This window comes from Medicago sativa, chromosome 7, assembly GCF_051527215.1.
Source record: "Medicago sativa cultivar Bolivia chromosome 7, Bolivia_mono, whole genome shotgun sequence".
Taxonomy (NCBI): domain Eukaryota; kingdom Viridiplantae; phylum Streptophyta; class Magnoliopsida; order Fabales; family Fabaceae; genus Medicago; species Medicago sativa.
This window is the reverse complement of record NC_140755.1, coordinates 87,599,292-87,670,414: the sequence shown is the minus strand read 5'-3', so window position 1 is coordinate 87,670,414 and position 71,123 is coordinate 87,599,292. Positions and strand designations below refer to the sequence as shown.

At 34.5% G+C, this 71,123-nt stretch overlaps 4 protein-coding genes, 2 long non-coding RNA genes and 1 pseudogene across 8 annotated transcripts; 3 read left to right on the top strand and 4 right to left on the bottom strand.

Moving 5' to 3' along the window:
- Positions 1-10,132: 10,132 nt before the first annotated feature.
- On the bottom strand, positions 10,133-11,855 carry LOC146909796 (uncharacterized). Its single transcript, XM_085724323.1, has one exon. The coding sequence runs from the start codon at positions 11,756-11,758 to the stop codon at positions 10,421-10,423; it is 1,338 nt and encodes a 445-aa protein (XP_085580449.1). The 5' UTR covers positions 11,759-11,855; the 3' UTR covers positions 10,133-10,420.
- A 6,117-nt stretch (positions 11,856-17,972) lies between these two features.
- LOC146909795 (uncharacterized) lies at positions 17,973-21,562 on the top strand. Of its 2 annotated transcripts, XM_085724647.1 has the most exons (8): positions 17,973-18,190; positions 18,294-18,320; positions 18,751-18,784; positions 18,998-19,056; positions 19,309-19,362; positions 19,455-19,506; positions 20,764-20,833; positions 21,277-21,562. In XM_085724647.1, the coding sequence occupies exons 1-7, from the start codon at positions 18,144-18,146 to the stop codon at positions 20,815-20,817; spliced, it is 327 nt and encodes a 108-aa protein (XP_085580773.1). In that variant the 5' UTR covers positions 17,973-18,143; the 3' UTR covers positions 20,818-20,833; positions 21,277-21,562. The 2 variants fall into 2 exon arrangements, with proteins under 2 accessions (XP_085580773.1, XP_085580772.1); XM_085724646.1 differs by having other exon boundaries at positions 20,764-21,562.
- A 917-nt stretch (positions 21,563-22,479) lies between these two features.
- On the top strand, positions 22,480-23,773 carry LOC146909794 (uncharacterized). The gene is made up of 2 exons (XR_015018468.1): positions 22,480-22,637; positions 23,192-23,773. It is a non-coding gene; the product is annotated as an uncharacterized LOC146909794 (long non-coding RNA).
- A 1,593-nt stretch (positions 23,774-25,366) lies between these two features.
- On the bottom strand, positions 25,367-37,701 carry LOC146909793 (structural maintenance of chromosomes protein 4-like). Its single transcript, XM_085723313.1, has 28 exons — positions 37,405-37,701; positions 37,238-37,327; positions 37,057-37,158; positions 36,038-36,214; positions 35,820-35,950; positions 34,649-34,727; positions 34,422-34,579; positions 34,236-34,311; positions 33,980-34,108; positions 33,759-33,903; positions 32,382-32,512; positions 32,128-32,280; positions 31,860-32,049; positions 31,034-31,167; positions 29,599-29,757; positions 29,014-29,319; positions 28,754-28,930; positions 28,493-28,576; positions 28,206-28,415; positions 28,010-28,099; positions 27,817-27,938; positions 27,587-27,742; positions 27,398-27,505; positions 27,252-27,312; positions 26,220-26,354; positions 26,005-26,092; positions 25,838-25,910; positions 25,367-25,748 (listed from the first exon to the last, which is right to left on the bottom strand). The coding sequence occupies exons 1-28, from the start codon at positions 37,501-37,503 to the stop codon at positions 25,628-25,630; spliced, it is 3,684 nt and encodes a 1,227-aa protein (XP_085579439.1). The 5' UTR covers positions 37,504-37,701; the 3' UTR covers positions 25,367-25,627.
- Positions 37,702-38,137: 436 nt separating this feature from the next.
- LOC146909792 (uncharacterized) lies at positions 38,138-45,674 on the bottom strand (annotated as a pseudogene).
- Positions 45,675-47,317: 1,643 nt separating this feature from the next.
- On the top strand, positions 47,318-54,914 carry EMB2654 (Tetratricopeptide repeat (TPR)-like superfamily protein). The gene is made up of 10 exons (XM_085724505.1): positions 47,318-47,732; positions 48,071-48,243; positions 48,342-48,447; positions 49,220-50,329; positions 50,429-50,534; positions 50,613-50,817; positions 51,416-51,548; positions 51,671-51,775; positions 52,452-52,572; positions 54,583-54,914. The coding sequence occupies exons 1-10, from the start codon at positions 47,364-47,366 to the stop codon at positions 54,651-54,653; spliced, it is 2,499 nt and encodes an 832-aa protein (XP_085580631.1). The 5' UTR covers positions 47,318-47,363; the 3' UTR covers positions 54,654-54,914.
- Positions 54,915-58,277: 3,363 nt separating this feature from the next.
- On the bottom strand, positions 58,278-61,915 carry LOC146909790 (uncharacterized). Of its 2 annotated transcripts, none has more exons than XR_015018124.1 (3): positions 61,622-61,915; positions 60,897-61,008; positions 58,278-58,904 (listed from the first exon to the last, which is right to left on the bottom strand). It is a non-coding gene; the product is annotated as an uncharacterized LOC146909790 (long non-coding RNA). The 2 variants fall into 2 exon arrangements; XR_015018123.1 differs by lacking the exon at positions 58,278-58,904 and adding an exon at positions 59,048-59,301.
- Positions 61,916-71,123: the final 9,208 nt, after the last annotated feature.

Below are 71,123 nucleotides of genomic sequence, written 5' to 3'. Positions count from 1 at the left end.
GGTATCCTTATCTACGTTTTCTCTTCCTAATCTTTATTATTATTGCTAATTAATGTTTGTAACTTTTGCCCCATGTTAACAACTTTTTTGGTTCCGTCCCTATTGCCAAGTGTTTTAGATCGGTAATTGTCCTCGACACTGCAAAGTTATGCAAGGTTGACTTTATTTCAACACTCATGAGTCTGGGTCGTAACCGTTCATATTGTCGTAAATTTTACTTGTTGTGTAAAGACTTTCTACTCTATAACTATGTACGAAGTCCATAAGCATTATTCGTCGCGGCCCATGCGGAACTGGGTAAGCCCCATCTCCTTTAATTAAACTATAACTTTTTAGGTATAAAAATAAAGTTTTTGTTTAATTTAATTAACTTAAATAAAATTTTATCAATGCTGATTTTTTTTTTGTCAAGTAGTCTAGTGGCTAGAGATCACACAATTAAATGTGGAGAAGTGGGGTGTCCGGGGTTCGAACCCCGACCCCTGCATATAATATGCAATATCCCTACCAACTGAGCTAAGCTCACGGGGATTATCAATGCTGATTTTACTCATATTATAAGATTTCTGCATGTACTTTTTGTTAGGGAGAGAATGAAAACGGAATAATGTGCTTCTGTCATTGATTAATAAAAGTCTTATATACACATATGCAGTAACAAACTAATTGCCAAAAACTAGTAACAAACTAAATGTCTAACTAAAGCCACATCTTAAGGCCCAAGTATCTAACAAATCCTCCCTTTAAACTGATTACCCATAACATATCAGTTTAAATCTTCATAACTGCACATTCCCAGAAGCTTTCTCATTTTCTGAAACGCGTCTAGCTTTATTGGCTTTGTCATAACATCTGCAAGTTGATCCTCTGTGTTGCAATGAATCAGATTAATTATTCCAGTCTTTACAAGATCACGTAAGAAGTGAAAACGGACGTCAATATGCTTGCTGCGCCCATGAAGAACAGGATTCTTCGATAACTTGATTGTAGAGCTGTTGTCACACATCACTGTGGTTTCCTTCAACTGTTCATGGCCTAATTCCTTCAAAATCCTTCTTAGCCAAACTGCTTGACAAGCACAAGCTGCAGCTGCTATAAATTCTGCCTCCGTTGTTGAAAGAGAGACCACAGGTTGTTTCTTTGAAGACCATGAAATAGCAGCATTGCTTAGCATAAAGACATAGCCTGAAGTGCTTTTCCTATCATCCACATCACCAGCATAGTCACTGTCTGTGAAGGCTGTCAGTTCCTTTTCTCCATTTCTCCTATACCAGATTCCAGAGTTCACAGTTCCTTTTAGAAACCTCATAATCTTCTTTAGAACTTGCATATGCATCATGGAGGGACTTTCCATATACCTACTTATCAAACATACTGAAAACATAAGATCTGGTCGAGTCGCAGTGAGATACATTAAACTTCCAACCATTTGCTTATAGTTAGTAGCATCTACAAGTGATCCACTTCCTTCTTTTGATAGCTTACATCCTGGAACAATTGGATTCTTCACTGCATTAATATTTTCCATACCAAACCTTTTGAGAATCTCTTTAGCATACTTTGACTGACTGATAAAAATTCCAGCTTCATTTTGAGTTACTTCAACTCCCAAAAAATAACTCATTTTACCCAAATCTGTCATGTCAAAATGGTGTTTCATGGATGATTTAAATTCTATCACCATATCATTGTTATTTCCAGTAAAAATTAAATCATCAACATATATGCTAACTACAAGTATTCCATGCTTATCAGTCTTAACAAACAAAGTATATTCAAAGGGACATTTTGTGAATCCTTCCTTGATAAAGTAAGCCTCAATCTTTTTGTACCATGCCCTAGGCGCTTGTTTTAGCCCATACAAGGCTTTTTTCAACTGATACACCTTATTTTCTTCACCTTTCTTCACATACCCTAGTGGTTGCTCAACAAAAACAGTCTCACTTAACTCTCCATGTAGGAAAGCACTCTTCACATCTAGTTGATGGACACACCACCCTTTCATAGCAGCAAATGCAATAATAGTTCGAATGGTATCCCATCTAGCAACAGGGGCAAATACTTCATTATAGTCTATGCCATATTGTTGGGAATACCCCTTAGCAACTAACCTGGCTTTATGCTTCTCTATCTTCCCTTTCTCGTTGTATTTTGTTTTAAAGATCCACTTTACTCCAATCCTTTTTGCATCAGCTGGAAGTGTGGTTAGCACCCATGTTTTGTTTCTTTCAATGGCTTCAATCTCTGCATCCATAGCCATCTTCCATTTGTCGCTCTTAATTGCTTCTTGAAAAGTTACTGGATCTTCAGGTTGAACAAGAGTTGTCATCAAATTTAGCACTTCTTCATCTGAGAACATTTCATCGCTGGGATTAACATGATAGTCATCATGCCATGCTGGTGCGTTTCTGATCCTCCCTTTACCATGAGCTTCTTCTGATTCTGATTCACTAGACTGCGAAGTAGATGACTCAGTTGGTTCTGTCTGATTATTATTTGTTGTTACCACTTGGTCGTCAACTTCAGTTTCTTGCACTTGATCATCTGCTACTGTTTCAACTTCACTTTTATCACCTAAATCAACCAATTTTCCTTCTTTCTCAGTTTTCTCATCCCAATTCCATTTTTCATTTTCAGAAGAAACCACATCTCTGCTGATAATGATTTTCCTTTTCACAGGATCATACATCCTATATGCTTTAGACTCTTCACTTACTCCAAGTAACACACATCTTGTGCTTTTATCATCAAGCTTTTTCCTTTGATTGTTGGGAACATGAACATGTCCTATACAACCAAAGACTTTGAAAAAGTGTACAGAGGGCTTCACTCCACTCCATGCCTCTTCAGGTGTGATGTTTTTCACAGCAATTGTTGGGCTCCTGTTTTGAACAAAAATTGACCAGTTTATAGCTTCTGGCCAAAATTCTTTGGGAATTCCTTTCTCACTTATCATACTCCTCACCATGTTCATGATTGTTCTATTTTTCCTCTCCGCAACCCCATTTTGTTGTGGGGTGTAGGAGGCGGTAAGTTGTCTTTTAATTCCATGTAAAGTGCAAAAACTGTCAAATTCTGATGATGTAAATTCTCCACCCCTATCTGTTCTAAGAGTTTCAATCTGTGTACCACATTCTTTTTCAACAATCACTTTGAACTTTTTAAAACATTCCAGTGCTGCTGATTTTTCTGAGATAAAATTCACCCAAGCCTTTCTAGTGAAATCATCAATAAAGGTGATAAAGTACCTTTTCTTACTATTTGATTGAGGAGTAATAGGCCCACATATATCATAATGAATTAGCTCCAATTTCTTTGTTGCCCTCCATAGACTTTTCTTAGGAAAAGGTTCCCTATGTTGCTTTCCCACTAGACAATTGCTGCACAATCTAGAAGAGTCATCTAGTTTTGGTATGCCCTTCACCATTCCCTTCTGAACTAGAGTCTTCAAGCCTTTCAAACTTAAGTGCCCATATCTGCAGTGCCACATATAGGTTACATCCTCATTGGAGACTTTCAAGCAAGTTGGGAAAATCACATCAGCAATGACCAAGAACATCCTATTAGACGAGATTCTGGATGTAATAATTAATCCTCTTTCAGGATGATATACTTTGCAGCAGTTGTGTTGAAATATAATGCTCAAATTCTTCTCTTGTAATTGCCCAACACTCAACAAATTGTTCTTCAATTTTGGTATGAAGTACACATCAGTTATTATTTGAACACAATCATCAATTTTCAACTTTATTTTTCCTTTACCCATAACCATCATGCGTGAATCATCTCCTAACTTTACTGAAATTCTAAAATCTTCATCAAATTCAAAAAACCAGTCTTTACTGCCACACATATGGTTACTGCATCCAGAATCAATAAACCATACCTTTCTTTCCATCACTTCTGTGTCAGTTGTATGAGCCATCAACAACAGTTCTTCGTCTTCATCAAATTCTGCATAATTTGCCTTTTCTTCCCAATTAGGACATTCATACTGATAATGCCCTAATTTGTGACAATTGAAGCATTCAATTGTCTCTTTCTGGAATTGTCTTCCTCTTCCTCTTCCTCTTCCCCCTCTGAAACCACGACCTCTTCCTCGTGTTCTTCCGGCGCTCGACACTTTCAAGACTTGTTCTTCCTCTTTGTAACTTGTCATCCTTTGCTCATGAACGAGTAATCTGCTCTGAAGTTCATCTACTGTCATGGTAGTCACATCGTTTGATTCCTCAATGGCACACACGACGTAACTAAATCGTGCCGTCATCGATCGCAAGATCTTTTCCACAACTGTTGTTTGCTCAACAGTTTCTCCATGAGTTTGCATGCGGTTGACAACTGAGAGTGTTCTTGAGAAGTATTCATCAACTGTTTCTCCTTCTTTCATTCCAAGAACCTCAAACTCCTTGCGAAGAGCTTGTAACTGTGCTCGTTTCACTTTAGTGGATCCTTGATATTTGAGTTTCATAGAATCCCAAATACCTTTTGTCGTGTTCTTGTTCAAAATCGTCTCCAAGATGGTTTGGTCAATCGATTGGAACAAGTAATTCTTTGCTTTGAGATCCCTTAGTTTGCTATCTTCACCTTCCTTGATTTGTTCTGCGGTAGCGCCTGCCGGAGGGACGACGATGCCGTTCTCAACTTCGGTCCAAAGCTCTCTAGATCGAAGTAGATTCTCCATTAGCATCGACCAGTGGTCGAAGTGCCCATCGAATCTTGGAACTGATGGTTGCATGAAGTTGCTGGATTCAGCCATGGATTCAATCGATTTCTTCTCCTCACAATCTTACGTTTTTTCTCTCGCAACAAATCTCACTGAAAACTGCGGTTTTGACCCAGACCCCAACCGGTGCTCTGATGCCAGATGTTAGGGAGAGAATGAAAACGGAATAACGTGCTTCTGTCATTGATTAATAAAAGTCTTATATACACATATGCAGTAACAAACTAATTGCCAAAAACTAGTAACAAACTAAATGTCTAGCTAAACCCACATCTTAAGGCCCAAGTATCTAACACTTTTATACATATGGATTTGGTGACATGATATTGGTTTACAAATTTACCACGTCATGTAATTAGATTGAGATCCTTTTGAACACGCATGCATTTTCACTAGAGTGCACAAGTTTGCAAGAGTGAGAAATGGAAAATCAAATTTTCTATTTAACCTTTTTTTGGAAATGGTAAATGTAAGAGCAAAACAGATAAGAATAATTCCATTTATTAATTTGAGGTCAGACAAAACTCTTCCAAAACTGCATTTGAAAGACAACGTTGAAAAGGAAATATAGACCTGAAGCTACAAAGCTATACCACTAAATAAATTTGAGAGTATGGAAGTTCCTTCACATGTGGTTCAGGTAATTAAGTCCACAATACTCATATAGTTATATTCATATACTAACATTAATAGGACCTACTTCCTTGTGGTACTTGGCATATATCTGCCAGTGTCCATAGGAAAAAGACACCTAAACTAACTATGTACGTGATGTACAAATTGATCATGTAAACCATTAAAAAAAATATAGTGACTTGCTAGAACCTATATGTATATTATTGATCAATTAGTAGTGCATACAAATTATATAGGTTTACGTAAACATCATTATACTTGTTTACATTATTTGGTTTGTATATTGTTCTTAATATGTATCGTCTGCAGCTCAAGATTCTAGCTAACTAATCCATACTGCTACGTCTCTACTATATCCCAAACCTAGCAATGTCTTTTTTTTTTTTTGGCCGAGAGGTTTGAATCTCGGACCTTGCATATATTATGCATTGTCCATACCAACTGAGCTAAGTTCACGAGGACAAACCTAGCAATGTCTTTTAAAAAGAAAGAACCATTGAAAGAAAGAAAAAAGAATGAAATAAAAAATAGGTTAAATATATTTTTAGTTTATATGAAATTTTCAATTTTGTTTTTAGTCTCTATAAAATATTTATCGGCTTTTAGTCTTCTAAATATTTTTATCAACACTATTGATCTCCAAATTCTAGCAATGCTTCCAAAACCATCATATACAAATTTTAAGGTATTAGATTTTTCTTCGAAACCATGTTCACGCGATTGATTTGAAGAATTTGAAAAAAAAAAAATTATCTTAAACACCTAATTTCCAATATTTAAAATCATTTCAATTACCTTTCAAAAAAAACATTCATTTCAATTATAAATAATAATTAAATTAATATTAAAACATGTGTTAGTTAGAAATGGAAACAAAATTATCATGAGGACTTTTAATAGCCTAGGTAAATTTAGACGTGAATCATCGGTACAAAAGCCATACTAACTTGTGACCTGAGATATAAGTTAAGGTATTAAAAAAGGAAGTAAAAAATAAATTTTATAAGTTTGGATGTGAATCACTAGTACAAAGGTCATGTTAACTTATGTGTGAGATACAAGTTAATGTACTAAAAAGGAAGTAAAAACTAAATTTTATATTAAAAATATACATAATTAAAAACTTTTACAACATTAAATACAGGTTCTAAGAAAATACTTATATCTTTAATTTTTTAACATGTGCGTTGAGGACACATGTTAGCATTTTCTCCGATATAATTGCCCACGTTATAAATGGCTCATTCTTTTCAAATACTCCTATATGTTTCATCCACCCAATATTTTCCTATATATTTTGCTGTATGAATTGTGCTGCAACATGCCAGCAAGTGGGCCATATTGTTGGTGTCGGTGGTTAATTGGCTTTCACCATTGATAAGGAAACGATGATTGGCACTTGGAAAGCATGCAAAGTCAAACATTCAACATACTGTTCCTTCGCTTTCACAACCTGTTTACTTCTCTGCCATTAAGCCACGAAACAACTAATTAATCAGCTACAATTTGCTAATAAAAACATAGTCAACAAAAACAAAAACAAAAAAAAACGTAACTAAACAGTTGGACTCAACTCAAGGGTCAGTTAGTTTCATCAAAGAACAAATTGTGAGACTCGAGTTCGATTTTTCAATGGAATATTTTTTTGTCATGTTATCTTACCTTACGGTTGAACTTCAAATTATTAAAACCCTTTTCTTTTAGAAACTGAAGGATTAACACTAAAAAACAAACATAGTTTCCTTTCAAAAAAATATATTTGAAAAGAATGAGCCATCTCCGTGGTGCCAATTTTTCATTGAAGAATTCTTTGTAGAAGACAAATAAAATCAATTCAATGTTTGAATTATTTTATTTTAATTGATGATTAATATGTATCCATTGTCTTGAGTGAAGTTCTCCTCTCTCTCTGTCTAGAAAAGTTAGGGCTCTCTAGCTAACAAGTTTGTAGAGCGCCGCTTCTCTCTATTAGGTTCTTTCCTCTGTCACTAGATTTTCTCTCTTAAAATTTTTGAGTGGAGATGTGATCTCTCTCTCTCTCTCTCTCTTGTGATTTTGGAGCAAATATTAACACGATGTTGCTCCCCAGACTCCCCCAACCAGTGGTATAAAGAGCAGGAAGTGGATTCTGTGTCGGATCTTGTTACAGGCGGTGGGGACTCATACTTGAGGAGGAGATTGTTGAGTTTTAAGTGTGAGTGGTTAAGTCTCACATTGTCTGTGAGCGGGTAAAGTGTTAAATATATATATATATATATATATATATATATATATATATATATATATATATATATATATATATATATATATATATGATAGATAACTCATGTATTAAGATTTTGGATGTAGATATGACATCTCACTTTTTTTATAATCCTGAAGCATTGATTCGTTGTTGCTCTCGGCTTCTAGAGACTCCCCAATTGAAAAACATGATAGTCTCTATTAAAGTTTGAGTTCTAATTTGGTTATGCCTTTATGATTTATAATCAATCTATATGTAATGATGTTCTCATTTTATTGTATTTTATTTTTGAACAAGTAACGTTGTTCTGGTTAGATAATGAAATTTGTTTTCATCTGTCCAAAAAACACTATGCATAACCAATGAAACAAATGAAGCATTCTTTCTTTACCCTCTATATCTCTTATCTACATGTTTCTTCATCCTCCCTCTAAATCTCTTAATCTTACCCTCTCTTCATTAAAATATAACAAAAGAAACAGAGAATAAAATTAGGAGAAAGAAAGTAACATCTACTTCAAAGGTTGATGGTAAAAAAAAAATGTCCATTATATTTTTATCTAAAGTCATAGTGGGGTAGTGCGCCTAGTGGCCACTACAAAATAAGGAAACTGAAGGAAGCTAGCAATTTACAAACCTCACATGTCATCTATCATGACAACATATCGAATTCATCAAATAGCACGCCTAATCAAAAATAAAATGCTTATAGATACTACCTACCCTTTATTGAAGGGAGGGTGCTTCATGACACTACCCTAAGTCTAACCCTTTATTGAAAAGAAAGAAGGAAAAAAAATATTCTAACGATACAATCGATAGCTTCACTTGCAAGTTACCACAAAATGTAGCAAGTCAATAACTATGGTCCCTTCAATATTGGCAACCTTTAATAACGAAAGCATAGTTTTCAGACTCGGCTCGGTCATCGACTCGGCGGGGGTACTGGGTCACTGGGTCAATGGTCGAACCACTGGGTCGTTGGTCGAACCGCATGACTGAACCGGAACCACTCGGATGACTCGGTTAGATAACTCGGTCCTTAGATTAAATTTATATAGTTATTTAACCGGATTAACTCGGATTGAATCGGTGACTCGGTCACTTTAAAAACTAAAATAATGACCCCTGTAAAATAAGATAAAAACTATCCAACAATAATAATTTCATAGGCTAATTGCTCAAATTCAAAACATAGTCATAACTCAAAATACATCTTGGTAGTAAAAATCCAAATAGATCCCAAAAAAGTATGATTCCAATTCCAACATAAATTCAAGTAAGCAGAGATTGCCCCAGTTATAAAAATCCAAAAAGATCCCAAAAAATCATAATTCCAACACAAGTATTATCATCAATAACATTTAATTCCAAGGAGTCAAGATTGATTGAGCAAAACGACGTCGTTTCAGACTTTCAGTTAAGCAAAAAAAAAAAAAGCAAAAAAAAAAAATAAAACAAAAAACCGGTCTGACCCATGACTCGGCCGAGTCACCGGTTTTTACCGGTTTTGACCGAGTTTGACCGAGTTAACTGCATGGCCGATCCAAATGTTGGCTCGAACCGGCTTACCCACCGGTTCACGGTCCGACCGGTCCGACCGGCCGGTCCGAGCCGAGTCTGAAAACTATGAACGAAAGTAAAAAAAAAGGAAACAATATTGGGAGTAACAAGCACCCACATCTCAAAATGCACACTTCTCAACTTTCCCATTTTCATCCATTTGCTAATTAAAAAAGAGCAAACCAAAACCCAAAAATTAACTGCTTTAACACTGCACGAAGTGAATTTGGCTTAGTTTAGCTGCGTAATAAGCACGTTTAACTGTACTTTCAGCTTTTAAGTCGCGGGAATTTTTAAAAAATTGCTTATTTTGCTTTTACACATTAATTGCAAACGCGTAAGCTGCCGGAGCCAAAAAGATCTCAAAGCACATGGCTCATCAATGCGTTTTACAACTCACTTGTTCTGTTCCACCTTCACTGCTTTCCTTTCTCATCATTAAATTTCCTTCCTTATTACTGTTTCACATTTCATTCTCTTCCAATTTTCTTGCATTTCAATGTTTTCCCATTGAGCAATGCTATATATCTAGAATAAAGAGCAGCCAATATTTGCCACAATTCAAGGAGGTGTGACTGAAAAATAGGAAGTGAACAAATAAATCATGCAATTAAAACTTGTCAACTGTGTCTTGAAAAATTCTTGATACTATTTTTCTAAAGAAATAACAATTGGATGAAACAATCAAAGGTACATTATTGCCAAAAATATGTTGCATATAATATTACCAATTTTCAATACATAAACAAATACAAAGCGCAAATACAAAACTATACTTTGTAGCATTTTAAAATTACGATGGGTCATCGTAATTTTGACACATCTACCATGATACAAAACATAGGTCCAAAATCAAATTATATATAATGATTGAGAACAAAAAAGTTTTGGCATGTTTTAATAATAACATTAGACCAATCAAATCAATCAAATACAGTATATAATAATGCAAATATACTCTAGTCTTGCATGGTCAAAATCTTGTACATTAATTTTATTCATTTACTCACTCATAAACATACGATAGTCCATAACTTTCAAGTGAAAGAATACAAAAATGTAAATTCCAAGATGAATATGTACAACTACAAACATCACATTTACTTCAAAAAAAAAAAAAAACTACAAACATCACATAACAGTGAAATTAAAATAAAAATTTAAAACTATCATTATAAAAAATAATAAATGTGAATTTTTTAAATTTTGTTTACACCTTCGTGTGCTTTTATTTTTTTGGTAACTAACTATAACTAACAATCTCTATAAACAGAAGAAGAATCTACCACCGACGAACAAATTTGTTTCTTAATAACAGAATTTAAATCATGATTATTCGTACCACGTTGAATTATTGCATGATTATGCCCATTGAGTGAACTCACTTCAGGTATCAACTCGTTCAAAACATTTAGTTGAACATTCTTACTATTCAATATAAACTCGTTACTCGCGAGTTGACTCAGTAAAACCGATTCAGTAACCGAGTTTTTCTTCTTCCTATGCTGAGTCGCAGCACGAACGATCTCAACCATGACTGCGTTAGACAACCGTCGGACACCGCGAGCACCGCCAATGACAACGGCGGGTAGAACAGCACGCTGAGTGCTTGACTGAAGCTTTTTTCCGTGTTTGTTGAAGAGCAAAACCGATTCTGGACTCCGATTCTTGACTCGGTTAAACGGGTCCCGAAGAATGAGAATTGTTTTTGTATCTACAAGCATCACGTGTTTGAAGTTGCGTCGAACACGACCAAGTAGCATTGGGTAACATGCCCACCGTCGTAGACTAAACGGAACTCGGTCCAGAAAGCCTGATAATGAGTTTTCTGGATCGAGTTCCGTTGCGTCAAAACTTAGTACCGACCCATAACTCAGTGAAGCAGTTGTAGCAGTAGCAGTAGCATTGTTTCGTAATTTATTACCCCACAAGGGTTCTGAAACTGGGTGGTTATTTCCTTTGTGGAAAAAACGAGAAGTGTTGAAAAATGTATTGTTGTTTTGGGAATGAAGAAGTGTTATGAAAGAATGATTCTCTTGTTGAATAATGTGTGAGAAAGAGGAAGATGAAGAAGGAGAAGAGAAGATGAAAACAACGTCGGTGGTGGAAATGATGGTGGAGCGATGAAGGAGTCTTAAGAAGAAACGGAAATCTTCGTGGGTGGTTTCATCTGAGACGTGGCAGATAAGAAGATCGGACATGGGTTTATTGCCACGGAGATAGAGGGTGCCCATTTTTTGAAGGGCGAAATGGTGGTTGTTGTGGGTGGGTTTGTGGTGGTTGAGAAGGAAACGACGTCGTAAAGGGGATGGTGATGGTGGGGTGCTTGGGAGTGTGGAGAGGGTGAAGAGGAGGAGGGTAGTGAAGAGGAGAAGTGCACAGATTGAGAGTGTGGATTGTGCTTTGGAGATTATGAGAGATTTTGATGATGACGATGGTGGTGAGAAAGAAGAGGAAGAGGAAGGTGAATTTAGTTTAGTTGTTGTGGTGGATGATGATTTGTCTTGTGGGAATAATACTAAGAGAAGACTCATGTTGTTGTTGTTGTTGTTGGTGCTGTTATCTTCGTTGGTAGATTTTGGCTTTGTCATTGTTGAGAGAATCGTGGGTGATGTTTCTTGGTTGTGATGGTTAATGGATTTGTGAAGGAGTGGAAATGGGAGGGGAGAGGAGTAAGTGGTGGGGTATGAAATGAAGTGAAAGAACAAATGTAAATATGTAATTGTGGGGGGGTGTGTGTGTGGTTGATGTTGAGTTGTTATTGATGATGTCTTGCTCTGCTTGGGGAAGGGTGTGGGGGCATGGGAGATACTGTTGTTGGGTCATTTGCTTCACACACATTTTAATCAAGTTATTAACACAAGACTCTTATGTTCTTTAGTTTATTATAAGAAGAAGAAAAAAGTAGTTACTTCTTCCATTTTTTTACTACTGAATATTGCATTTCTTTGGTTTTCTACGTATTCTCTCTAAGAAAGTTATCTTATTCCAACCATGTTTTGAGTATTAAATATGGACACTCCTCCTAGGTCGAATTTAAAGTTCATCATATGGTTATTAACACACAAAAAAAGTTCTTCATAATGTGTAAGTTTGTTAGACCAATCTACATCGATAATGATTTATTTAATCGATGTTTATTTATATTTTTGTATGAGCACAAGAGGTTGATCACCGGAATTGGTGATGTAATCTTGATGTTTGATGCTTTGATCTCTCTGTCTTTGGTTACAACCCTACAATATAAACAATGTTTAAGTGAGGTTAAGAATGAGTGATCATACATGTGGTGTGAACCCCTAATTTAAGATGTATATGCTCATGCTCTTTGTAATCTTCACTTAGCTTGGTTCACCCTTGAATAGAGGTTGTGCTTGTATATATGATAGTTGAGATAGACAAAGGCACACATTTGAGTTAAATGAGTTCCTCGATATGTCAAATGAAGAAGGTATGTCTGACCTTTCATAAGCGCTATCTCTAGTCATGCTTAGTCTAAAATGGCATCGAGCTAATTTATGCACCGCATCATCCCTTTGATTAATATTATCACTTGAGATCTTATTTGGTGGACTATAAAATTGGACTTGTTTAGTATGCGCAATGTAGATCCTAATTGTACTTGATCCAGTCATCATTTGCGTTGGCCTCCGAAACTAATACCATTACCGTATGTATTGAAGGGTGAACCAAGCTAAGTGAAGATTACAAAGAGCATTTGTTTGAGTAAACATGAGTTCACATCTCGATAAAATAATTTAGTTATATTTTACTTTGTATAGACCAACTTTTAATTAACAGTGCCCTTCTTTAAAATCTGAAGCGTTAACACACACAAAAAAAAACTAAAACAATCGAAACATTGGATTGGAAGAATAATTTCATATTTTTTTGTTCGAAGATTAATTTTACACTTATTAACAAGCAACCTAAACCGACCTTGTGCGAATTTCAGGAGCAAGAGCGACCTAAATTTGAAGAGCAAGTAAACTGGCAGAGTATCAAGAGTACACTGCTCAACCACCACCCTAGAAACCATAAACCTTATAGATGGGTCACTAGCTCGGCCCAAATTAGAAAATTCGTCAAATTACGTGACCAGAGCGGAAAATTAACAGCGGGAGATTAATGTGCGTCATGACTAGCATAAAGGTAATTATTGTGTTGAAACACTGGTTAATACTCTCTCCGCTCTTAGTTATAAGAGACATTTGTGTAAATAAAAATTGACGTATTGGATTGAAATTTTAAAGCAAATACATTACTCAAATATCTCTTATAAATAAGGATTAATGCTGATTTTGTTGATTTAGCGTGTATTAGAATATAGTGAGAAGATAGCTTGTAGAGCAAGCTATCTAGATAGCTTGGAGAGCAAGCAAGTTAGTTAGAGTTAGTTACACAACTAAACTCTATATATAGGAACACTCTTGTATCATTTCATATCATATCTTTTATCAATCTATTCATTCTCTAATGAGTTCCTTTGAGTATCTCCCTCATGAGTACTCTTATGCTTGCTATCTTGCTTACATCTATGACTTCTCTCCCTATGATTCCATGATTTCTAATATGGTATCAGAGCCTCTTCACGATTATGGGCCACCTGTTGTCAGGTTTCCGTTATCGGGCCACCCGTCATTTATGTTCACGCTTCAGATGTGTAATCCTGAGCGTAGGGGGGTGTGTTAAGAGTCCCACATTGGTTAGGAGTTGGCCTGACAATTTGTTTATAAGTGGGGGCAATCCTCACCTCACAAGCCGGTTTTGTGGGGTTGTGTTAGGCCCAACCACGATTTCTAATATGGTATCAGAGCGATATCCTAGGGAGGAAGACGATGATGATGCTTCCGCTATCGATTCAGCATACGATGCAGAGGAAGATGAAGAATCTGAAGGTGTTCTCACGGTTTCTGCACAACCTATGGAATCTTCAGCTTCTCATGTTCATTTCACTTTCGGTAGTTTCGAGTCTCCAATTCAACCGGTTTCTACTCCTTCAATCGAACCAAAATTCGATGGATTCTCCGTCAAGATTGGTGAGATTTCTTGCGTAATTGTTGATCCTTGCTGCAACATCGTCAAAGAAGACGATTGTGTGTTCATTGATTCGCAAGATGAGAAATTGGACGTTCTTGAACCTGACTTGGAGAATCGTTCCTCTGATTTTGTCGTTTCTGAAGCACCGGAGGTTCTCATCGATACATTACCTGCGAGATCGTGTAGCTCTGTTTACGGCGTCGCCGCCGTGAGGCTTTTCGCCTCGTGGTTGTTCGTCGAGAAGCAGTCTGAGCATCATGTTTCTGCCATCAACAATCGGCTTCTGTTTCTCAAATTACATGACGAATCAATCGTCGATTTTGATCCCGGTGGAAGTGTTTTCTCGTGTTCTTTCTTCTCCGATTCCAGTGTTCTACGGTGCACCTCTTTCTGTTTGTTGTGGATACCTTGAGATCGAGGAAAGAAGCGTTTCTCATCATTGATCTCAAGAGATAGCAGTTATGCGCGTTTGGAGAAGTGCTTCTTAAAGAAGCATGGTTTGGTTACGTTCAGAATCATGCTTGGATTTGGCTTTCTCTGTTCCTGTCTCAATTCACTTTTGAAATCACATTTTATGACATTACTTTTCTGTCATTTCTTTTGCAAATCCTTTCAGAAGCGTTTTATGCAGCGTTATACAGAAGTTCCTTTGATTCAATGTTTAGAAAAGTTGTTTTTGGTAGAAGCATGTTTGGTATAAGCTGTATTGGTTGGTTCGGAATAGCGTTTGGATCTGTTTCACATCTTCAGCTGTGTGGAAAATCACAGCATCACATAAGTGCGTTTCCAGCATCATTTTTCAGATTCTTGTTTTAACAGAAACATGAAAAGCACTTTTGGTATAAGTTGTTTCTGGTTCGGTTGTGTGATTCAATAAGCTGTGTTTGACACATCACATTTCACATAATCATTTTTTTGGAAAAGCTGGTTTGGAAAAGTGCGTTTGGAAAAGCCGTTTTGAATAAGCTACTTTTGGTTCAGTGGCGTTTCAAATAAGCTGGTTTACAGTTTCACAAAATCGAATTTTCATGTTTGGTTCTCAGAATCAGCAAGCTGTTTTGGTTGAAGAGTGTTTCTGAAATTACAAAGAAGGAGGAATGTGTTGTGCTACTGTGTTCAACTCAGATTTCTCTTCTGGGCTGCCTTTACATCATTGAACTCAATCATGGGCCTTCACATGCTTTCAACACACATTGTGTTATCACTAGTTTTCACCTCCTATTTTTACTTAGCTTACAGTATAATGAATAAATTGTATTTTCATTGTATTTCAAACTCAAATTGGTGAATTTTCCCATTTTGAGTTTGAGGGGGACTATTAGAATATAGTGAGAAGATAGCTTGTAGAGCAAGCTATCTAGATAGCTTGGAGAGCAAGCAAGTTAGTTAGAGTTAGTTACACAACTAAACTCTATATATAGGAACACTCTTGTATCATTTCATATCATATCTTTTATCAATCTATTCATTCTCTAATGAGTTCCTTTGAGTATCTCCCTCATGAGTACTCTTATGCTTGCTATCTTGCTTACATCTATGACTTCTCTCCCTATGATTCCATGATTTCTAATATGGTATCAGAGCCTCTTCACGATTATGGGCCACCTGTTGTCAGGTTTCCGTTATCGGGCCACCCGTCATTTATGTTCACGCTTCAGATGTGTAATCCTGAGCGTAGGGGGGTGTGTTAAGAGTCCCACATTGGTTAGGAGTTGGCCTGACAATTTGTTTATAAGTGGGGGCAATCCTCACCTCACAAGCCGGTTTTGTGGGGTTGTGTTAGGCCCAACCACGATTTCTAATAGCGTGAGTTATTTCTCTGTCATTAGTTTCAATGCAAATTTTTCTTTTTAGGATTAATTCCTCAAAAGAAAGAAAAAAATGCACGACTTTGTTTCATATCGGACAGTAATTTTATACTTTGTCCTTATTTACCAATTTTATATTTGTGAACCATGCTTTTGTTTTTTTATGGAACATGTTTTTTTTTTTTTTTGGTCAAGATGTTTTTTATTTATTTAACTGAACGCAGCCATGCTTATGTCCTCTTTGGTTGCTTGAATAGTTTTATATTATTTTCTTGATATTATGTGTACTATATTATTTTTGTTAAACATAAAACGAGTAATCACTTAAAAAATTATACCGACATAAATTTAAACAATTTTCTTCAACGGAAATAAAATCTACTTATAAATTTACAAATTAAAATCTATTTTGATAGTTTCTCATCTAAAACCAATTATAATCTAAACTCTCAACTAATTTTGAATTAATAAAAGGGATTTTCACGTCTTATTGCATCTAAACATAAATCAACTTATATTTAACTTACTTCGATCAAAATCAATTTTCATCACTGTAATATCAAACATTAACAAAGCTTAGTGCTGTAAATTGTAATGGACCGGTGAGTAAGTAATTGATAAGGCGTAAGGGGGTTGTTGCTATTGTTAGGTTAATAAGTGAAGTAGCTGGGACTAGGAGAGTAATTTGATGGAATTAGACACATAGAGCAGGAAAAACGACGGTAGTGAATGAAGGTGGAGCTGGAGGGGGTCCAAACAAACTCTAAAAATGTTGTCTATCATATTGATACATAGGATTGTGTACCACAAATTAAATATTGGTAAGCATGCAGTATGCAGTAATAGAAGTGGAAGGTTCCGGTAAACAAAACACACGTGGTAATAGGGACACTCCCAAGTTCCGATCTCAACACTTTCTTCTACAGGCGTACTATGTTAATAGTACAAGTGGTTCACTCCATCCATCCACCTTCTTCTGCCCTTCCCAGTGTCGGTTCCTTTGGAATGCACAAACATGTTGCCTATAATTGTATTGTACCCCCCTGTGCTATTGCTATGCTACCTACCATCTTTTTCATTTTCTTTTTCTTCAAATTTACCTCATGTTATAGTACATTGCACAACAAATTACCAAGTTTAGTATTCATGCTACATATAATATGTTCCATCAAATACACAACACTAAAAAAGGGGGTCGATCAGTTGGCTAATTTTGGTGAGTGATGTAAGACTATCAAGACATACGACCAGTGGCGAAGCCAAAATTTTTACAGAGCCTGGGCTGGGCTGGCAAAATCTGCAGGAAATTAGCTGGCTGTTACTGCAGGAAATGGCTGGGCTGGCAAAATCTGCAGGAAATTAGCCCAAAAATCCGCAGGAAAAGCTCAAAGTTGTAGTAATGGCTGGGCTGGCTACAAAGGAAAGTTGGAGCTGAGCCTGGGCACTAGCCCAGGCTAGCTGGGGGGTGGAATCGCCACTGCATACGACTGACATAATTTTTGTCAAAGCATAGGGTTGACTCGGTAAACGGAAAGTTCACAAAATTATGTTTTTGAAGTATTGTCTGCTTTGGACGAGATCTCATAGTTTTGTCCTTTGTAAAAGCAACGATTCTCAAGCGAAGTCAATTTTGTTTGTTTAAATGAACATAAACGCTAATGTTTTTGAAAATTTATAGCTGGCTTAGTATTCCATGTTGAATACTATTAGTTTGAAACTTACTGAAATCTTAATATTAGACTATTACAAAGAACTTTTTAGATACATTTTGACAAGTGTCTAATTTTCAAGCTATCCACCTATACATCACAAAAACTCAAAGATCACTTTTTTTGCCAAATTTAGCTTTCATGGAATAGGAGGGAAATCTTTTCATTTGAAATTCAAACCCACTAAAAGACAAGTGAAGATGCTATCTGATCCACAGTTATAGGAAAACTCCAAACAAACTTATGATAACTCATACCTTTCCCCTCCTCCTCTCTCTTCCGCGATCCAGAGTTTCACATCTCTCTCTCTACACATTTCTTTGATCCAGTTTAGAAGGCAACTCTCTCTCTCTCGCACTCGACTGCTCCGACACCATATTTGCGCCGCCGATGCAACCGACCCTCCACTTTCAGTACTGATGAATCCACCGCCACCAACAATCAATGGTTTCCACTCCAACTCAACGTTTGTTCCTCTCTCTATCTCTCATCTTCATTTTCATTCATTTTTTCAATCTGATTATTGCTTAGGTTTTTCTCATTTTTCATATTTTAAATGTTTTTGCCAGAAATGAACAACCACAAGATATTATAAGGTAAATTTGTTCATCTCCCTATATATTAAAAATGTGTTAAGAGTTTTCATCTTGCTTTCCATCTCTTTTTCCATGAATTGATTCCATATTATTATTCTTTTGCTGAAACCTCAATTTTTTTTTTTTTGATTTTGAATCAAAACGAGAATCAGGTTGTTGTATTAGCTGGTAGTAGAATTTCCTCAAAAGAAACCCCAATTTCAGTTTCCATTAATTTGGATTATACTTTCAACTAAAGTTATTTATGTTATCTGGTTATCGAATTTCGGTAGTATATATGCGATGAATTCAGATTTTAATTAGTTATTTCAATTTTGTATATGATCTGCTGCTGATTTCATCAACCCACAAGGTGTTTGTAAAATTGTCTGAATGAAGGTGTAGGATTTATAATTTATAATATTTGTTGCGTTTTTCCTCTTATTTACAGGTTTTTCAAGTTTGAAGCTTCTGTACTTTTTCAGGTGTGGTTAATTTCTATTTTGTTTTGTTTCTTTGCAGTTTTTTTATTGTAGATGATCATATCATATGTTTGTATCTTTTTTTATGGTGTTTTTCGTTTTACAATTAATTGTTTTATGTTTGGTTGATATCACTTTACAGTGAAATGGATGATTTTATATGTGGTTGTAAAATTGCATCCTTCATTTTCTGATTTATTTTCATATTTTCTGCAGGAAGTGAAATTATTGGAGTGGGTTGTGTTCTCACTTCTCAAGGTTCTGTTCATGTCCAGGTGAGGTTCTATTGTCTTTTGGTTTCTTTTTTACACTTCGTTGATGTGTAGGTAGTTTTATAGCCGCATATGCCAATTTGAAATTAATTTATACAATATGAAATGACAAGTTTAAGTTGCTATCCCACAAAGCCCTTGAATATTTATTTGAGTAATTGCTTTGAGATCATAACTATTAGGTTGTGTAGTCGTTAGTGTCAAATTTGATATTCATACTCTGGTTTCACTTTCCTAATGATTATGATGTTGCAGTCTGAAGATTGCATTAGGATATTGCAAGTCAATGGACACAAATATGCAGCAAAGGTGATATTTATGAATTTAGATGTGGTTGTAAAATGTCTGGCTTTGGCTATCCTATCCTTCACTTTCCTGATTTCTTTACATCATTTTTGCAGGTTGCGAGATTATATTAAAGGGTTGTGTTATGAGGGCTACTTACATATCCAGGTCAGCTTCTATTATTTTTTGGTTTATTTCGTTGCATTTTGTTTCTTTGTAGATGATCTTAGGTGTGCCTCTTAATTTCGTTGCATTTTGTTTCTTCAAAATAAAAAACACTTCTTGCTGTTTGGTGTCGTTGTTACCAAACCAATTTACTCACTTCTTTGTTGGATTTAACCATTCATGTTGGTTTCAGAAATCTATCTAAATTTGTTCACTAACTTGGCTTTAGCTCATCCAATTTACTTTCAGTTTTTAAACTTTACCTATGATAGGTGGAACCGTTCCCAAAAGTTATCAGGTTGAAGAATTTTTGTTTTGTCAAATGGAATTTTGAGATCAATTTATAATATGATTTTTGCTCATTGAAGTCAATAGTTCTTGCTTTAGAAATATTTATATGTTTTTTAGTGGTTAATAATGTATGTGTTACAAATTTGACATTGGAGCATTATTTTTGCCACATAATCATTCTGCTTGCTTGGTTAGATTTTAGCTTCATCATTTTTTATATTTTCATTAGAATTTTGTTCTTTTTTATTTGTACATTGATTAATGTCCTACTTCATTATCTATTTATCAATTATCATTGCTACAAAAATTACGTTTTTGTTATTAGTGGATATTTGTTAAAGCTTCCAAAATTCTGGACTTAATTTATAGGATTAGAAACAGTCCCTATGACTTTTGTTTTATCCTTTCCATTGGTGTTGTAGTTGTATATGGATCTGATATCAAGTTGCTCCATGGTTATATCTCTGCATAATTTTATGAATCTGAAATTACCACTTGAATGAAGCTTTATTTTTCTTTCTTTGTTTCTATTTTGAGCCAAATACACACAAGAATCTGGATATGATCAGGAGTCGGGACACAAATACAATCAGTAGTCTTTTTATGAGTGATGAGTGATATTTTCCTATCTAAAGTAAATTTATGTGTTGGGTTTTTTCCTATTTTTTGTCTTGATTAAATATATGAAATATTCTTCTATTAGAAAATGAAAAATTTGCATATCATGTGACAGATTAGTGATACAATCATGATCCTTAGATAAGTGATTATCAGTGTCAGCATTTCATCTTTCTGCTCTACTGTTTATAGTTTGCCTTTTCTGTTAGAAATGCAATGCAATAGACTAGATTTGAAAGAACTAACAATTTTAGATCCTGCTTATTAGACTAGACTGATCTTTGCTTCAAGAAATTTGGCATCTTATGATTGATGATTAATTCTTTTTTACATTATATGTTTCTTTTGCAGGAATATACTTTCAAGGGAGCGAGATTGCCATTCATGGGCACTAATAAAATTTGATCCTACTTTGCAAATAGTATCTGTCTTTTGTCCCTGATTTTTGTTTTCACCTATCACTATCAATACCATTTTATCATTTCTTTATCACACTCCAAAAACACGGGGTACTCCCTGGAATCGATTCATGTCTTTGAACATGGATGACACTTCCTGACTTCTTTTTTTTACTCTTTCGTTGGTATATTTTTTAATCCCTCCTCCAGAAACATGGGGGCTTACAGGAGTTGAGCTTACAAAAGTGTATTTTGTGCTTCAACTATATGCGTTTCTTAGGACTATAAGACAAGATGGTGAAGCAGAATCTGAATTTGGAACTTTGAAACATCTACGAATCTTCTCTTTTTACTAGGATATTTTTTTCTTTTTACTAGGATATGACACGCCCTCTTTTGTTTCTAGACTATTTTTTTTTGTGTTATAGTAAATTGCATTAGCCTAATTTCATTTTTTTTTCTCCAGGTTTTTTACTTTTTCAAAAGTTGACATTAGAAGATTATGATAAGAAACTCGACTTTCATACATTTTTTTTATGGAAATAATGAAGACCTGAAGAAATACCGGCAAGTCGTAGCTATAGAAGTTGACAGACACTGAAAATGAGTTAGAAAGCAATGCTTTAGTTTTTTTTTTTTTTAATTAAGTTGTTCATACAACTTGAGAGAGATGTAAGCTGCGTATAAAACGTTTGTACATGTACTCTGCATTTATATTTATATAATATCTCATTCATTTTTTAGGGTAGAAATCTTTGTATACCCATTCTTCAAAATGATATTATTTAAACATGTCTATCCCTTTTAATGGTATTATTTATTAGAATAGTTTCTCAATCCGCAGCTCAAAAACACGGGGGGCAATAAGATATATTATATGGTATTAACTTAAATATGAATTATAAAAATGGATAAATTACATTTAATGTCTTTTAAGATATTTAATTGTAATAAACTGATCCTTTAAGTTTTATTTTGTATCAATTAGACCCTTTAAGTTAATGATTTGTAATAAGTTTGTCTTTAAAATATTTTTATACCATTTAGGTTCTTTAAGTTAATAAATTATAATTTCACGGTAACAATCTATTTCCATTAATACTTATATTTTATTTTTTAGAATTAATACTTATATTTTTTTTTTGAAGGAAGAATTAATACTTATATTTTTTTTGGAGGAGAATTAATACTTACATGTTTTTTTTTTTTTTTGGTAATATACTTATATGTTATTTAATATCTATATCTATTGAATTTGACATTGAGTATATCAAACTATACATATTTATAATTAATTTTCTCCCCCGTGCGTTGCACGGGTGTAATCACTAGTTATGAAGCATTTTAAAGATGTAATCCTATAATTGTATTTACTATAATGATAATGTTGATAGGGTCTTTAAATATTACTATAACTTGTCAGCACATCCTATGACTGGCTATAATCATTGGCAGCATTTGATTTGAAATAGAAAGAATTGTGAACATAAAGTAAAACATAAATTAAGGAACCCTTGGTGACAAGAGAGTGTAATTAGAATTTGTACCCATGTGCAGTTCACACACCCAATGGCTGTTTAATTGACAACCTTAGCCAACAAGTCATTTTCAACATTTAGGTTTATATTAACCGGTTGACAGCTAACATCCTTCAGAATCTGTTCCTTCTTCTACCCTTTTACTCCAAATTTCTTAGTGTACTTTCCCTCAAAGAATTTTCTAATGTGGAAAGCACTTGCACATTTTGATACTACTATGTATTGTTCATGTAGCCACCAATTCAAATTGACCAAACATGTGGGGTTGAAACCGACCAAATAGGCAAATGTATAATGGAAAATTTATAAACCATTACTTTTCTTTGACGAAATTATATACCATTACTTGACAAAGTGGAAACGGCTTATATTATAGTATTGTATTATAATTTATATTTATATTTTAGCACATTTGTGGGCTAAAAACTTGCAATGGTTTGTCTATTTTTGATTATTTTTTTCCTACAAGTTTGTAAAATTATTTGGTCATGAGAGATACTTGTGTTGTGGCCAATAAAAATGGTTTCGGTGCATCACATATATTCCATTTTATCATTATGTGGCTTTTTATTTGGTGGTATCTTGAGTTAGCCTTTATTCCGTGATCCTTGCCGATTCAATGTTATCCCTTCTCATGTGGAAGAATAATAAAAGGATAGAAAGAATGAAATTCACATTTCATCATCATGATCATCTTTATAGTACTATATCATTGCAGCTTCTCTTTTTTTCACATGAAATGATTGCAGCTTATTTATATATCATTACTGTTTTTTTTTATGCTCCTACTCATTATTAGTACTTTTTTAACAACACTGCTAGCTTTTTAATTTTGGTTGGCAGGAATGGAGATGGAGTGTCTTTTGACATATTATTTGGGAACATACAATTCATTACGGACTCAAGGGGTATTCTATCACCAGGTTTTGAAGGGAAAAGTGGAATTTACATTCTTAAACTTCAAAAGAGTTATAATATGCAAAATGGAACCCTTGGGCTTTTTTTTAAAAGGAACCCTTAAGCTTTAGAATATGCAAAATGGTCCTCGCCTCTTTTCTTTTTGGTCCACAAAATGGTCCTCAACTCAAACACACATGTATTATAGAACTCAAACACACATGTATTATAGAAGTAAGTACCTAATGTATGTTACAAGTTTTTTTTGCCAAATATAAAAATATCAAAGTTGTTTTTAAAAGGATAGAACTGCTATGAATAAATGAAAATATGACGTGGATGTCCATTGTCCTTAGACCTTCTATATTCCTTAACTACTATGACTAAATGACTTTATTGATATTTAGTCTCATGGCTCTTCATGTAATTGTAAGTTACAACTTTTGTATCCTATAAATAGGACCTACATTGTCATGTAAAGACACACTTGTGAAGTAATATAAAACACTCTTATGTTCTCTCTTTGTTTCTTTCTCTCTATTCTTATATACTTTATAATATCTTGCAATGTTAAGGATCAATTTTATAACACGTTATCAGCACGATCTCTACCAGAGCAATTTGAGTGTCTAATGGTTTTAGACAATGATTTAACAATCGCTTGAATTCATGAGGGAAACATGTAATGTTCATCCTTTCAATCATATGATAGTTAGATTTTCTTTTAAGCGTGATTTCAAATTAATTTTCTCAATTTTTTTATTTACAATTAACGTGAGTGGTGAATGAACCACCTTATTTGAAGGTGCTGCCATTTTCTTATGTTTAGATTTTTTTTTCATAGATCATAGATGCAAAGCTTGCTTAAACTTGTATGCATGATACTATGTGAAGATAGTGTATGTTGCTTTTACAGGTCAAATTAATTTAATTTGGTAATTTACAATTGCTGTGTGTTTTGCTTTCCTTTACAATCCAAGATTTGTATTCCTTGGAAATATATTTGTCCTGGCCTATTTCTATGTATGCAGGTGTATAATAGGGGAAATTTTATTGAATGTGAACATTTCTGTGAAATACATTTAGAATAACTTGTGCATATGCAGTAATCAAAAGTGCATTCATCATTAGATAATAATCACGTTAAAGAAACCAATGATAAATTTCAGTTTTAATTAAGTGATATCGGTTTATTTCTCATACCAAATTTTTTTTTTGTGTATCATTATTTAGATTCAGTATTGAATTGGGATTAAAACTTGTTATTGAATCTTATCAATGATTTTTTTTACTATTTTGGTGATACCTCGTAGCTTATCATTCTTTCTTGGATTTTCATAATATGATAGTACTCACGTGACTCCAATTTGTAAAAATCAATTGAATCGCTTCAAAGAATAAATAAAAAGTGAATTAATATTTATAATCCCTGAAGGATTGCGTAAAGAATGAATTGGTCTTGATCATCATGTGTAATATAAGTTCATGAAGAACTATTTTTATAAATATTAAAGCATCCCTGAAGGATCACACAAACTAGGAATTTTATCATTGTTTATGAAGATTTGAGATATAGTTCTAGAAGAACTGATGATTTAACATCAAACATTCATGAATGATAAAATATAATTGTACTTTTTTTTTTAAGAGAAATTCAAATAGATCTAATTTTTTAGAAGGATCAATTTAATTCTTAAAAATTGTTTTTAATGATAATTTGATATACAAATATGATTTATTTATTTTTTAGAAAATATACAAATATGTTATTCTAATTAATATGTATGTCAATTGATAGAGGTAAAAATATGCATTATGGACATAGGCATTCTTCTATGGTTACAAGACCAAATGTATAATATTTGAGCACACACAGAAATATACTTTTTCTAATAATAAAAAAGTTGGTAAAAAATGATTAAATATTTTGGCAACAAATCACTTTATGTTTGTGTGCCCAAACATTGTTCATTTGGTCTTATTATAAGGACAATTATCTGCAAAATGAGAAAAATTTTGGATCTTCGTATTTGCGCCCAAGCATTGTACAAATTTGAAATGCAAAATATTGATGTGTAAATTGTCATCATCTATTTTTAAAGATTTCAAATATAATGGCAATTTAACAAATAAAACTAATTACATGCATTTTTCATTTATATCTGACGTATGCCCATATGCTATAATTAAAAATTAAAAATCAGCTTAGATTTCATTCAATATACAGAATACATAGCACACCAGTAAATTAGTAATAAATAACAATAACAATTATATGCCAGATCAAACTGATAAGAGATTTGCAACCAAAAAAACTGGTACAAGAGACTAGTTATTTAGGCATTCTACACTTTAACATCTCTATGTACACCGACAAATCTATCATGCACTCTTCTGGCAAACGACAAAACTGGACGGATCAATAGTGATGCTCTTTGTGCAATTATCAGTTTTATAAATACCAACAAGTCGATCAGCCAATTCAAACATATTGTTCCTTAGACTGCAAGAAGAATGAGCATACCACTGTAAGCATTAAGATTAATTAAGCAATGATTTACTTCATTTCTAAATCTAAAGTAACAAACCTACCTTATGATAATGAACTGAGCATCCTTAGTCCTGTCTTTCACATAATGCCCAACGATAGACACATTCTTGAAGTCTGCCAAACCATATAAAACATAGTTTAGTGTATTGCAAAGTGAAAGGTCAGCAATTAAAACAAAATAGTTAAGCTACAAAGTTAATAGAAGTACCCAGAGCGGCGTCAATTTCATCCATTACATAAAGCGGTGTGGGCTTGTAATGATGAAGAGCAAATACAAGAGCCAGTGAGCTAAGAGTCTGGGAAATAAATAACAAAAATACACCACTTATTATTAACAGGGAAAAAGATAGTTTTGTCAATGAATTATATAACGAATGAATTGAGGTCAAAATTCAAATGAGGAAGAGGAGGGAGAGAAGGCACCTTTTCACCACCGGATAAGTTAGCAATATTTTTCCAGCTTTTCTTTGGTGGTCTAACACTGAAGACAACGCCTTCAGAGAAAGGATCCAAAGAATCCACAAGCTCGAGTTCTGCATCACCTCCGAGTGTAATCATCTGCAAACAACAAAAAAGGTAATACTTGTTAATTATCACAACCCTGTGCAATCCATTAGGAACTGCGTTTGTGAGAGTTATTGATGGCCTTGCAAAATATTAAGACCGGAAAGAACTGAGCTTTGGGACATATTTATGAAAAAGATTGGTATATAAAATATTGTGCAAGTAGTACTTGGCAATAGAACTATGTGTCTTCTGATTAGAATTATTCTCAATGCATTACGAAGTGGACAACTAAAGACCCTTGTTTCAAGATATGCGTATATATTTTGGAAAAAATGAGATTGGGAATATAGTGCTCCCATATTTGATTCAAGCTTTAAAAAGTTTTTGTAATTTAATGGATTTATGAGGAACATTTTTTGTTCATATTTTCTCTCTTTAATTCCCATTGTGTAGGTGGGAATTTTATGCGCCAAGGAGAATAAAAATCATTTTGAAATGTAAACCACCCTTCACCATTTCCAGTTGAGAGAGAGAGAGAGTGTGTGTGTTTGAGGGTGGGGTTAGATTCCCATTAATGAAGGGTGTTGTTTCTTATTCTGCCGTTTCTTCCTATGATTTCCATATTCCTAATCTCTTATCCAGTTCTATAAACTGGACCTGAGAATCTATGCCCTCATTAATTTACATATCTGTCAGCACCATTAGATTCACATCTTATAAATCATACATTTTTCTGGCTTACCACCAAGTTGTAAGTGGCAATGCATTTAAAATACAACTTCACTGTTATCAGAAGTCATGCAAACATAAGGATCCAAATATGTTAAGTTTATTAGATATATAACAAGTTAAAAGCACAGTGAACTGCAGAGCAAAGCACTTTTTTTTTTGTGTGTGTGTGTGTGTGTGAGAGAGAGAGAGAGAGAGATAGAGAGGGGATTTCCAAACCTGGTACATTTCCTTTAACTTTAATGATATGGCATTAAATCCTTCCATAAACTCATCCAATCTGAAATGAAAGATTCAACTTACATTTTTCACAAATAGAAAATAATAAAAGTAAGTCAACAATACAAAATTAATAACATGCACACCTCTTCTTTTTCAATTCATCATATTGCTTCTTTATATCATCCTGCTCCCGAGTAACTGCATTAAGTTCTTCGACTCGCTCATTGTACAATGATACCTTCTTCCGATATCTGATATCATAAATTAAGAAACACTTCAGTGCAACACCAAAAAGGAAGACAGTTAGGATAACAAATTGGAAAAAGCCATACTCTGCAATTGAATCAAGATTTGGATTCATCTCTTTCAGTTGTGCTTCAAGCAATGCAACTGTTTCACAGGCCTTTTTCAGGTCACAAGCAGCATTGAGATGTTCTTCAGCCAATGTAACCTGTAGCTTTTCTTGATCCACTAAATCTACCTGAATTCTGCATCCAATTTGTCTTGTAAGAATTTCAGAATAGTGAAGAATGTATTCCCAAACAAATATTGAATGACATACTGCTCAAGATGCTTGGAAATAGCAATTTGCAACTCATCTAGTCTTTTCTTGTAACTTTTCCCCTTTATTTCCAATTCTTTGTATGCTTTCTTCATGTCTTTTAATTTAAAGTCAGCATCAACCTGCAAAATAAAGACTACAATGAGAAAACTCCAACTTTAAGAGACATGAAAAATGGTCACACAACAAGTACCTCAGATGCACGCAATTCGTCCACTGATTTTTTCATCTTATCATGCTCAGATTTTGCTTCCTCTAAGACATCCCGGTGTTTGTCAATCATCTAGATAGTAATGTACACAATACATGAACGTACAATCACCGTCACCACCACTTATGTAGGCACATAATTTACATAACCAGACAAGCAAAAGAACAAGGAAAAGAACCTCTCGTGTATTCTTGTAATTCTCTTGAACAGCAGATGTTTTCTGCTTTATTTCTTTGATGTTTTCATTTAACTTTTCCTTCTCCTCAGTTAACCTTTCTTTCTCCTTCTTCGAATCCTCTATTCCTTTAGTCAACTTCTTCATCATCTTTTGCCCTGTCTCTATTTGAACCTTGTGACGGTTAATCTCTGAGCTGGTCTTGTCAATATCCTAGTAAATGGGTACCATTAGTATAGACACAGCATCATATTGAATTGAAAGTTCTTCTCAACATCCAGGATGCTTACAGACTGAATTTTCTGGACCTTCAACTTCTGAGATTTTAATTTTTCACCTCCAGCATTCTCTATTTTCCTCTGAAGCTCTGAAACCTAAAAATGATGGATAAGTTTGGCTAACTTAATTTAAATAAAGATATAGCCTTTGTTAACTGCAAACACTGCTAGAAATCATAAGATAAAGATAAAGATGACATGCAAGACAAGTCAAGCAACACCAAACTTGCAAAGTAATTTAAAGTTATAAACATAAGGAAGTTCAAAGCCCACCTTTTCCTTCACTTTTTTAGATCCGTCAGCAAGTCTATTAATCTCTCTTTCTTCTGCAAAAATAATATTCATCAGCTCTTCCAACCGATCGAGCTCGTTCTCTTGTGGATTTGATGCAACTTCAAGGGAACCAAGTTGTTTTTCAATATAGCTATGTTGTGAATTCATACTGTCAACCTGTAGAAGAAGGGGGAAAAACTCAATGCTTGGTACCAACAACTCCATAAAAGTGCCTTTCTAGACTCAGAAATAAGCATTACCTCCTTCTGGCTTTTAGCCAGCTCCATTTCAAAATCTGCAATTTTTTTTTCCGCGACCTGGTATCGCTTCACAGCATCCATCATTATTTGGCGAATTTCATTCAATTCAACGGTCAGTCTAGACAATTCCCTCTCAGCAGCAACGGCTTCTCCAGACACATTTGTAGCTCGAATCGATGTGCCCATCTTCCCACCCTTGGGGTTACTACCCCCACCACTCATTGTTCCAGATTTTTCAAATAATTCACCATCAAGAGTAACAACTCGCCGAAACTCATTGTTTCCACCATATGCTATGCGTGTTGCCTAAAAAATTTACAGGAGGAAAAAATGTTGCTATTTATTTGCTTCCTTTTTTGATACAAACAATGGCAAATTAACTGTCCAAGACCAAGGTAATATGTCTTCGTTTTAGAATAACTAATAATTATATTTATAGTAAGCCATACAATTCGATTATTATTTCTTGTATCATAAACAATCTAATAGTTTTATGATATAAGAAACAAAAATTCAAAACTTCTCAATAACAACTCTTGAATTTATAATCAGAACAAAGTTTTATGCTAAGGAGGAACAACTGACCTGGTCCAGATCCTTAGCAACAACTGTGTTTCGAAGTGCTGCAAAGAAAGCAAGTTTCATTCTTTCATCTTGAACCTTTACTAAATCAAAAAGGCGGGGAACCCCCTCTGGAGTGCTTACACTCTTTTTCATCATTGGAAGAAGATCAACCTGCTTCTCCTGAAAAAAAAAAATGTTATTATAATTATATTTGTCTGATTTGGTTTAAATTTAAATTATTACCATTGCACAAAAAATCATTGAAATACAAAATAGATAATCAATGGGAAATCGTATTCAATTCAATCAAATCAACACTATTATTCAATTCAGCCATGGTTATACTAATCAAATTGCAGTAAACCAGAAGTTAAAGTGAGCAAATTGATTCATACCATTCAAAATCTTAAACAACCATTCATCAGCAGAAACACATTAGATAATGTAAGTTATCTACACCAATAAATAGAGGGGATACATAGTTTTGGGCTGGATTTTTGCTTCTGTTTTTGCCCTTCATTTAAACTATATTATTTACTACAACAACAACCAAAGCCTTATCCCACTAAGTGGGGTCGGTCACATGAATCAAATTACGCCATAATGTTCTATCATAAACCATATTTGGATCCAATTCATTAACCTCTAAATCTTTCCAAATAATTTCTCTTATAGTTTTTCTAGGTCTTCCTCTACTTCTTCTGATTTGACTCTCCTCCATCTGATCTAATCTTCGTACTACAGCATCTATAGGTATTCTCTCTATATGCCCAAACCACCTAAGCCTATTTTCTACCATCTTTTCTACTATAGGTGCTACCCCAACTCTCTCTCTAATGGTGTCATTCCTAAACATATCCCTTCTACTCTTACCACTCATCCAACGCAACATTCTCATCTTCGATACGCTTACTTGCTTCGTGTTGCTTCTCTAATGGTTCTTGAACTATTTTATTTACTATTTTATCTTTCTTATTATATTATTTAAATTATTATAATAAAAAATAGTTAAATTCCATTAACATAGGAACTAGCTCACTACAATAGGAACAATGTTGGAGTTGGACACTAAAAAAAGAGTTCATTTTAGGAAAATACTTACATAAAGTTCTTTAGGGACTGTTCGTCCGGTTTTGAACTAAAATATTAAAAAAAAAAACTGCCAAAAATTGAATCAATCGTTGCATCAAGATATAATTAAAAGTTTAAAACAACCGTGTTTAAGAAATGTAATGTGAGGAACCTGATGAAAGGTGCATAAGGAACCGTATGTAAGTATTGGCCTTTATTTTAATCTTATTTGCCAAAAATATTTGATTGCATAGTACATGCATGAAAAAAATTGATATCTCTATTGTAAAAAAATAAATAAATAAATAAATTGATATCTCTTTCCACATACAATTAAACGCAATAGACATGCCCGTCTTTCCGCCAGTAACAATAAAATAAATACCAATATCATGAAAGTAGCAACACCAAGATTCTCTCTGCGAAGTAACTCAACACAGGCTTGTGCTGCAGTTGTTGTTTCCACCACAATATAGTCAAGCCCAGAACATGCTGTTGATATAGCAACATCAAACTTCGCTGCAGTTATCAAAATTCAGACATCAAAATAGCGGTATGCTCTGATCACATACAATGTCAATACATCAATAAAGTTAATCACTGTTCACCAGCATCCAGATCGATTAAAAGATAAATTCAATACTTCGTATTCACAATCTAATCTAATATCATTTAGCGAGTAAAACAAAATAAAACTAAGCCAAAAATATTTGGAAAGTGTAAACTAATAGACAAAATAAAACATGATAGATGATATGTATGATGTATTTGCTTTTGGGATATTGGATTTTAGTATTAGAATGTGTTTGAAATTATGTTTGAGGAAGGAAAAGAGATCGCTCCTCCTCTGAGTTTACTTAAACCTTCAAACTACAACCAAATAAAGCATAGGTGGGATAAGCCTAGCTTTTGGCTACTAGTTCAAATTCAAAACTTCCACAACAATAAGCCATTACCCCAAGCTCTATAAAGTCTATTTCATTTTGATCATAAAAAATAGGTAAGATATGTTTGTTTTTGAAAATTCAGTGTACCGGCATAAAATTTTATAATTAAATTTAAATCAATTAATAATAATAATAGATACAATCAGGACTATCACAAACCAGGGTTTTTTTTGCAGTTTTCACGGCACGAAAGGGATCCAATTTGGAAAACTTAAAAAGAACATCATGAAGCCAGAAAGATTGCAATAAAAAAAAAAAACTTACCATCAATGGCACCTAGGTCACCCATGCGTCCATGTATCCCTTCTATTTGTCCGGTTTCCTTAGCTTTCATGATTGCTTTTAGAACTGATCCCTGACTCTTCTCTGAATCTAAATCAGACTTCAGTTCAACAACCTTCTGTCTAGCATCTTGTTCAAGAGCAATTCGGGCATCTTGCTTTTTGATACATTCCTTAAGAAAAAGAACATTATCACCAAATGCCTGGGAATAAAAATGTTAAAGTTGAATAAAGAAGGAAAATTTGCTCACTTCTTCCACTCTGTGAGCTTCCAATGCTTCACGCCTGTTCTTTTCTATATTACTCTTAATTTGAGAAATGCTTGCAATTTTTGATATAATTCTTTCTGTTATGCTTTTCATCTGATTTTGAGCATCTTTAAAGGCTTCACGAGCACCTTCATGCTGAAAAGAAAAACCATCAAGGATCACCTTCAATATCAAACATGCTCCTACTACTAAATATAAATATAGCAAGTACTTAAAATAAGAGAAATCATTATCACCTTCTCACTTAGAAGCTTAGCCTCACTAGATGCAACGTCAAGCTTTCCCTTGTGCTCAATCAAATCTTTTTCCCAAGGTTCAAGCTCCAAACGAAATTTAACAAGCTCAGAGCGGAATTTCTCAGTTTCAACTGTTTACCAATAATCAAAAATTAATTTGAAACCGTCAAGAAAAGAAAACTACAATTAATATCCACTACTGCTCATAGTATATATTGGTTTCATTTTTGTATATGGAATCAATTTAATATATCATTTTTGTATATGGAATCAATTTAATATAATTTAGACAGGCTGATGAAGTAGGAAAACAGAATTTTAGGGGATAAGTTAGCAGCTTAGTTCAAAATGAAGGAGCACAGGAGGTTGAAGTACTTCCACAGCATAGAGGTTGTCTACACTAGGAAAGTTATCTTCATCTTTCATAGGAAATATGTCCTGGATCTTTATAAGAAGATAAGTTGAGTTGCAAAACAACTGGTGTTCCCACAGAGCATGATCACCAGATGAAAAAAGACGGGGAAAGCCCATTTATCTAGCCCATGCCAAGCCATGTATTGTTAATGCAATCAGTTTGGTTAGTCAATAGATTATTCACAGTTTTTATTTTCTAATCTTACGCTGTAGTAATTTTTTAATTACGATAAATGCAGTAGAGAGCCGATAAACTTGTAACAGTAGTAAGAAATACAATTACTTTTTATCCTCTTCACGACTTCACCTTCTCTTTTCAAGTGCAATGAAAACTAACAAATGTATTTATGTATACTTGCTAAAACTAGCACTTGTATGTGGCTACATATTAGCTCAAGCAGTTTTATACTTTTGGAACTATTTAAACATTTAAAAATTTGCATGAAAATACCAAAAACGGGGTTCAATTTTCCCGTCAAGCAACCTACTGTTTTTTAAGAAGAAACCAAACCAATATGCATCCACTCAAACCAATCCGATTCATACCTATTTGTTGGTTTAACAACCAATCGACAATTGGTTCAATAGAAAGAATGATTCGCTTACTTCAAAAAGAATAATGATTCACATAGTTTTGATTGAGCCTCGCTGAGGGTCTGGTTCACAGTTATATTGAACCAATCTAACATATTACAATCATTATTATCTATCAATTTAAATTTGAATAAGCGAAAAGCCAAGACAGTCAGCTATGCACCAGAATTGAGAACCTAACCAAGCCAAGCATTGTAAGTTTAACAATCAATACGGCAAACGACGAATGTTGCAAGGAAGCATGTTTAAGAGCTGAAAGGTTTTAATGAGGTTAACACTAAAAGCATCATATGGAGATGCATTCAGTAAATCAAATTTAATCAAAGGCAACTTCAAGCATATCAGTAGTTAAGAAAGACAAGGGCCCACCTTTAGAACTCTCTGTGATCTCTTCCAAGACCCTCTCCTCATCAGTCAACAATTTTTGCAGTTTAGGGATATTATCCTCGAGTTTTGGTATCATATTATTTGAGTCCTCACCCTCTTTCATAAGAGCTTCAATTCTTGATGAATCCTGAAATATGAATGAATAGATAAGGCACATCGCTCATGCATTTATTCAAGTGCAATAAATCATGTTTTCCCATTACCTTTTCCACTTTATCTTCCAGCTTCTTGATCTTCCGATTCACGTGCATAAAATCTTCTTGATACTTGACATTCTGCCTCTCAAACTCCTTGATTTCTTCCTTACACTTCCTCGTATCATTATCTAGCTCCTGTTACAGGAATAAGAGAAGAAAAAAAATCGGTTACTACCTGATAAGCTTATCACTAAGCATACAATGCCCTGGCATGCCATCATGCAAACTGATAAGTTCAAGTCAAGTCCCATGTCATGTGAACCTCTTGTCTTTTCATATAGTTGCTGTGCGTAGTTTCAAGATCCTTCAGAACTTGTTTACTTTCTTGGATTTTGTCCCTGGAATAAGGTATCACGAAGTTGTTCATGAGTCAAGAATAAGAAAAGCGAATAATTAGGAAAGTGGTATGTATATATAGAGAAAGACTATAGATGAAATTAAAAGTTACCTTTCCGCCTTAAGATTTTCTTCTAGGCAAGCAACGCCCACTTGTAACTCATCCATTTTTCCACCTGTATCATCAACAGCTAGCTTTGTAGCCTTCTCTTTCCATTTTAAGAGAGATAACTCTTTAAGCATGTACGCTTCTGCTTCATTCTTCACATCCTGTTTCGAAAGAACTGTTAGGGGTTGTTCAAATGTCAAGTGATCCATTTAGTCACAATTCTTACGTGCCTCCAAGCTGTCTCTTTCTTTCTCAGATAGCTTGACCATCTGCACCACCCCAGATCTTCTCTCAATTAGAAATTCTAACCTAAAAAAACAACAACACTTCAGACATTAGAAGTTCTCTGCTATAATTGGAATCCAAGTGATTAACAAACAGTATGTCACCATAAAAATATGAAAAGTGGGTCCTTATTATAGAGCAAATAAAGTTTATACATTCTTCCGTAATTAGTAATAGTAGCTAAGGCAGTTTAGTGATGATAGCTGTATAATAGCTGTCACACAGATTGTTAGAGAGATGAGGTTGTGTTGGGCCTAAATCAGCTCCACTAAACCAGCTTTCAAAATGAGAGATGTTCATCACTTACAACCAATTTTCATGCCATATCACTATTCAATGTAGGACTCTCAACCGTTATAACAGAATATCTGAGTGACTGAGAAAAAGGGCTATTGTCTATTAATGTGGTTGGAACATAATGTAAGTGGAGAATAAGAAAGAGTATGTCAATCTGATATGACTGAATTGGTCTTATGTATAGAAAAGGAATGAAGTTATTCAGGTGTTCGGGAATTGGGAGGCTGCAGTCCTTTCAGTTGCTGCTTATCCAGTCTTCACTGCTTTTTTTGTATATCCTTTCCTTGTATAGTTCATCTTCTTACATGGTTGATTGTATGGAAGGAAGTAATGGCATCTTTCCTTGTATAGTTCATTTTCTTACATGTAGTAATATTATTAAGTGGGCGTACTCTAGCATTCCCCATTTTTCAGTATATCCTTTCCTTGTATAGTTATAGTTCTTCTTCTTACATGGTCGATTATATAGCAGAACGAAATGTTATCTTAAGTGTGAATTACACAAAATTTAGTTTCCTATCCATCAGTTTTTAAGTTTCCTAACAGATCACAAGCTGTTTTAAAACAAAAAGGCAAATTAAACCTCTATTTGTTTGGGTAAACAGCCTATTACATGACTTTCATAAGTTTATCCAAATACTTGCTTGGGTACACTTATGTCATGCATAATCCCAAATAAACTCAAATAAAAAATAAAAACAACAATTTCAGATGCCCCGTATATTTAATTGTAATAAGCAAATCAAACCAAATTAGGCAACAACAACAAAAAGTATCTATCTATGCTTTTGTAATGTTGAAATGAAGAAAGGTGCTCACTGTTTATATGACTCGTCAATTTTTTCTACATATTTTTTGGTCCCAACAATATCTTCCAAATATTCTAGAAAGCCTTCATCATGAGGTCCTTGAGATTTTGGTTTCATAAGTGAAATCTGCTCAACTTCGCCCTGATAAGAAACAGTCCAAGCATCAACAGAGATATACATGACCACCTTTAATACAAAATTAAAAGCATCGTATATGAAATAACCAACCTGAAGGATCAGAAACCTATTATTGTCAAGGTCAACACCTTTCTCTTTCAATTTCTCGGTAACTTTAGTGAAGTTACTTGAACAGTTATCAATGTAATACTTAGAGGAGTTGTCCCGAAAAGCCACCCTTGTAATTTTAAAATCAGTTTGGGGAACAGTCTCATATGCACCATCTTCCTGCAGTCATACATAATTCAATTCTAATTTTTAAATATCAAAGATGAAAAACACAAAAGGGTAATAAAACCATGAATATGAAAACTCTTTTGACCACTGGCACTCTGGCAGTGTGTTATAAAGGCCACACTTAAAAACAAGCTTGTGGCAGAAGAAACCAAAGGAAAATAAGGAAAACAAAAAAGAATCCAATAGCTAAGAATAAGGGACACGTGTGTAAACTAAGGGTGCTTACAATTTTCTCCCTTGATTTTGCATTGAATAAGTTTTACTATTAAATGTCTGCTGGAAATTCTGCCTTGTGTATGAGCCTTATGAAAGTTTTACCTAGTAAGTTTCCATTGTACGAGTTACCTTAATTGCGGAATTAGGCTGCCTTCATTTCAGCCTCCAAGAACTTCATTGTACAAGCCTACTAGGTATGACAGGGTAGGATTAGACTCGCATCACCTAGAGACATGGTTTAAGTAGTGCTTATAAAGCTTAGACAGTCCGCAATAAAGTGAAGCCATTTGTAAATTCTTTTCACTTTTGTTTCTTCTTTACTTTTACATTCTGATTATACTTTCTTTCCTATTTGCCCTTTGTAAATTCTTAAAATCACGAAATATAGTGAAGCCATTTTTAGAATTAATAGTGAAAACATATCAAATGAAACTTAAAACAAAAGAACGAAATCTACAAGCTTTTCATGCTTCACGAGAGCAAAAAAATAAACTTTGTCAACAAAAAAAAAGAAACATCAAATTCTACCCCGTTAATATCTCATCTTATGTTATACATACGTAGAAAAATTAATATAAGAAGTAAAGTAACAAATAGAGATTAACAAGAAAAGGTACCAAATCAAGAATCTCCTGAAAATAAACAGAAACCTCAGCACTATCCAAATTGTGGTGATTGGTAGAATTGTGTATAAGCTCCGAAACTTTGTTCAATCGCATCTGCAAGCACCAATCGGCAATCAAAATAAGTAATCAAAAATATAAAAAAATTCTAGAACATTCGAGAAAAGGAACGAACCTGTTTCGCTCTCTTCCCAAATACAAACAACATAGCATCAATCACATTACTCTTTCCACTTCCATTGGGTCCAACCACAGCCGAAAAACTCTGCAACCAAAATTTCCCAAAATTTAAACTTCACAAATTGAATGATTCAAAAAAAATGGAAGAATCCAATAAATAACCTTATGAAAGGGGCCAACGCGTTGTTCGCCAGCGTAAGATTTGAAGTTCCGCATCACCATCTCTTTGATGAAAAGCCTAGATGGTGGTTGTGATTCCATTGATGCGGAAGAGTTAGGGTTTGTTTGGGAATTTTCGTTTTTGTTTTTCTCTGCAGTTACGTTAAATTGAATTGTAGTAATGAAGATAGATAGGGTTTGAGAAAAAGTGATTATTTCGAAGTGGAAATGGAAAAGCGCGAATAATAGGGGTTTCAAATTTTGAACTTTGAATGTATATATACTACAGGTGTTCGTGTCCCACTTGTTGAGGTGAGGAGCCCTTCAACTTTGAGGCTTCTAATTATTTTTATTTAATTCAATAATAATAATAATAAAAAAATCAAATGTATTAATTAAATAAAAAAAAACTACATTCTTCGTCTTTTAACTTAATTTGATTTTGTTATTTATCTTTTTTATGTCATTTTTGTCTTTTCCATCCATTTGCATAAGGATTTTTAAGCATTAAATCCAAAATTTATATAGAAACATTAATGAAAATCATATACTTGAATCTAAAAAATTCATACAAAATTGACGCAGTACGGAAGCGTAGGGTTAGCAAGCGCTAAACCTAGATAGAAAAGAACAAGTTTGCAAGCGACAAACTTGTGAAAATAGGGTTGCAAGCGACAAACCTATCAAAATAAGGGTTTCCGGAATCCACCAGAATTGAGAGAAAAGTCTCGAATAATTTTATTGAATCAAAAAGTGTGCCTCTTAGGCTACATAAGTTCTGCTTATATAGTGAAAGAAATAACAAACCCGTGGGTTAAAATAAAATAAAACGTAATAATAATAGAAAGTTCTAGAAAATTATTTAGATTTGGTTAAAATAAAATACTATAAAATTACTAAGAAAGCCCTCCTACATCAGTCTCCTCCACCTCTGAAGAACTCGACCCCGAGTTCTCATCTTGATTAAGGACTTCATCTGCATGGTATTCATGAATGTCTGCCACATTGAAAGTGTTGGAAATGTTCATAGAATCTGGAAGTGCAACCACATATGCATTATCATTGATATTGCGAGTCACTTTGAATGGACCATACTTGCGGGGCTGTAGCTTGCTGTAGGTACCAACGGGAAATCTCTCTTTTCGCAGAAACACCATCACATCATCCCCCACATTGAAAACCTTGACTCTTCGCCGTTTATCTGCAGCAGCTTTATTTTTCAACCTGGTAGCTTCTAACTTGGCCTTGACAGAATCTTTCACAGTCATAATCCCTTCAGCCATCTTTTCAGCAGCTACGCTAACTCCAGGAGCTTTAGGCAACTTAATCAAATCAACCACATGCCTAGGGACAGAAGTGTAAACAACTGCAAAAGGTGTTTTCCGGTAGCAGAATGCACAGTGCTGTTATAAGCAAATTCAACCTGAGGCAAAGTCAGGTCCCACTGTTTTGGTTTGTCACCACAAACACAGCGAATCATATTTCCCAAAGTTCTGTTCGTGACCTCAGTTTGTCCATCAGTCTGGGGGTGAGCAGTAGAACTCCTGTTCAGTGATGTTCCAAATAATTTCCACAGAGTAATCCAGAAATGACTGAGGAATGTGGTGTCTCTATCGAAGGTAATAGATGTAGGAACCCCATGAAGGCGCACAACCTCTCCGAAAAATAGTTTGGCTATGTTGGATGCATCTGCAGTCTTCTTGCAAGCAATGAAATGAGACATCTTGGAGAATCGGTCCACAACCACAAACACAGAATCCACACCTCACTGGGTACGAGGCAAACCCAACACAAAATCCATAGATAAATCCTGCTAAATGTCATCAGGAATGGGTAAAGGCATGTAAAGACCCGTGTCCTGCGACTTTCCTTTAGAAACTTGGCAAGTGTAGCATTTCTTGACAATAGTTCCAACATATTTTCTCAAGTGCGGCCAATAAAACCTTTCTTCTAGACTAGCAATGGTCTTATCTCGCCCCATGTGTCCACCAAGACCGCCACTATGTAGGTCCCTAATTAATTTCTCCCTTAAGGATGAGCAAGGAATGCACAGTTTGTCTCCTTTAAAAAAGTATCCTTCTCGAATATGAAAATCTGCACAAGGACGCTCCTTGCATTTGACCCATAATTCTTTGAACTCAGCATCATTCGTGTAACACCCCGTTTTCCCAACATAGAAATTTCATAATAAATTATCAGAGTAATTCACATAAACGGAATGCTACATCTCTTTATTCATAAAATTTTAACAAAATAGATAATAATTTATCCTTCAAAAATTCATCAACATAATATTTAAAAACTTCACAGCGGATTTAATTTAACAATAGAAATAGTCTTGGCACGCAGGCCTCATCTTAAATGATCTCATAAATTCTTAGTTCAATAATAATTCTTAAACTTCAAAAAGGCAATACGTAAAGGAACAGAAAATAGTATCAAAATCCCCATCCCGTTACGTATCAGAGCACCTAAGGACACAGTGAGAGATAGTCACCCACGACCGCAGCTAATCTTGATTACCTGCAAGTTACCCATACGAAGAGCAACATTTTCAAGCAGAAGGGGTGAGATTTCTCAAACAATAATATCAAGCTTATAAATCATAAAGTACATTCAACAACTTAAACATCCTATAATTCATTAATCATATCTAGAAACTTAAACTTCCTTAACTAGTATCATTATTCTTCCTACATTAGTCATATACTTCATATTATATCATCATATAAATATCATCACATATCTACAAATATTAGTCATAAGCATTATCATATATCCTTTTAATCATAGCATCTTAATCATAGACATAAACATCATCATATAACATCAAGTACTAATCATAACCATCTCATAACATTATATATCAACCATAAACATAATCACAAACAATCCATCTTAAATATAATCACGAGGAATCATCATACATCATCATTAGTAAACGTATAACATCTTATCATATTCACATATCAGCATATCATAAATCACATAGCATCTTATCATAACAACTTCATATTCAACCATCATAAACAAATCATAATCAACATCATCATCAATCCTAAACAACATCATCGTCAAACATGAACAACATCATCGTCAAACATCATCATCAAAATCAAACATCATCATCATCAAACATGAACAACATCATCGTCAAACATCATCATCATAATCAAACATCATCATCAAACATAAACAACATTCTTAATCAAACTCATCATTCACTTCATATTCAATCTTAAACAACTTCATAGTCGACTCGACACTTGACTTGACAATGTGACTCAACTTGACGATGCAACTCTTAACAACTTAACTCATCATAAACTTCTTGATATGCAAATGCATGTGGTACCATTCAGGGCATCAAGCCCCCAACATATATGAGCGTAAATAGGCTCTTCAACAAGTGAGCATAAAGCTGCCGGGCCTCAAGCCCCCAACGTAGTTTGAGCATTAAGCTGCCGGGCCTCAAACCCCCATCTTTAATGAGTATGCAATGGACTCAATCTTCCTACAACTTGACAACTTAAACAACATCATGAACATCTATGACATCCTAACATCTTGACATCTTGACAACATAACATCTTAACAACTTGATGACTTCATAACGACTCGACGACTTAACAACTCTTATCATCTTAACATCTTAACATCTTAGCATCTTGACAACATATGGATCACATAAATAATTCATGTCATATCATAATATAACAATATCAAATGATAATAAACAACATCTGAAAACATCATATTCATCAATCATAAACAACTTCATATAACATCGTATTTAAACATCGACAATAATTCACTAAGTATCTTTGTAAAAATATAATAAATTATCCACAACATATTTTCATGTCAAACCAAAGCTACTGAAAAGATATCACAAATATCAACAACTTTCATGTTTACAACAAAGATCAATTCAAAACAGAAACATATGAACAAAACGTAAAAACATGAAACAGAGAATGTTGTCACCGTACAATTTTGCTAAGACCTCCCTGTAGTATTTTCATCATAACTCAAAGACCAAACATAATTTTCACGTCAAACCAAAGCCACTAGAAAGCTAACAAAATTATCTAAAACTTTCATGTTTACGCCTAAGACCAATTATGTACCGATCAATACCAGTTTTCATTTTAAATTCGGAAAAGTTGTGCTGAAAGTCCATAAAAATTCACTGTGACCTACGTGCAGTAATTTGACCATAACTCAAGTTCTATAAATCGTTTTGACGTGAGACCAACGGCATTAGAAAGCTAACATCCATACCTACAACTTTCGTGTTTACACCTAATCTCATGGTGCTACCTCAAAACTACTTCCAATAATCATCCTATGGATTATCTAAGGTCTGTACACAATTGCTACATCAATTCAACAAGTTTTCATCATCTAATCATCAAATCTCTCTCAAAATCCTAATTCTCAAATTCTCACAAACTCTCCCCAACTTGTTAGATGTAATCTAATGATTTAACAACTTAATATTAATGCAAGATAGTCTCACCCTCACCTTAGATTAATTCCTGAATCAGCAGCAGCGTTCTTCGTTCCTAAGGTATTCTCCTCTTCTCTTGACTTTTCTCTTCTCTTCCCTTCTTTCTTGTTCTCCTCTTTTCCAAAAAGCGGTTTAAGGTAAACTCTTTCTAACCTAAGCTTCTCTATTTATAATACTAAAATATTCTTCCCAAATCTATTTAGGCCCAACAACTTATTCTTTCTATTCTAACCCCCAAATCCACTCACACTAATAATCCTCATCTCTAAAAAATAATACTTCTCTACTAAATATATAATAATACACCAAATAACAAATATATTTCCACATAAAATAACAAATATATTTCTGCATCAAATAACATATATATTTCTACACAAAATAACAAATATATTTCTACACCAAATAACATATATATTATGCTAGTAAATACCAACATATAACATAACAAAATATCACTCAACAAAATATATTAACTAAATTATAAAAAGACATCTAATCTCAATAAATCATATATCCCTCATATAAATCATATAAATACATAAATATATTCTAAAACTAAGTAAAATAATTAAATAAAAAGGAGGGCGTTACAATTCTCGTACAATTCCTTCAGACATTCAAAACCCACAACCTCTTGTGCTAAAGTGACAAGCAAAGAAGCTCTCCTACTTAAAGCATCAGCTACCTTGTTAAGAGCACCAGATTTATGCTGAATAATAAAAGGGAATTTTTGCAGAAAACTCACCCACCGAGCGTGCATCTTGTTGATTACTTTCTGACTACGGAGAAATTTCAGAGCTTGATGATCAGTAAACAGAATGAACTCTCTATGAATCAGATAATGCTCCCATTGGCGAAGGGCTCTGAAAACGGCGTAAAGTTCTTGGTCATAAGTACTCCATTTTTGGCGAGCTTCACTCAACTTCTCACTAAAGAAAGCAATTGGCTTATTCTCTTGAGATAAAACAGCTCCTATTCCAATTCCACTAGCATCACATTCAACTTGGAACACTTTCTCAAAATCAGGAAGAGCTAAGACTGGGGCGGTGCACAACTTCATTTTTATTAAGGCAAAACTCTGATCTTGCTCGAAACCCCACTTGAATTTTCCTTTCTTCAAACATTTTGTGATTGGTGCAGTGATAATGCTGAAATCTCTGATAAATCTTCTATAAAAAGTGACCAATCCATGAAAACTACGTACTTCAGTAACTGATGTGGGTGCAGGCTAATCTCTGATAGCCCTCACCTTTTCCTCATCAACCTGGATTCATTCTTCACCAACTATAAACCCCAAGAAAAGTAACTTATTGGTACTGAATGTGCACTTTTTCAGATTAATGTACAACTGATTATCTTGTAAAACTTGCAAAACCAGCCTCACATGTTCCAAGTGCTCTTTCTTGGACTTACTATAAATCAAAATATCATCAAAATAAACTACTACAAAGGATCCAATAAAGGGGCGTAAAACCTGATTCATTAATCTCATGAAGGTGCTAGGGGCATTTGACAATCCGAAAGGCATCACTAGCCATTCATAAAGTCCATCCTTACTCTTGAAAGCTGTCTTCCACTCATCTCCAGGTCTAATTCTGATCTGATGATATCCACTACGCAGGTCTATTTTCGAAAACACCTTAGACCCTGACAACTCATCAAGCATGTCTTCTAAACGAGGAATTGGAAACCGATACTTGATAGTTATCTTGTTGATGGCTCTACTGTCGACACACATCTTCCACTGATTTCCTTTCTTTGGTACTAAAAGGACTGGGACAGCACAAGGACTCATGCTCTCACGGATGAATCCCTTTCTTAGTAAATCCTCAATCTGCTCCTTTAAAATCTCATTCTCTTTAGGACTCATGCGGTAATGAGGAAGGTTTGGTAGGCTAGATCCTGGAATCAAGTCTATCTGATGTTGAATGTCTCTCATAGGAGGTAAATCATTTGGAAGCTCATCTGCAATCAGCTCATTGAAATCTTTTAGAATTCCTAAGACTTCACCTGGTATCAGAATCTCTTCTTTCACCACATTCATCGGCCCTTTGATCACAACCGGACAAAAACACCCAGTTTCCTTAACAGCATCATCAAGTTCCTTTTCATTCTGAGTCATCACTAAGAAACTTGTTTTCTTCTCTTTCAGATTCTTATCAAATTGTAAAACAGGTGTCATAGCAATCTTATGGGTTCCCCAAGTAAACATCACATTATCCCGACCCCGATAAGTAATATCATTATCAAACTGCCAAGGTCTACCAAGTAAAATATGACAAACATCCATATCAAGAACATCACAAAGTACCTCTTCTCTATAATGTTTGCCGATGGATATAGGAACTTTGCAGGACAGCGTCACTCGTACCTGGGATCCCTTGCTGACCCAGCCAAGAGAGTATGGCTTCTCATGAGGCTCCGTGGGCAGCTTGAAATAATCCACCAATTTTTTCGACACCAAGTTCTCCGTGCTTCCATTATCAATTATCAGGTCACATACTTTGTTATTGACGGAACAACGAGTCTTAAATAAATTTTTACGTTGGCCTTCCTCTTTGGATGCTAGCAACGTTCGCTGAAGCACAAAGTTCACTCTCTCTTCAGAATCTTCCTCAGCAAACTCAACTCCGGCGTATTCATCTTCCTCATCAAGTCGCTCATCATCACCATCCAAACCTTCTGCTACTCCAGCAACCCTCCTTGATGGACAAACATTGGACTTGTGACCCTTCCCACCGCAACGGTAACAATTATCACCACTAGGATACGCATATGGGTCGTTCTGCTTTTGGACGGGGGCCTTGACTGGAGGTGCACTGCCAGAACTGCTTGCTTTGCTAACATGGTTTGAATCTTTGACTGTTGTACTTTTCTCTTTGTCATCAGCTTGGTTCTATGGAGAATATCTTCTGAAATTTGAGGAATTTCTGGGGGATTTCTCTATTAATTCCGCCTTTAAAGCTAGGTTGGACGCTTCAGCAACGGTCCAAACAGTCTGTAATCCCATTTTTTCTTGCAAAGAACTTTTCAAACCGCTAACATATCAAGCCACCTTCTGATTCTCGGACTCGCCTAATTCATTATGTTCAGAAAAATGCAAAAATTCAGCCGTGTACTCAGTCACTGATCGCTTGCCCTGAACACATTCAATATACATCTTATATAGAATTTGTTCATAATCTTCAGGTAAAAATCTGTCAAGCATCAACTGTTTCATCTTTCTCCAAGTTCGAATAGGGGGTTTATTTTGTCTACGCCTCTGAACAACGAGCTTATCCCACCAAACAGATGCGGTACTTTTCAGCCTGATTGCAACCATCTTAACCTGCTTGTCTGCCGGGACGTCCATGACGTCGAAAAATCTATCAACATCGATCTGCCAGTCCAAAAATTCTTCTACTCCCATCGTTCCGTGAAATAGGGGAATATCAGCCTTAACGCGGTAATCCTGGTGATTCCCACGTTCACTCCCATCATCGATCACGACTTCCTCCTCATCAAAACTCAAATCATCATCAGAAGGGTTGTTGACATAACGAACCCTAATATCCGGAGTTGGTACTCCTCCCCTGTTGTTGTTGTTGTTTCAGTTGTTGTTGTTGTTTCGGTTGTTGTTGTTGTTGTTGGCGAGGTCATCCACCCTAGCCGTCAACGTCGTTATCTGAGCCGTTGTCGCTGCCATCTGATCTGCAAGAGCTTTGATGGTCGCAGCTAAACCGTCAAAATCTGCCCTGGTAACTGGTTGATCTCCCATCACTAATCACGTTAGAAAAAGAACAGGAGAAACCTGCTCTGATACCAACTGACGCAGTACGGAAGCGTAGGGTTAGCAAGCGCTAAACCTAGATAGAAAAGAACAAGTTTGCAAGCGACAAACTTGTGAAAATAGGGTTGCAAGCGACAAACCTATCAAAATAAGGGTTTCCGGAATCCACCAGAATTGAGAGAAAAGTCTCGAATAATTTTATTGAATCAAAAAGTGTGCCTCTTAGGCTACATAAGTTCTTCTTATATAGTGAAAGAAATAACAAACCCGTGGGTTAAAATAAAATAAAACGTAATAATAATAGAAAGTTCTAGAAAATTATTTAGATTTGGTTAAAATAAAATACTATAAAATTACTAAGAAAGCCCTCCTACATCAAAAATAGACGTTAGTTTGTTTTGAAACATTCTTTTAAAATTTTATATGGAAACATTCTTATATAAAATAGACGCCCGGCTTATTTTTTGACGTTTGATGGGAACATGCATGTTATATTATTTACACTTATTTAACTAAGTAAGATTATTGATGCATAACTCATGTTTTTAAAAAGGAAAATGTTAACGAGTGTCCCCGGAGCACTCTTTAAGCACTTTAAATAGTAAGTTTTTTTATGAAAAGTTAGGTAATCAATGCATTGAAAATTGTAATGGTTAACTTTTTAAAGGAATAATTACTAAATTGAGGATGCTTAAAGAGTGCCCTGGGGCACTCGTTAACAAGACCCTTTTAAAAATTGTTTTGCACAATAATTATATAAGCATCACATTGTGGTCTATCAAAGTATGTCTCATTCTAAACGTCTCATCCAGCTCAACATATTGACTCAAAAGTCATAATATTTACAAGTACAACATATTAGTGACCAAACACCGACACCGAGGAGTATTTCTTCCATGATTTGTCATCATATGTGAGTATGATTTTTATTGGGAGCAAAGTTATGTGAGTGTAACTAAACAATTGAACTCAAATGGTTAAATGAGCCTTACCAAATACTCCATCCGGTCCCATTTACAAGAGAAAGTTGACTTTTTAGATACATTGAATAATGTATGTATCTAGTTAAGAACCTAAACCAAATACATAAATTATTTAATGTATCTAAAAAGTAAATTGTCTCTTGTAAATAAGACCGGAGGGAGTAATAAATTGTTCACGAAAACATGTATTCAGTTCTTGACTAAAACAATTTTCGATCTTTATTTACTTATCTCGCGGCCCAACTTCAAATTTAACATGACTTATTTCCCTGAAAAGCGGATGATTAAAAACAAACGTTATGAGAGTGTAATTAAAGTTCAGATTAATAAAACTCATTCCCTCGAAAACCGATGATTAACAAAAATAAAATAGGGAAGTGCTACCCTCAAGGCACTTGATAAGAAACTTAAAGTAGTAACTTTATCTTGGAAATTGTGCATTCAACTTATTGAAATAATAAAAAAACAACTTTTTCTACATGAAATTTCACAATTATTTCCTTTTTTGATTTCTTAATCATTGCCTTATGGACATTGGTTAGCAAAACCCAATAAAATAGGTTAGGAGAGTGTAATTAAAGAAGGAGGTGTGTGTGAATAGTAAATATCTCAGATAAGATATATATCCGATTTTTAAAAGCACAGTTTATCTTCATCCTTGAAATGCTCCGGAGTGGCACTCCCATTTCAATCAATGGCCACCACCACCACATCACCTTACTGCATCCAACTCAGCGGCGTTACCGAGTCAACTCGTCCTCCAAAATCCACAACCACACGCAAGAAAAGCTCCAACGAAGTTGCATTCAAGGAGAAGAAGGATGGTTTCGTCGACTACGACAGAGGACACCACCAAGTCTCCACCAAAATCTCCGGCCTCCGTAAGGAAGATATCCCCGCTCACTACCGCCTTCGTGTCGCCGGTAACCGCTTCCAAAAGGATTGGACCGTGTCGGAGGTCGTCGACTCCGTCCTCTCCCTCACTCTCCGTGACGACGTTGATGGCTTACTCAATCGTTGGATTGGTCGATTCGCTCGCAAGAATTTCCCTTTCCTTATTAAGGTATCGCAATTTTCCTTTCTCTTCACTCTTCCATGACTACAACTACAACCTTAGTGTTTGTTTGATTCTGCTTTGACAAAAATTGACTTTGAGTTGAAAATAAAGTGATTTATGTTAGTTTGAGTGCAAAAATCAATTCATTCTTCAATTTTCAGCTTAAAGTTAGGAATCAATTCATGATGCAAAATCAATTTTACTTGAGACCAATTAGACTTGTTTCTAGAATCAATTTTGGCTATTCCTGAAGTGGAACCAAACATACACTTAGAAGCTTCCCACTCAATTTTAGCTTAAACAATACAATTAATCATTGTGCATTGTATTGTCATATTTGATAGGAGTTGACACAAAGAGGTTCAATTGAACACTGTAACTTAGTTTTCAGCTGGATGAAGAATCAGAAGAATTATTGTGCTAGAACAGATATATACAACATGATGATTAGGTTACATGCTAGGCATAATAGAACGGATCAGGCACGTGGCTTGTTTTTTGAGATGCAAAAATGCAGGTATGGTATGGCTGGTTAAGGGTTTTAGTTTTGTGAAGGTTTAGTTATTTAATCGTTGTTAGTAATTGTTTGTGTGTCTGTGTTGTTGTGATTTGTAGGTGTAAACCTGATGCTGAGACATACAATGCTCTTATTAATGCGCATGGTCGAGCTGGACAATGGCGTTGGGCTATGAATATTATGGATGACATGCTGCGTGCAGCTGTGTGTACTTTGTATTTTTCTTCCCTTATCAATCTTTAGTGACTCCAAATTTATGTGGTCATCATTTCTTTCTTGGTCGTAATTCTAGGTTGTAATTGAGCTTGAAAATACAATATCATGCCTGTGCTTCTGATTTGATTGTTTCTTTTTTTTGGCTTTGGCCCGTTATATCTTCTATAGTGTCGGTAGGCGAATCATTTAGGCTGTGTAGTAAGTAAGTTAGGTGAAGTGAAGGGAGAGAGAACATGTGTATTAGTGTTTCATTGATTTGCCTCATTGTTTCATAGTCAAGTTAGGCACAAATAGGTCCTATTTTGCAGGATTCAGTTTATGATGATTCATGCCTCTTGCAACCCATATTCTTAATACTTTAGTTAAGATCCACACAGGTGCTTCATCGTATTGTAGACTTTTTTGAAATTCCATTATTAAATACGTATAAATATGTAGAAAAATTTTCTTGCCTCCAATTCTGGGAAGTGGGAACCATCTAGGTTTCATTCTGGTCAGGGTTGATTTTCTTTATGCATCATTTACTCTGCTTACCTGCATGCTACACTAGTTGGTTATGATTCATGAAGTTCTCCGTGCACATTGGAAACAAATAATTAATCTTAATGGCAAGATATTTGTGATAGATGTGATCTTAACAGGTTTCATTCAGTCTTCTTCAAATGCTATGCACTTCTTAAGTGGGAATTTAAATTGATACAATTAGATAGTTGATATCTTGACTATAAGTGTTGTTTGTGACGTTAACTTATCGTTGCAGATCCCACCAAGTCGATCAACTTACAACAACTTGATTAATGCTTGTGGATCTAGTGGAAATTGGAAAGAAGCACTTAATGTTTGCAAGAAAATGACTGACAATGGAGTTGGACCTGATCTTGTCACTCACAATATTATGTTAACTGCATTTAAAAGTGGCGCTCAGTATTCAAAAGCATTGTCATACTTTGAACTAATCAAGGGAACTCACATTCGCCCGGACACAACTACACACAATATAATTATCCATTGTCTAGTGAAGCTTAAACAATATGACAAAGCTATTGATATTTTTAATTCCATGAAGGAAAAGAAGTCAGAATGTCACCCTGATGTTGTAACATTCACTAGTATCATTCATTTGTATTCTGTGTGTGGACACATTGAAAATTGTGAGGCTGCATTCAATATGATGCTTGCAGAAGGGCTGAAACCAAATATAGTCTCATACAATGCACTACTAGGTGCATATGCTGCTCGTGGGATGGAAAATGAGGCACTTCAGGTTTTTAATGAGATAAAGCAAAATGGTTTCCGTCCAGATATTGTATCTTATACATCTCTACTTAATGCTTATGGAAGATCACGAAAGCCCCAAAAAGCAAGGGAAATATTCAAAATGATAAAGAGAAACAACTTGAAGCCAAACATTGTCAGTTACAATGCACTCATTGATGCCTATGGGTCTAATGGTTTGCTTGAAGATGCAATTGAAATCTTGCGAGAAATGGAACAAGATAAGATTCATCCGAATGTTGTCTCAATATGCACACTCTTGGCTGCCTGTGGGCGGTGTGGTCAAAAGGTGAAAATTGATACTGTGCTGTCAGCGGCTGAGATGCGAGGCATTAAATTGAACACAGTTGCATATAATTCAGCTATAGGAAGCTATATTAATATGGGGGAATACGACAAGGCTATAGACTTGTATAGCTCTATGAGGAAGAAAAAAATAAAATCTGATTCTGTTACTTACACTATCTTGATAAGTGGTTGTTGTAAGATGTCAAAATTTGGGGAAGCCCTATCTTTTATGGAAGAAATGATGCATCTAAAACTTCCTATGTCCAAAGAGGTCTACTCATCTGTCATATGTGCCTATAGCAAACAGGCAAGTGCTTTGGTTAGGATTCATGTATATGCTGCATTCATTTGATATTTCTGTTTCTTTTCTTTAACATTTTGTTTTTTATTCGTAATAATGTTTCAGGGTCAAATCATAGAAGCAGAGTCTACATTCAACTTGATGAAATCATCGGGTTGCAGTCCAGATGTGGTTACATATACTGCAATGCTTGATGCCTACAGTGCAGCAGGTAGAATAATTTTTTAACTGCTGCAATATTAGGATTTTATGTCAAAATGTATGCCTAAGTAACTATATTTATGATCAGAGAAGTGGGAGAAATCATATGCACTATTTGAAGAAATGAAAGAAAATGACGTCAAGCTAGATACCATCGCATGTGCAGCTCTAATGAGAGCTTTTAACAAAGGTGGCCAACCAGGAAGGGTCTTTAGTCTTGCACAAAGTATGAGAGAAAAAGACATTCCTTTAAGTGATACCATATTTGTTGAAATGGTATCTGCCTGTAGCTTGTAAGTTCAGATTTCATATCTTATCGTACTGCCTTCTCTGTTGGTCTAAGTTAAGCTAATTGAGACTGAAATTTGCTTAGTATCTTCCTGATCATGACATCATCAAAAAATTAGAATGGCTAATAGCTTACTTATATTTCAGAATTTGAATTTATCACTTGTCACATTGATTGGTGTTTATGCCATAGGTTTTTATTTTTCAAATACAAGTCAATAAAATTTCATAACATCCACATTTGACAACGTTATTGGTTATCTGAAATTATATTTGTTTACAATAATATGTTAAGATTTTGTTAATAATATTATTGGTGGGTCATGAAGTAGAATTCTTAGTTTCCTGAAATAGCATGGTCTTATAATGAAACCCCAAGTTTCTGGAATATATTATGACATTTGATGCTTTTGAATTTGCACACCAAAGCTCAGAATATTTAATTACAAAAACGGGTAAGAAACTATAGGATGGATGTCTTTTGCTCAGTTTGCTTTGGTTGGATAACCATCCAACCACATTCTACAGCATGTCATTTTTCTACAGTCACTGTATTTTATTATTATATTTTTTTTCAAAACTGAATTTCTCTTTTGCTGCAAGATTACATGATTGGAAGACAGCTATTGATGTGATCAAGTACATGGAGCCCTCACTTCCTGTAATTTCATCTGGATGTTTAAATCTGTTCCTTAATTCTTTAGGAAAAAGTGGAAAAATTGAGACTATGTTGAAGGTATGTATGATAAAATATTCCTTCTGATATTTATGAAGTTGATGTAAACAAACACATTAAATATGATTTCCTACATCTCGATATCTCTTTCCGATTTCTTATCTTATTTTTCATGTGTGCAGCTGTTCTTCAAAATGTTGGCATCTGGTGCTGAAGTTAACTTCAATACTTATTCTATTTTATTGAAAAACCTTTTATCATCTGGAAATTGGAGGAAGTATTTAGAGGTAAGTGCTCTCTCGGCCTCTCTTTACACCTCTCTTGCGCACCCTTGATTAAGATCTAATGTGATGACGATACATGCAGAATTTAATTTCATGACTTTGGTGACTATGTTTACTGTTAGGCTACCGTTCACATCCCTATTTGGTCTTTAGAACATTTTTGAGTCTGTTAAAGAACTGTAGCCGACTTCTGTTGTAGAACAATTTGGTAGCAGCAGTTATGTGCTTTTTGTTAAGCAAATAGCTTGCAATGGATGCTAGGGTACTTGTATCAATACCTGAAATGCTATCTTTGTATCTAGAACTCATTTATCCAAATCAATTTAGGATCAATTTCTCTTCTAATCCTCTCCCTCTCTCTAGATTCCATGACAATAACATTACAATTCCTACTTATACTTATTTTCTAGGTGTAGTACTGTCTAGGACAACTAATATAAGCCCAGGCCCAGAGCCTATCAACACTGTTAAGAATTAACATATAAGGCTCCCGAATTGACAGTCATAATATTCCAATAGTTTTATCTTGTACGGTTGAAGTATCTCCAATGCCACTCACGCCAGTCTTGTAGAGACTTTTGTTATTGATGAATATTCCGTCGTGAATATGCAGTTTCATTTTTCTAGCATTTCACTTGCAATAAATCACACATGGAAAACCATGCAAATTCTATTGCAGGTACTACAATGGATGGAGGATGGAGGAATTCATCCCTCAAATGAAATGTACCGTGATATATCCTCTTTTTCACAAAAAAACTGTGGGGCCGAAAATGCTGCTGTCATAAAAGAAAGACTTGGTATGGATACTCTATTTTCTTGTTGTTTTGCATTTAGAATTCTGCTCCATTGTGTTCACATATGTGTGCTTTCATTCTTTTGATGCATCTTGCTTGTTTGAGCGAGTCTATTATTCAATCAACCTGTGCGATCTTTCTTAAGCATGTGCCTGAACTTATATTTTGTTTTTGTTGTGGGGTGGGGGATGACGGGGAGCAATACTGCTAACAAAAGGGCCTAGCTCTTCCCAAGATGAAGACACTCTAAGTAGTTAAAACTACCTTCTCTTCTCACTCCCTTTCACTCTGATATGGTGATACCAGATATCCCCTGTTTCATGGTCCCCCCCACGTCTTCCTAATAACCGTCGATTGCAGCATCCTGTCTTTGGTTACCTAGTTTCTTAGCTCTTCTAGAACATCAATTGCATACCAGAGGATCATCAGTGAGCTGTTCAGCCTTTTCTCTTCACACATATCCAGGCCTAACCTTACTCAAGCACCATCTCTAGTTCAGATTTACTAATGCCACATGAATGTTGTGTGTTTTCTGAAACTGTCAGACTAAAGCAGAGTTGAAAACTATACATTCTAATTAACCAGCTTTTTCAAACTTCCAAAATTCTGGAGCTTTCTCCTGTCCTTCGTTTGCACTGACCTATAAACTATTGCTTATCCCGTACAAGATGAAACTCGTGCCTGTCTTTAAACTATATATAGGCCGAATTCCTGGGGTGCTCTTATTTAAACAAGTGTTATTTGCTGCCTTAGACATCTTCATTTAACTGGTTCCTCATCATGGAAGATTTATCTTCTCTTCCTTTTTTGATTGCTCAAAATGTATGCCAGTTAAGTTGCATTGACTCAATTTCACAAACATACATGTGGAGAAGCTTGACAACACTTAGGGCGTGTTTGGTAAAATTAGCTGTTGAATAGTTGATAAATATAAAATGATATGTTTCTCTAATTTTTTTTTTTGCGAATTATATATATAAAACATTTTTTTTACTAATGTATTTATTTTTTAATATTTTAATTTATGGTTAAATATGTTTTTGGTCCCTATAAATATTCTAACTTTTGGTTTTATCCCCATAAAAAATTTCTTCGACTTTTAATCCTCCAAAAAATTTCCACCCACAGTTTTGATCTTTGCTTTTATGAATCCCGAAAATAAAAGCAAAGGTGGGAAAAAAATGTGAGCAAGAATATATAAAATGTTACAACTTAAATTAGGCTAGTTATAACAAAGTATAAAGTGTTGCTTAAAAACATAAAAATAAAGCATGACAGATTTTCTTTTTCTTTTTAAGGGAAAAAATGCGGTAATTATTAAATACGGACATGGGTAGTTGTTTTATTAAAAAATAATTAAATTAAATTAACGGGGTTAAAATGGGAAGAAAATATAAAAAGCTATAAGCTCAAAAAAAACTATAAGCTATTGAGAAAAGCTTTTTACCTAACATGTCTTATTCTATCAAGACAAGCTTATAAGCTAATCCAATAAGCTATAAGCTATCTTATTTGTGTTACCAAACACAGCCTTAAATCTAGAATTTGTCGGTGTCTCCTTGATGGGTACTTTGGGTTGGTAGTAGCTAGATCTACCACTAGGCCCAAGGCTACTGGTGGAAATTGAATATAAGCATTCATTAAAGTAAACATTCCACTTGCTGCGGAACCAATCCCACAGGCCACAAGATCCAAGTTCACAACAGAACAACATCTTACTCCCTTCATTGAACATGATGGTCAGAAGTCCCAGAATTAAAACAATCATCAATAGGCATCTTATACACATTAACCTTCTCTTGCCACTCTTGGCAGTTAGAGTGTTGGCACATGACAATTTTGAGGAAGTGATTTTTTTTTTTACTAGGGAATCATACCTTTATGCTTTTATTGATATTGTTTTCTATTCTCTTTATTTGACAAGTCCTATTCACTAGTTTATAGCGGATTTGACTGGCTTATGGCGGATATAATAGTGTAACTTATAGTTATCCTGGTCATGAATTTGAACAGAATCCTTGAAAAGAAATGCTGGGGATCAAATTTCTGCAAGCCAAACTTGTGAATCTCATGTTCTTAGCTGACCGTTGTCATCGAATACGAATAGATTTGACACTGTTCGAAACTGCTGGGAGAGTTATGCGTCTTGAGTTTGCAAAGATTGAAGTTCAATTAAATTTATTTGGCCATCCTCTATTCCTTGTAAGATTATTTTTCTTGTTACAAATGTCATTCTGTAAATCAAATTATGCTGTCCTTCTTGTGTAGATACCGGTAAATTGTTTCATAGATCCTTTATCAACCATTAAATAACCAATGAAAATATAGCGTCTGGATTTAGTTAATTTATTTTGAAAAGTTAACGTTACAGCTCTTATGTTTCACAATCCCTTTCCACTCTCTCTCCTCTCTTTCTTATCAGAACCGTTTCCATCAAGCCATGTCTTTTTGGTTTCTTTTCAACAAAATTCAATCCTCTCTCCGGGTGATTTTAAAGGTGTAGTAAGAGAAATGAATGATCTGATTTCTGAATGGACATTGTAAAAAGCAAATGAACATAACACTAAGCTAGAATGAATCTAGCATGAACTGAATCTTCTACAACTGTCTAATATTATAAAAATGTTCACACAAATAATGAATCATAAGACGCTACCGACATCAGAAATCCATCACTCACTATTTCAGTTGAAAATTTCCGGTCTTTTTATTCTTTCTTAATCTTTGCTTCTGTTTTTTTATATTCATATTTCCAAGCACATTTCTGAATAAAATCGATACTCAAAGAGAAAACGTATATATGAAATGAAAGAAAAGTACTTGCAAATGTGAGAGAACATTTCCCCGTATTAGTATAGACATGTTAGACATAGAAAAAGGTGTAAAGAACATTTCTTAACATCACACGTATTTCCCCGTAGTTTATATGCCAACAATTCACAATGCAGTTAAGCCGTAGTTTATATGCCAACAATTCACAATGCAGTTAAGATTATGATTATACATGCTAATATCTTACACCTTTTTCTATGTACAAAGAAATCTAAAAATAGATGCAGGTTGATGAGCTGAACAACAATGGCAGAATAGTTTGTTGATTTGATACAAAAATATATAAAAATTAGTAATGCGCTACAATGCAAAACTTTTCTTTGAAAAAAACTCTGGCATGAAGCAGATTTAGTAATGTGTTGCACTGCAAAATAATGTCCTCTTAAACTGAGAATGAGTTCAATTTTTCAAATGAGAAGTTTTTCAAAATCATGATTTCACGGCAATGGTTCTCTAACCTCAGTTTCATGCACACAAGTGATAAGTAATCAAACCTTTGGCAAATATAATTTTGCTATTTCCTTCACTTAAGTTGCAGGGATAAAAAAACTCATTCCTTATCTGGGTTTAAAATAACTGGAAACCTTATTTTTTTTACTTTCAAATATTCAAACATGAAAACCGCTGTTTTTTTTTTCAGCAAATAAGATTTTAGTCACTTACAACATGCCACGCGTACTTTTGTTAAAGGGAAGGAACCAGCGACGAAGCTAGCAAATTTTTTACGAGGGGGCCAAATAGAAAGAAGAAATAAAATATATTTTAAAAATTAATATATTAAACCTAATTAATAAGTAAGATAAATTTACAATAAATTTTACTTATATTCAATGAAGCAACAACAGAGAAAATAAAAAGGCAGTCTTTCTTTTCCGCAGAGTTTGTGTGGGGTGCTTCACGATCTGCTATTTTTTATGTGAAGAGTGCATATCGTTTCTTAAAGGCAAGGCGTGAGGTACTTGTCTCCCATAGCTCAATGCAGGACATTGACCAACAAGTGTGGAAAAAATTGTGGAAAATAAAAAGTATTCCAAGACACAACCATTTTGCTTGGAGGATTTTACATGAAAAACTACCACTCAAAAATGATCTTTTTAAAAAAGAAATCAGTTGTGATCCATTGTGTGTTTTTTGTGGGCAGCATAATGAAACCATTTCACATCTCTTTATGGATTGTCATTGGTCAAAGCATATATGGTTTGCTTCCTTCTTGGGTGTGGTGTTCAATTCACATGATTCTAGGTACGTGCCCTTTCAAGAGTGGTTGAAAAGAATTATTATTGATGAAAATGAGGATATTATAGTTAATGTTTTGGCCTTGTGTTATGAAATTTGGTGCACTAGAAATAAAAAATGTTTTGAGGGGACTGAAATTGATGTGGCTACCACTGTACAAAAGGCACAAAGATCTGTTGCTAATTTTAATAGTGATAATACGGTGTTGTTGGAGACGTTAAGTGGAGGTCCAAACTTACCTATATCTGATGTCCACTGGACACCCCCTGATAATGGTTGCTATAAGCTAAATGTTGATGCAGCAGGTCCAATAGAGGGGGGGTAAGTGGGGTATTGGTGTTGTTGTGAGAGATTATGAAGGTATTGTGGTTGCTGCTAGTTGTTGTCAAGTCTTTTCATTACCAGATTCAGAGGTAGCAGAAGCTTTAGCTATGCAGAAGGGGTTGGAATTTGCAAAAGACATGTTTTTTCTGAATCTTATAGCGGAATCAGATGCTTCTAATGTGGTTCAGGCGCTAAACACTCATCAACAACATCCCAACTATGCTGGATCTATTATTGGAGATTGCATTAATTTTAATGTCTTTTTTCGTAGTTTAAGATTCTTGCATGTTAGACGGGAGGCTAACCAAGCTGCTCATTATCTAGCTCAATACTCTCTTCATAATCCCGATTGTATATGGATTGAAGAGACCCCACCTTGTATTTCCGCAGTCTTGGCTTTTGATTTATTGCCAGACTTTTGCTAATGAAATTTCATTTATTGTCAAAAAAAAACAACAGAGAAAATAAAATCTAACAATAATTATTTATAAAAGTCATACTCTATGAAGTTTTAACAAGTCAAAATTATTTATAATTGACACTAAACTAAATAGATTGTAAGTATTTTCTTTAAACCAACAAAATTGTTTGGAGTAGCCAAATAATATATTAATGGGGTAACTATATTCAAAAGTATACAAATTATGCAAGGTTTATTTTTCTTTTGGGGTAGCCAATGCTACCCCACTGTTATGAAGGGATTCACACCTGGAAGGAACTAAAATTGGAGAGTGGATCCTCTCCAGTAGAAATGCCTCCAGTTTTCTACGGTGTCTAATTATCCACCTTTAATTATACTCTATCTTCTTTTTATTATCACAAACACATTCTCTCACCTATTTAATGGAGGGTTGATGGAGGGCTTAGATTACACATGAGAGAAAAAACTGGAGACAATCTCCTCCCCATAAATTGGTAACAACAAAATGAATTAGTGTTGTAGTGGAAAAGGCAGTCTTTCTTTTCCTTAAAAAAAAAAAATTGGTAAAAGAAAATTTAAAGGAATAAAAATTGAAAAAAGAAATTGTAGGGACTAAAAATGAAAGTTTATATGTTTATAAAGACTAAAAGTTTACATAACATTTTTTTAAAGTAGTTTAGTATCTAGTACTACACTCTTTAAAGGTAAATAAGTGAGGAATTCGGTGTTCGAACACCTTCTCTAGCATAAAAGTGAATCAAATGACACAACTTGCTATTAAACATAGGAAATTGCTCTTCTTCCATTTAAAAATGTTCATTCCCATGTGTTCTGACAATAATACCTCCAATGTAACTTAAGTCACGCTCTCCCTGTGTCATTTGGCAGAACAACATAATTGCAATCTTTTCCTTTTTTCATTCTTTCATACACCCATTCATCCATTTTTCATCCATTCATTCAATCATTCTCTCAAAGTTAAAAAATATATGTAAATTCATTCAAGTTAAAATACGCAAAATTAAACCGAAAAACTAATGAAACTGTAAAAAAAAATGCAAAGGCGCGAGTGTAAATATATTACATCATAATCCGCTATAATGTCATAAAAACACTAAAATAAAAAAAAAACTTACTGATGTGGACTATGGCTCCTAGTCCTCCTCTGGGAAACCGACTCCTCTTGCAAAATGACATACTCTGACTGGATGCACTGCAACACACCGGTAAAAAGTGGAGATGAAAACACATCAGGATGCCCCATTGCACTATCCACTCTGGCTCTGATGTTGGCAATAATATTGAGTGGGTCGGGAATCTGTATGACCCACTGCTGCTCAACAATAACCTCCTCGTAAGGAGGGACATGAGCTATGTACTCAGCAGCGGGCGCAGGTTCACTCATAATATGATGTGATACACGGTAGAACCATTTGATGTACCCTTCCTCACACATCCATAACTTCCTTGCCCTTGTCTGTCGACACCTCTGCTCCTGGTCAAGGACATGGACCATAAAATCCTGAAAGGTGTGACACCCTAAATCCCAATTAATAATTATTGCTATTATTTAATTAAAAATAGAGTTTGATTCGCAGCGGAAAGTGTCAAATAAAAACTTCTCTAATGATATAGGAATTCTTCCACAAAATTTAGGATATCACATTGACTCATAACAAACATAATTCATATTTCACTTCATTAAAAATTATAGTAATAATAACATCGAATCTTTTTCTTTTGAAAATATTTCATTTTACATCATAGACAATGGTTTTCTTGCACAAAATTAAATAAGTAAGCATATCCCTTTTCCCGTGTCACTATCAGAGCGGTGCTTTTCCCCAAAATAATCGACGACACAAGACAAGTCCTCACGAAAGGCATGCACTTGACACCAAGACTCATAGCCTATATAACTACGGTTTCGCAACCGCAGGGCCAAGCCAGCAAACACAAACAACGAAGGGGTGAGTTCCGAGAACATGTAATAGTATAAAAAAAATGAGAAGAACACGTAAGCAATTAAGTCAAAGTCGTTTCTCATCACAAACATAATATTCAGAACCTTGAAGAATATATTATATCATCTTAATCTATATTAGTAGAAAATATCATTACAACTTAAGAACCAAAAAAAAACTTCACAAACACAATGTCACAATTCAATTCCAACTAGTCACAACACATGTAGTCACCAATAACCATCTTCATAAGAACATCAACAAATAATCACCTTCATCGTCTCACACAATTACATTAATAGACATCACAAAGTAATTCGTTAAAACATTACAACTTAACAACCTGATTCGACAACACGACTCAACTTGACAATGCACTCTTAACAACTTAACAACTTAAATCATCGTGAAACTTCTTGATATGAAAATGCATGTGGTACCATTCAACAACATATATGAGCGTAATTAGGCTCTTCAACAAGTGAGCATAAAGCTGCCGGGCTTAAAGCCCCCAACGTATTTGAGCACAAGGCTGCCGGGCCTAAAGCCCCCAACTTTAATGAGCACAAGGCTGCCGGGCCTAAAGCCCCAAACTTTAATGAGCACAAGGCTGCCGAGCCTAAAGCCCCCAACTTTAATGAGTATGCAATGGACTCAACTCCTACAACTTAGACATCTTGAACTTCTTAAACAACTTATATGATTCCAATAATTTGGACAACTTCCTACGACTTCACAACTTAGACCGACACTTACAACTTTATGACATTAATGGTCAACAGCATCAAACGACAAACATCAACATCTTAAACATCGCATCAACATAAGCATCATAAATAACACATATTTAAATCACACATCTTCCAAATAGCACTTCACTATATAACACATCTTTAAATAGCATCATTATCAAATACACATCATTAAATAGCACTTCAGTTATACATCATCAATTAACACATCAATTTCACATCTTTACATACCACATCTTTAAACCATATACATCTTCAAATATCACATAGTCAAATAATATATTTCATTTACACATCTTAAAATAATACATTTAGCACTATGGTATCCAAGACACATCTATAAGGAGAATAAATCTTATTTCAAACACATTCAAAGATAGTAAGAATAATTTCAATTATTATCTCTATAAAATCACTTAAAAAAAATAAACTATTATTTATACTAGGCATACGGCACCACTACAATTCCAACTTCTAATACATAACATCACATCTATATCAATCATTAAATAAGTCATCAATCTAAATAGTTGCAGCAAATCAAGCATAAGCACCCACAAATTTATCCATGACTTCAAATACCACATATTCACATAGTTTAAATCAAGCAACACCTTAATAATGTTTCTAATTCTTCTTCTAACCTCCCACATCTAAATTTGCACATTAATTAATTATTCTCTCAAAGGGCTACAACCGTCGCGGTGAGCCCCGAATGAACTTTGGGAAATACAGCTTTCCCGTTCATCCCAATTAATTTACACTCATGATCTCGAACTCTTCTCTCCCACCCCATACCTGGATTGAAGCTTTCGCAAGACATAACGAACTCAAAGGCAGCCGTGAATTCAAAAGTTCCACATGGTTGCGTCTCTCTTTCATCAGCAAAGCGACTAATGACCCATAAATTCTAAACAAACAAACATCCAAGTATAAATAAACAACTAACCATTTCATGTCCTTCTTAGCGTCACATATTCATGTTAACTTGATTTTCCAATTAAATTAATTATCTTTCTAGTTTTATCACTTACATTACCAAAGTCCTTTTTTTTTTTGTGATTGACTCCTTCACATTATACTTGTAATGATTTATAAATTTTGTAGCCTATCGACTTTCTCCTCAGTTTATAAATTCTTCATCATCATGTAATAAGTTAGGCTTATGGTCCCATTAAACAAGTCAATAGGGTAGTTAAAACAAGCAGTAAAATATGAACATCTATGAGAAGGTAAATTCTCTTTACTGCTATAGACCATATCATACTATAATGCACATGGTTCTAAAGCGATTGTTGTTCATGATCCTAGTTGATCTAGAAGCATAAAAATATGGACAGAAGAAAATAAAATAAAATTTTGTTTCTCCAATGATTATTAGCCTCAAATCACGTGTATAGGTTATATGATTCATCATGGAAAATCATCAAATTAACTAATATAAGGTGAAATCAAAGATCCAGGTCTAAAATTGGTACCGTAGAAGTTATATGCATTTTGAAAGAAAAAGGAATTGCACTCACCTAATCGAAACAAGTAGCTACCTTGTTTCCCATAACAGCTTTACTTCACACAGAGTAATTATCTTAGGTCCACAGGTTGCGTGTTTTCTCTCGCAAACGACGCCGATGAACTTTTGTTTTACTGATGCGCGTTGCTCATCTTAGGAATTATTAGGGTTTTTAAGTCTTTCTTGTTCTAAATATATTACACATGGGCTAATCTATTAATCTAACACGCATTAGTTCATATCTTCTCTTCTACTAATTAGGTCCACTCAACTGTATACACCCACCTGTTTATTTTCTCTACCCACTAATAATGTAAATTAATTTTATTTTACTCACTCATAACTAATATCCTCCTAAAAATACTCATAGAAAACTCCTATCACTTTTTCTATAATGATTAAAATATTAAATCAATAAATAAAATATCACATTTTATATTACTTCTAGATCAAATAAATAAGTATAAAATTATCACACCATAACTACTACACATATAAGGAAAAGTAATCAAAATATTACTAAGACTCCATAATAATTATTTATAAAATAAATAATTAAATAAGATGATAGTTAGAGATAATTAAAATAAAATATGCCCACATTTCTTATTAATTTACACAATGTAACAAAAAATTAAGTAAATACATGTACGAATAAAATAGTTTAAAATAATAATTAGAGGTTTATACCATGCACACACAGTCAAATATTTATAAAATATATTAATGGAAAATTTGGGGTGTTACAAAAGGTCACAACCACATCTTTTGTCTCGAGAGCCCCAATCGTTGTAGGAGATCTGAGAATGGTCTGGATACAGCTGTATTGCTTGAGAACCTGCTCCGGAAAGTGAAGGCACATCCTGTCTTTACCGCCCATGATCCAACCGGAGTACCAGCAGATGTTGTGTAAAGGCGTGATGTCTCACCGATCCTCGTATGGCCTCCAGAGTACATCAACATTCACAATCAGATCAATGAGGCCTCGGTAGTGTACAATATCAGAATGGCCCCTTGGGGTTTCCATCTAGCAACAAGCGGCTGAGCACAATCGTAGTCCTTCACAAGCTTCCTCGAAAAAGAGCTTCAGGAAGGGCTCCAAAACTCATCCCTATAAACACAAAAAGACACAATAATATCAGCACAAGTATCATACAAAAAATATTTCAGCATCACAAACTCATATACAGACACAATAATATCGCAAGTCATTTATAACATGCAATAGAAAAGAAAAAAAATATTACCTCGAGTAGAGTCATGGAACCGCCAACGGCGCTAACCGTAGGGTCCGTAGCAAGAGAAAGTTATGTGCAGAGAAAATCAAGTGGCATCCCGCCCCATGACCACTCATGCACCGTGTCCAAGTCATGTAGTGCCATCAGCCATATCATATGAACGTTTTTGCTGTTCTTGTTGGCGAGGCCAACCAAGAGCAATAAAAACGCCTTAATACATGTGGTCCTAACAGTCTCCAGCTCCCCCACCACCTCATCATCATCAGACTGCTCTAACTCATTACACATATGGAAGAGTCTGTCATACGCCTCTTTCATGTGAGTAGTGTTAATATACTCACTCCACTATTTAGTCACCTCATCATTCGCCTCCTCATTCATCAGTACCAGCTCCCTTTGCAGCAGCACACCATCCTCGTAGTCTACATCCTCCTCAACAATGAGCATACACGTCACATCATCTAGTGTGACGATCATCTCCCCATCGATCATCTAGTTTATTTTTGTGCCAGATCCATAATATTTTGTAGGTTTTCATATTTATTTTTTTTAAGAAAAAGAAGGTTTCTTTTTGTGCTAAATTATGTTTTTTCATGATTTTTATAAAGGTCTCAACTTTTTTTTTTCCTCAGTCAACAAAACATAATAACCTTTATGCTAAATTCATAATGTTTAATGTTTGGTAGGTTTATATGTTAATTTTTTTCTCACCAACAACAACTATTATTAACACTCTTTATATTGATTGACATGACAAATTCAAAGATTACATGGATCGAACTCACGTTAATAGAAATACAAATATGCGACGAAGTGCGTGACCAAGAAATTAGTTGTGTCTTGCTCGTGGTAGTTCTATCTTCTTCTTTGATAGCGTTTTGTGGGTTTTCCCTTATTTTTTTTATCATGTATTGGCTTCGAGGTAGTTCTATTTTCTTCTTTGATAACGTTTCCTAGGTTTTCCCTTATTTTTTATCATGTATTGGCTTCGTAACGTATACATTGCTTTGATGGATGGAGAGTGGTTACGCCGTTGCACGATAATTATTGTTATTTGTTTTTTTTTTGTTCACCAACAATATTAACACATTGTTTTGTATTTGTATTCGGTAAGAAATTTTTAGACACGACTTTTTAACAAATTTCATGAATTACTGACAGGTTGGAGATTACACGAATCGAACTCTGAGCGCTAGAAATACAGATTACACGTCATGGTTTGGACATGAAATAAAATAAAATAGTTACTCGCTCTATGGTAGAGTCTCTTTCCTTTTATAAATGATTATTTTTTACATGGTAAAAAACGTGTAATTGCAAAATTTATGTTTTGTTATGCCAAGTTATGAATTTGATTATAAATATTTTGTAAGACTTCTATTATGTACATTGTTTATAAAACTAAATATTTTATGAAAACTTGTTCTTGTTGTATTTTCAGGTTGTGAGGGTCGTTTAGAAGGAAACATGTATACCTATTGTAACTTGGAGACTAGATCGATGTTTTGATCAATCAAGATAGAAAAGATAATAGAACTCTTCAGAAGGTGTAATATTACTTTTTGGATTAAACATTAATCAAAATTCTAGATGATTTTAGTGTATATCAAAGGTTGGCATGTAATTTTGGTGACATCCAGGGTGGGAAATGTTTATACTTTTCCTACCATAAATGCCACCAACTTAAACTTTCCCTAAAAAAATAAACCAACCAACATCCTCTCTACTCTCTAGGTTGGTCAAACATTTATTGGATCTGACATTTATCAAAGCCTAAAGCTAACTTTAAAATAGAGACCTTTTTAATACCAATTATATTATTATAGTGATAATTAGTACATATTTTTTTCTTTTGTAGGACCTTCTACTTACTGTTCTTGAAAAGAAAATTGACGCCTAATATACTTACGGTCGGTATGGATGACCGCCCTTGCCACATTCATAAAGGGTACCAATTTTTGTTTAACAATACATAAATATAGTAAATATTTAGATGTGCACGGTTTTTTTAATATTATATGTCAAATAATTAGAGGGTAACAATTTTTTATTCTCGTATGTCTTTTTATTTACACATTTGGGGAAAACAAGAAAAAATTAATATACAAGAATAAACAAAAATAAATAAGAGAACAAATAAATATAATTATTTTTTTTGATATTCTCTGTCTTATTTCAAAGTGATAAATTATACAGTGTATAATATTTCCATAAAGTAATAGAAAGTTACTAAATCTTTGAAATTAATTCACTTATTTGAGAGATAGACACATAGTATAGATAAATTTAATAAGAGTTAAAATTGATAATCTCTTAGTATTTCTAACGTATATAATATTTATTCTCACATGACATGCATGGATCAAAGAGGCTTATTTAATACATAAAAAATGAGAAATATAACTATTATATTGGTTTGTGATTCATGCATGTAGTTGGTGTTGTTGTTTGTGCTTAAATACAAGACTCCAAAAATCATATTTAATACATGAAAATTGAGACATATACATATGTTTTCTTTGCAAGATATATTAGTTATTCGTACATTTAGTTTATGGTTGAAATAAATTACTCCAAAGTCATGTTTAATTCATGATCATGAAAGAAAATCAATTGTGTGTGATTTATCTAATATTCAGAATTATTATTTTTAAATTTAAACTTAATTTTATATTAATTTTATTTTTATTTAATTAACGAAGCATGCATTCAAAAGGTTTAGTAGGTTTCTAAAATGATTCTATTTGAAAATCGATTCAAGAAAATCGTGTATTAACTCACAACATTAATTAAAAAATTGCACAACAATAATTATACGTTGTAATGTTTGTTTTCTTAGTAGGATTTAAATTTTTTAATTTTTACGTCATTCTATATCAAAAAAAAAAAATTAGTAGCTTATAAGGACTACTACTTTGTCAGTTTTGAGAAAAATAGTTGGTATGTTATTTGGTGTTGTTTGTTGCGAAGTTTCTTAGAGTTATTTGTATGCTACTAGGGCTGGAAATGAGTCGAGCCGAGTCGAACCTGTCTGAGCTCGACTCGACTCGACTCGATAAGAATTGGTTCAGCTCGAAACTCGACTCGAGTTCAAAACGAACCTTTTTTTTAGCTCGAGTTCGGCTCGTTTAAAATTCACGAACAACTCGGTTCGGCTCGTTAGGTTCACCTCGTTTGCTCAAATTGCATATTTCAAAACTATTTTTTTCGAAAAAAAGTTTTTTTTTTCAACAATATATGTCTTTGACCTTAAAAAACAAAACCTTTAAAACAACAAAAATATAATGCAAAACCTTTAGAAAGGTAGTAGCACTTTATATTTACTACCGTTACTGTAGCATATACTACCACTATTGGTTTTATGTTGTATTTGCAATGCACCGCTCATATATAAATATACTCCTCCTCTCTAATCTTTTGCAAAACTCCCCGATGTGGGACAAGTTTTATGCACAATTTTGTTTAAAAGCCTTGTGAAAGCATTAACTTTTTTCCCTCTTTCTACTATTACAATTATCGTTGATTTATATTAAATTAGCAATTAGTAATAATTTATATGAAAAAAGTGCATAATTATTAGAAGAAGTTTGTAATAAATTCTATATTATATGAAAAGTGTGTGTATATATGTCGAGCTGGTTCATGAACCAAACGAGTCGAATCATATTAAGTTCAAGTTCAACTCATTTATTTAACGAGCTTAATTTTCAACTCAAGTTCGACTCATTTGGTTCGTGAACCAAGTTCAATGAACCAATTATCGAATCGAGTATCGAACTATTTTCGAGTTGGTTCGGTTCATTGCCAGCCCTATATGCTACGCAGTGATGTCTATCTTTATGTGTCCATATTAATTCTTTTATATATTGATGAATTTTCCTTTTTTTTTTTTTGTAAATTTGCAACTTAAATTTTTCATCTACGCTTTCCCACCTTGCCCCATTTTTTTTTTAAAACTTCACCACTATGCACAAACAGAAATTTTCAATAATAATATTAAGAGAGGATCAAGCACATATTGTTATATTTGGTCCAAAGCACAAAAAATCTCAGGACATGACCGACCCAAAGTACTCCCTCCGTTCCTTTTTAATTGTCACATTTTGACTTTTTACACAAATCAAGACAACAAATACTTTTACTACTTTTGATACAACAATTTATCTTTTTCCTATAATAACCTTAATCATTTAATACTTCATTTCATATATTTCTCTCTCTACAATAAATATCAAAGGGTAATATAGGTAAAGCCACATTTAATGATACATTGGACTTTGAAAACGACAGTTAATTAGAAACAAAATGTTTATGTAAAAGTGTCAATTATAAAGGAACGGAGGGAGTAGTCCACAAGGAGGAGGCATGATCTCTATCTCATTTCTCAAAAATCTATAAAGGAGTGATAGTAGCATTACTTTAATTTGAATCAACTTAGTATCAAATTGGTGAATTCCAAAGAATCCTCCCATATATTTTTGAAACAGACACGATCGGCTCTAGTACAGGGAAGAAAATCAAAGTCCTTCAACCAGTAAGGATCCTTAATTAAAGGGAGAGAAGCAACAAATTACTTAATAGAATTTATGCCGGTATATGCTAACTTATCCTTCATCACACTCTCATCCACCCAAGAGTACCTGATAAGTGCTAGAAAGTAGTAAATATTGGATATATATATATATATATATATATATATTTGGTTACTTATTTCACAAGTTAGTCAGGGAAAAGCTATGAAAATGTGAGAAAATGCCTTATTATGCTTGACCCAATTGTGCAGGAAATGAGTGAACAAGACAAGAATCAAAGAAAGAATACTTAAAAGAAGTGCAAAGACCAACTCGCCACATCAAGTGGAGTTGCCATGGCGAGAAGTACTTCCAGAATGTGAGCATCCAGCTCACACCCAAGCACACCATTGCGAAGCAAATAGCGAGATCTCGCCACAGCGAAGGAAAGGCGAGCAGGAGGGCGAGAAGTAGTTCTAGAGACCATGTTTCAGAGGATCAGAGTTCGCCATGGCGAGAAAATCTTGCCTGGCGAGATAAAGCGGTTTGGAACACTGAAGGATGACGTGACAGAAACCCAATGACAAAGAAAGGTCAGCTCGCCATAGCGAGCATATCTTGCATGGCGAGAATGTGAAATTATGCAAAAGTATAAAAGTCTCTTTCCTCATTTCAGAACATATCTTATCATACTTGTAGAGAGAGAATACGGCGAAAATTAGGGTTCTTCATAGAGCAAGAGTGTTAGAGTGTGGATTCACTAAGAATCTTTGAGAAATCAAGACTTAGCAATGGATCTTCATCTTTCCTTCCACTTTTGTAATGTTTAATGACAATGATCAACTAAATCTCCTTTGTTGGGATTAGAGGTACTTGATCAAGCTTAGATGTAATCTTTTGATCTTTTAAATATATGATTCTAGCATTTTATGTAATATTGAGTTTATTCTTGCATTTCATTTCTATGTTTGATTTAAATATTATTGAAAAATACTTTTTGAATCTAGGGTTAGAATAATCATCTATCAAAACAAGATTCTAGACATATGATTTATGTTTTGATAATCACACAAAGCATCATAACATATTATTATCAGATCGTTTAATAGATTGAGAAATTGTCGATTAAACGATACGATTGATCTCACAATATCATTTAGACATGAATGATTTTGTCGGGCGATGTGTGGTAATATCGATAAAAAGCTAGAATCCATATATATGATCATTAGGAGTATATTCGATGCTTGATCGACGAACTCTAATCCCAACGCTTTTACGCCTTATTACTCTCCGTTTTTATTATCGCATTTTAGTCCGAATAATTTTTATAAATCGATAAAAAGCTAGAATCCATATATATGATCATTAGGAGTATATTCGATGCTTGATCGACGAACTCTAATCCCAACGCTTTTACGCCTTATTACTCTCCGTTTTTATTATCGCATTTTAGTCCGAATAATTTTTATAACAAACAATCAATCAAACCCTAACTTAATGATAGTCGATGTTGAACGGTTTATGTTATCGCACTAGTCCCTGAGAAGACGATATACAAATACTTACTTTTGATTGATAGAAAAATATTATATCAGTACCCACTTAATTCCATTTGAAAAAAAAATTATTCGGTTCGAACAATTCGACACCGGGACCAAACCCTAAGTTGTATATTTATGTGAAAGAATAGGACAAAACATCCGTCCAATTCTCATTAAATATAGCTTCGATCAAATAATCAAATGAGGTACGAAACAAATCAACCCTTGAGCGGTCACATTAGAAGCCCTTTAGATTTTCACCTCATTATTGAGCTACAAGTCTAGGGCCAGAGGATACTATTTATGATTGAGTTCTCACGTTGGGATCATTACATCCATATTTTTTTTCTTCAAATTTCTCTACTTCGGTACACTTCAAAACTTTTCATTTTAACAATCTTTGACCCATGAAAACTGCTCTTTACCTATACGTTTCTGCTCATTTCCAAAGTAAATGTCCATATTACTCCTGCGTGAGTTAACTCACGCCACGTGAGTTAACTCGCGTTAGAACAAAAAGGCCATTCATCTCTTCTTCTTCATCTTTGCCTTCGTTTATTTCACTTTTTCTTAAAAATAATGTCTTTTTCCGATTGCCGATAGACTCGTATTGAAATTTATTGCACATAATACTCTTTTCCCTTCCTGGTGGATTTTATCATAATACTCTTTTCCCTTCCTTGAATTTAAGAAGCTCACGTGATTTTTTGTCAGAAGCTCACCTACTCTTTAATTCATGATTTGTATTGGACTTTATGCGCATGTAATTTTTTGTCCTTGACGAGATCACCATGCCTTTTCAACGTGCTCTTGTGCTCTTGAACTGTGCTTTGGTTTCAACGTGAACGTGAGATTTTGTTTGTTTTTGAGCGTGACTTAAGTCACGCTGCATATAATACTTGTGTGAGTTAAGTCACGCTACTCTTTGTATTAGAGTAACTTAATTTACGTAAGGGTAAAATGGTATTTTCACCTGGGAATGAGCAAAACCATTTGGGTAAAGAGCATAATTCTTGATCCATTACTCATTAAATGACTAAGAGTATTACTTTTCCCACCCTATGCCGTTCCTCACGCGCCCTATTTTTTTTTTCCAATTTTACCCCTAGTCCGGATTTCGTATTCCGGAATAAATTGTTAGTATTTTTCAGATGATTCCGGATTTTAAAATCCGGAATAGTATTTTAGCAGAACTTTTGCAATTTTAAGCTCTACAATTCGTAAAATAAAATCCGAATAAAATAAAAAACAGAAATAAAAAGACACAAACATAAAAACAACTCATTACGTAATTTTCAAGCTTTTTAAGCTTATTACATAAGATCCTAAATCTATTTCTAATCTCCTAAGAGCCTAATTCTAATCTTCTAAGAGCCTAACCACTGCTATGTGATAGGGCATAGCAGTAGCTTGGCTATTGGAGGAAAACCGGAGGAGGAGGGAAGAGGAGGGCGGGAAGAAGAAACAAATGCCTCTGAGGGAGGTGGGGGGTGCTCAGACTTACGCCCAGACAGGCGAAGCTAAGAACCACACTGACCCACATGACCCTCAGATGAACCGCCCTTCGTTGCAGCGCGGTTCCATCCTCATGGACCGTTCATACAAACCCTGAAAGTTTTCAACGAGACCCTTATCTATGAAAGGCCAACGATGGAAAACCATGGTTGTAGAAGGAAGAAGAGGAGGAGAGGGATGGTGTGAGAAATGGTGGGGTTTGGAAGGGTATTTATAGGGAGGGGTGGGTGAAAAATGGTTGGGAAGCCATAAATGCAGTCAAAAAACGTGGTAAAACACGTTTTTTTGACTTGACCACTGTCAAAAACGTGTGTTGCAGACAACCAGCCATGACACTGACGCGGTCCGGAAAATACAATCCGGAATGCACCTTTGGTTTCCGGAATATACTTTCCGGATTAATGCGATTATGGTGAACGAGGGAAAAGTTGACACTTCTTTGTAGGGCTAAGGACATTCCGGAATGTATAATCCGGAATGATTCATCACTTTTGAAAGAGAGCCATCAATGTGGGTTTGGACGGTTACAACCACTAACACGTTTTCATTGACTGTATTAATGACCTAGGACTTGTTTTAGGCTATAAATAGGCTTCCATCTTCAACAAATACCTTCATTCTTCATTTCACCTCTTTTCTTCCATTCTCTTCAAATTTTTTAAGTTTTGTAGGAGTGTTTGTGGAGTCATGGTCATTGTTGACCGTTC

What these genes read in the sequence shown, in the direction of transcription:
- LOC146909796 (XM_085724323.1), bottom strand. Translation starts at nt 11,758, where the DNA reads ATGACAAAGCCAAAATCTACCAACGAAGATAACAGCACCAACAACAAC.
- LOC146909793 (XM_085723313.1), bottom strand. Translation starts at nt 37,503, where the DNA reads ATGGAATCACAACCACCATCTAGGCTTTTCATCAAAGAGATGGTGATG. An exon ending in ACTATATGAAAAGACAAGAG is followed by an intron (nt 34,109 to 34,235) that starts GTTCACATGACA and finishes TTCCTGTAACAG; the next exon opens with GAGCTAGATAATGATACGAG. An exon ending in TTGCTAAGGATCTGGACCAG is followed by an intron (nt 29,320 to 29,598) that starts GTCAGTTGTTCC and finishes TAAATTTTTTAG; the next exon opens with GCAACACGCATAGCATATGG.
- LOC146909795 (XM_085724647.1), top strand. Translation starts at nt 18,144, where the DNA reads ATGAATCCACCGCCACCAACAATCAATGGTTTCCACTCCAACTCAAC. An exon ending in GGTTTCCACTCCAACTCAAC is followed by an intron (nt 18,191 to 18,293) that starts GTTTGTTCCTCT and finishes TGTTTTTGCCAG; the next exon opens with AAATGAACAACCACAAGATA. An exon ending in AAGCTTCTGTACTTTTTCAG is followed by an intron (nt 18,785 to 18,997) that starts GTGTGGTTAATT and finishes TATTTTCTGCAG; the next exon opens with GAAGTGAAATTATTGGAGTG.
- EMB2654 (XM_085724505.1), top strand. Translation starts at nt 47,364, where the DNA reads ATGGCCACCACCACCACATCACCTTACTGCATCCAACTCAGCGGCGTT. An exon ending in TTTGAGATGCAAAAATGCAG is followed by an intron (nt 48,244 to 48,341) that starts GTATGGTATGGC and finishes TGTGATTTGTAG; the next exon opens with GTGTAAACCTGATGCTGAGA. An exon ending in ATGACATGCTGCGTGCAGCT is followed by an intron (nt 48,448 to 49,219) that starts GTGTGTACTTTG and finishes TTATCGTTGCAG; the next exon opens with ATCCCACCAAGTCGATCAAC.